At 32.8% G+C, this 61394-nt stretch overlaps 6 protein-coding genes across 7 annotated transcripts in view; 1 reads left to right on the top strand and 5 right to left on the bottom strand.

Moving 5' to 3' along the window:
- Positions 1–964: 964 nt before the first annotated feature.
- LOC134229092 (uncharacterized) lies at positions 965–3992 on the bottom strand. Of its 2 annotated transcripts, none has more exons than XM_062710800.1 (5): positions 3877–3992; positions 3364–3767; positions 2997–3185; positions 1338–1463; positions 965–1199 (listed from the first exon to the last, which is right to left on the bottom strand). In XM_062710800.1, the coding sequence occupies exons 2-5, from the start codon at positions 3494–3496 to the stop codon at positions 1054–1056; spliced, it is 594 nt and encodes a 197-aa protein (XP_062566784.1). In that variant the 5' UTR covers positions 3497–3767; positions 3877–3992; the 3' UTR covers positions 965–1053. The 2 variants fall into 2 exon arrangements, with proteins under 2 accessions (XP_062566784.1, XP_062566785.1); XM_062710801.1 differs by having other exon boundaries at positions 3033–3185.
- Positions 3993–17188: 13196 nt separating this feature from the next.
- On the bottom strand, positions 17189–20693 carry LOC134229091 (uncharacterized). Its single transcript, XM_062710798.1, has 7 exons — positions 20439–20693; positions 19922–20332; positions 18397–18585; positions 18075–18200; positions 17842–17955; positions 17548–17656; positions 17189–17452 (listed from the first exon to the last, which is right to left on the bottom strand). Exons 1-7 carry the CDS (start codon positions 20545–20547, stop codon positions 17257–17259), a joined length of 1254 nt encoding a protein of 417 aa, XP_062566782.1. The 5' UTR covers positions 20548–20693; the 3' UTR covers positions 17189–17256.
- Positions 20694–24447: 3754 nt separating this feature from the next.
- LOC134229090 (uncharacterized) lies at positions 24448–24992 on the bottom strand. Its single transcript, XM_062710797.1, has 2 exons — positions 24915–24992; positions 24448–24801 (listed from the first exon to the last, which is right to left on the bottom strand). Exons 1-2 carry the CDS (start codon positions 24967–24969, stop codon positions 24536–24538), a joined length of 321 nt encoding a protein of 106 aa, XP_062566781.1. The 5' UTR covers positions 24970–24992; the 3' UTR covers positions 24448–24535.
- A 6802-nt stretch (positions 24993–31794) lies between these two features.
- Positions 31795–42019, bottom strand: LOC134229109 (uncharacterized). The gene is made up of 8 exons (XM_062710828.1): positions 41997–42019; positions 37357–37704; positions 35570–35758; positions 33728–33907; positions 32700–32795; positions 32279–32380; positions 32173–32194; positions 31795–32089 (listed from the first exon to the last, which is right to left on the bottom strand). The coding sequence occupies exons 2-8, from the start codon at positions 37682–37684 to the stop codon at positions 31990–31992; spliced, it is 1017 nt and encodes a 338-aa protein (XP_062566812.1). The 5' UTR covers positions 37685–37704; positions 41997–42019; the 3' UTR covers positions 31795–31989.
- Positions 42020–47638: 5619 nt separating this feature from the next.
- Positions 47639–52808, top strand: LOC134229108 (uncharacterized). The gene is made up of 4 exons (XM_062710827.1): positions 47639–48440; positions 50663–51160; positions 51419–51601; positions 51735–52808. The coding sequence occupies exons 1-4, from the start codon at positions 47819–47821 to the stop codon at positions 52676–52678; spliced, it is 2247 nt and encodes a 748-aa protein (XP_062566811.1). The 5' UTR covers positions 47639–47818; the 3' UTR covers positions 52679–52808.
- A 6757-nt stretch (positions 52809–59565) lies between these two features.
- Positions 59566–61394, bottom strand: part of LOC134229107 (zinc finger protein 28 homolog) — a 3272-nt gene continuing 1443 nt past the window's right edge. Inside the window, exons 2-3 of the mRNA XM_062710826.1 lie at positions 60279–61255; positions 59566–60161 (exon numbers count right to left, since the gene is read on the bottom strand). Of these exons, the coding sequence (XP_062566810.1) occupies positions 59850–60161; positions 60279–61255 (1289 nt within the window). The 3' untranslated portion in view covers positions 59566–59849. The remainder of the gene's footprint in view (positions 60162–60278; positions 61256–61394) is intronic.

Below are 61394 nucleotides of genomic sequence, written 5' to 3'. Positions count from 1 at the left end.
TACAGTATATATATCTCAGTTGATTTGATAGGCAGGAGCATGCTCTACGTATGAACAATTTCTAGAACGAGGTAAATTATTGACAAAAAAGTTGATGAAACAAGAATACCAGCAGACTCATTTAAAGTCATCATTTCGTATGTTCCTTGGTTGATACAATGACCTTGTCAGCAAATACAATTTATCATTGAGTCAAATGCTGACTGATGTTTTTTTATACTAATTGTCACTCCATTATTTATACACTGAATTGACGACGGATTTTTCCGTTATTTCCCGATCATGACAAGGAGCACACGGCGGGTGTGACCGGTCAGCAGGAGATGCTCACTCCTCCTTGGCACCTGATCCCATGGCCCTCTGATGTTTTAGAGGTCTGTGTTTGCTCTGCTCCTATTTGTACTGTTTTATGAACTTTGATATTGAATACTGTTCGTTATCTCCATATCCTTCATACAAAAGCAGATACTGAAGATAATTTTCTTTCAGACATATTTGCTAGAGATACTGTCTATATACCGGTATAGTATACACAGTAATGTAGGCCAACGAATTTATTTCTAGATTTCTTTCTTCTTATTAAAAAACAAACAAACAATAGACTAGTTTTTAAAGGAAAATGCCTTTTAGCTTTACCATATGAAAACAATTGCTTGAAAAACGTGATCATTAACATTAGAAACGTTTATCATTTCTCATTATAAGAAGAGTCTAGGGAATTAATTCGATCTTGTCAAAACTCTGTAATATATTATCATGTAATATAAATAAATATCAAGCATCTGAATCTGTGAAGTAAATATTCAATATAAATAGATAAGTCATACGGAAATATATGTAGACGTAGGATAGTTTTCAGCCCAAAATACGAATATTCCGTAGAAGTGTCGTTATTTAAAACTGTTACAATTAGTACAATCTGTCTGTCCAGTCAATAAGGACAATTCTTATTCTATGAAAAAATTGATAAATAGAGCATTTTGTTTGAGTAAGATCTGATATTGATTGTTAATGTTTACTCACTAACGAGCAATTTACAAACAAGGAACATTTCTATGGTATTTCTGGTTCTATAAGAAACATACCATTTGATAGTACATTGTTCCCGCTGGTATCAATTGTGGTAAGGTTTTTGTCTGTATCAACAGTCATCAATGTGTAAAGTTTTGATTTCCTACTACAGTCCATTTCCAAATGTCCTAAAAAGCAATGGAACCATGCTTTTTCTAAAATGTAGTTTAGTAAGGTGCCTTTACGTCTTGCCATTGCTTACTAACTTACAATGAATTCTTAGACAGTAAAATTTACATACAATGAATATAAGATGTAATTAGTACCTTGTAGATGGATCCAAACTCTTCCTTCCAATCCCGTGTGTATTTTAATAATGTACCGAGTGGAATTGCTGTCAAAATCGTTATTTAAGGTGATGTTAATACCGTATACGCCCCTGTTCTCATAACCTGAAAGACAAATATTGATTACATGCAGTGAAAAATTAACACTGTAAATATTAATGATTTAATAATAAATGTCTGTTAGCTTCTTCGTGTCCGGCTCATAACTTTAATACTAATAGGCTTAGTGTTATCAAATTATATCAGCTGATACATCTTGGGTAGGTTTATATTGCGCACAAAAAGTAGGTCACTCTGACCATTAATTAAGAAGTTATAGCCAAATATGGAAAAATCCTGTCCGGCTCATAGCTAGAAAATTATTGGACTTAAAATCACCAAACTTAGCCAGTTTATGCATCTTAGGTAGAGGGTGTGTCGCGTCCTACTTCAAAGTCACCGTGACCTTTAATTAAAGTAAATTAAAAACAACTCTTTTTACTATTTAATCCTCCGTGGCACCTGATTCCACCTCTGATGTTTTGGAGGTCCGTGTTTGCTCTGCTCCTTTTTCGTATTATTTTATGGACTTTTGATCTGGAATACTGTTCCATATCTCCATATGTTTCATTACACATTCCAAAATGTAAGAATATTGCAGTATCCTTATTTAAAATATATTAAATCAAGAAAAAACTTATTTTTTCAGCATATACTTTACAGCAATCTTTAACAAATGTAATGTATGTTATAAGAGAAATCCATCTTTCCCATGGGTGTAATTATCAAGCACTGGTCAAGTAGAATTTTTATAACAGAAAATTGACTGTCAAATTAGAGAAAAATTAATGAGATTAGTGTGAGGGACTAACTGGTAGAGCATCCCTGATCAAGCAGGTGTTATCTATACTCCTTGGGAATTGGGCAAATGTGTCAGCCTGTTAGATTGAAAAATAGTTCTTGTTGGCTAGTCTAAGTTTAAAAATGAATTTGATGAAAAGTAATTAAAACTAATTTAAAACTGCATAATTAACTTATCTGATATTATATAATATTATTAAAACTAATTTTCGGGGATGGGGTGGAATCAGTATGTTCATTTGTCCACATGAATTGCAGAGTAAATCCTGTCTGACATTAAATATAAAAATATATCAGATTAGTTTATCATGGTTTAAAAATGTTTTAGGGTAGAAAGTGCAGATCCATTCATCTCTTGGGATTAATTAGTAGACAAGCATCCAGTTAAAGATTGATTAATGAGTTCAATGTAGGAATGCTAGCTGTCTCAATCATTTCTGTAGAGCATCTCTATCTGTGTCCATTGGGAGTTAGACAGAACTGCTGGTCATTTTATAGCATATGCCATTGATGCCAATCTTTTGGCGTGGATTAGGTTATTAAGACTAATTTGATATTGTTTAATTTGATGGGGATTTGACAAGGTCTACAACCAGTATAGAAATCTATGATGTAATATTTATCATACATGTAATTAATGCCTACACCACAGGAGACAGAAAAATCATGGAAATCTTAGAATTAAGGTTGACATGATTTTCTTGCACTTTAAACTGTTTATGATAATTAAATTAATCGACAGGCATATCATGCTGTGGCGGGGCATTTTATTTTCTTGAAGGGAAAACATCATCTTACTGTATAATTTTTCCTCATCTCTATATAGAGTCAGACTGGCTTCTGTCAGCTCTAGTAAGGATAAGAGATGTATTGTCCCCTTCACTTTACATGTAATGTATCCATAGAAACTGTCCGTAACCATATGCATGGCTCTGAATCTTTTTGTAGTGTTCCGATTACTTTCCAATAAATTGAATATAAGGTTCTCTAAGGAAAAAAGTATTTTGTAATATTATTTTAATTAATTTTATTGTAAATAATATTTTTTAAATATTTTATTTATTTTATATTGTTCTACTTTATAAAATATATTTTTTCTTCCCCCTTCCTCCGAAAAACTGACTGTTATTATAATTCTAAAATTTAAAAACAGTATAAATCTTACTTGGTATGCAAATATAAGTAAAACTAATGAATAAGGAATCCTTGGTCCAGTTGTGTTCTAGTTTGGTCTCATTTCGGCAACTTTCAGAATTGAATAGGTCAAATGTTTTGTAAAGTAACTCCTCAAAACACATGTATTTTTTAAGTTACAGCTGGTTCCAGCAATAAAAGGCGTCCCATCACTGTTAGAGCTGCCGAGTGGTAGGGACCTGGTACACACCCCCTTTTCCAAATTTGCAGCACATGATTTTTCTTGGTCACCAACAGAAACAGAACCTGATGTTATAGCCTGGTTCTTAACGTAGATAACTTCACCAGGGCCACACTTCATATCTGTCCTTTCTGCTACATGATGTACCACTCTCTGGCATTTAGTTTGTTTAACCCCAGTGGAAATAATCATATCTATAATTAAATCAGTGAGTAGAAATCAATGATATTTGAATTAACCTATTTATTATAAAAAAAAAATTAAAAAAAGATACAAGCTCTCATTAGTACATCAATAATTTACCTTGATAAAGAATTGCGATGAGCATAAAAGGAAAATATCTTCTTGTCACAGCCATCTTTCTGTTAGATGACAATGACAGGAGGAAATCCCTTTCAATTTCCAGCATTAGGACATCAAATTTCCTTATGAATACATTTCATGAAGTGATGGCTAAGTTCACTTAACATAAAATAACATGAAAAAGATATCACTCGTTTTTCCTCATTTTAGCTTTAAGTATCCTAGTTGTTCACAAGGTGACAAATTCAAAAAAAAAAAAAAGAAAAAAAAAATTGCCCCCCTTATTGGTTGTGATGCACTGGATGAAAAATACAGTTTCCGCATGGCTGAAACCCTACTGAAACTCTGCGGAAACTTAAGGTTAATAATAGTTTCTGCAAAGTTTCAGTGCGGAAACTTCAAGTTTCATCAAGTTTCCGCAGTGCGGAAACCAAAGGTGTCCACGAATCCAAATAGTTTCCGCAACTGAAACTTGCTGAAACTTGAGGTATACGCAAGGTTTCAGCATGCGTATACTGTTGAAATACAAATGGTGTACCATAGGTTTCCGCAACTGAAACTTGCTGAAACTTGAGGTATACGCAAGGTTTCAGTATGCGTATACGGTTAAAATACATATGGTTTACCAATGGTTTCCGCAACAGAAACTTGCTGAAACTTGAGGTATACGCAAGGTTTTAGTATGCATATACAGTTGAAATACATATGGTTTACCAATGGTTTCCGCAACAGAAACTTGCTGAAACTTGAGGTATAGGCAAGTATGCGTTTACAATATTGATATACATAGGGTATACTATAGGTTTCCGCAACGGAAACTGTAGTATTGACTACACAATTTAGCCCTGGTTTTCAACCAAAAGTCATTTTCCCCCTGAATTCTCATATTGGAAAAAACAACAACACACTAACACTAGTTATCAAAGAATATTTAATGTTATTACCAACATTTACATACATCGGGTTGAACATTTTTCTCTTGCATCATAAACATGTTTACAGCTAAGTCCGAGCCCTCAAGTCACGACAGGAGGACAGAGAAAATGTCTGCATTTAATGATGTCTCATATATCAGAGATATAATCTTGCAAGAGGAACTTAGAACTGCATTACTGCAATCAATCAACTAAACCTGAATTCGGTTTATGCAAGTCTAGTATTATCAAGGAAATGTAAAATTACTTGGTATAATAAATGCACAAGTTCACATCATAAGTAGCCAATAAGCACCAAGGAGGATTCCTTTGTTAAAAATTCAGTTTGTAGTCCATCATCAACAAACAGAAAAGTCCCTGAGTGGTTCTCATTTTTTGATGACCCACTTACACTTATCATGCTTATGCTAGTGGTGACTGCATGTTTTCGGAACTGTGCAACACATCACTGTAGTCTGCATGTATGTCCTGTTCCAGTTTCAGTTGACTTTAAAAATATCAATGCTTGAGTATAGAGAGACTTGTTTTCATCATTGGAGAAATGATATCATGTTCAAGTTGGATTGATCTGCTCATCAGTTACTTCAACCTATTGAAAATATATATAAATATAGTTTAACAAAATCCCAATCCAAATAAAACAACATGTTAGATCCTCTCGCATACTCGCTACACAACATCTAACAACATCCCATAGAAGGTCGCGTCAGATGTCAAATACGGAACAACTCTAGACTTATTCGTTCCAATATATGATATACAATAATTTTGCAGTTGACTATTTGATTGGTTAATAGAATTTGACCTCTGACGTGACACTCTACAGGATGTTGTTAGATTTAGGCAGTATCTAACATCTAATATTAATTTGATGGACATAGTCCCTAATGCTGTTCTAGTACAAGTTTTTGTTTGATTAATTTCACATTTTAAGCATTTTTTTTATCAGAATGATTTAAAATGAAATCTAAAAATTTATCAAGTGTAAAATATCATTAGTTTATTAAAGATGCCTCTTTTAAACACTTGATTAGGGGTAATGAAATAAACAAACTTGAATTTATTTAAATGTACCTGAATATATATGCATAGATTTGTTTCTGATTTTCAGAATAAATTAAGGAATTTTCTTTCATTCTACTTGTTCATCAAAATAGACCTAATAGGTATCATGTAACAACTTTCACTCAATTGAATTTGGTTTGTGTTTTAAACAAAAAGCCATGAAATTCCAAATTTTGGAAGATGCACCATTGTTTTTCATAATTATACACTTAACATGCTTACTTTGGTTACTCAATACCCAAAGGTAGACCAGAGTAATAAAGATAAAATGCAATTCCATTTTAAAACCACCAGTTGTGTACCCCACCCCACAGGAACCACTAACCCTGGGGCCACACATTTCAAAATTTTCTAAATGTTATCTTAAGTTTTTTTCATCATAAATGGTTGATTTATTCCAAAGAGCTATATGGACCAACCATAGTACTAGAACCCCTGACCTTGGGGCCATGAATTTCATAATTATGGTAGATGACTCAGTGCTCATTACAATCATGCCAACAGTTTGACAGCTTGATGTCCAGAAGTAAAAAAGATGGGGGGGGGGTATCATAATATTTACAAATTTTGTTCCCCTTCATTGTAGGTGCTTTGTACCAAAATTGGTTGAAATTGGTTGAGCAATTGCAAGGAAGAAGCTGAAAATGTTCAAATGTCAACACACGACAGACAAAAACAGATAGTAATAGGTCACCTGAGTTTACTAAGGTGACCTATAAATAGGCCTGTTTATAAATACTTATTTTAAATAAATCAGAGAATTTTAGTAGGTAGCTCGCAAAATGAGACTTTCTAAGAAAATGTTAACATCTGTTAATTTGATGGAAATGCTGAACATATCAAGATATTATATAAAGCTTAAAAAGTAGAGGAAAGCAGCTTACACCCCCCCCCCTCCCCCACAACACACACACTGACAACCACTGACTATGATAAATAGAGAGCTTTATATTATACAGTGAGATTAAGAAAACAATAGAAAATAAAAACATAAACTTGGTGCTTTATTCCTTAATTTCCTAAAATAGAGTTACATAAGTTCTAACAACTAAAACATGCTTTTTAACAGAAGTATTCTTCCTCCTCATTTAGTTTTCAGATGATTTGTTCCATGGATATCTGAAATTAAAATAGATCGAGTTAGTACAGTACATAACAGTAATAACTTTTTTGTTTTTAGCATGAGCTCAGAAAGGTCCCAAAAACCACTTGCATGCCCATTCCCCTGCACCTGACAGGCAGTGAAAATTCTAATGGACACATGACAAAGAAGAAAAAATGATTGGAAATTGTATTATTTTAAAATGGACACAGTCACACTCTGGTCTAATTCTAATTGGCAGTCCTATCAGGCTATCACAACCTCAATTTACAAGATTTTGAAATGCAATTATATCTGAGAGTGAGAAAAATTAAATAAGTTATAATTTTCCATAAAAGCAAGACTACATCTAAATTATGTTTGTTTAAGATATGTAGGCCTTCTCCGATTCAAAATTATAATTCATTTGATAATTTATTTTATTTAATATTCTATTTTACATCAAGGGAAGATCATTTGTATAATAACACAGAACTAGGACTCTTCAGTGGCCATTGTTGAAAACTGATTTAATTAGTGATAGAAATATGGCAAATGGTAAACAGCTATAAACAGAGATATTACAAAAATCTTATTTGTGTATCAGTCATTTTATCAAGTCAATAAAATTTAGAGATCATAAAAGTATTATGTCAAATTTTCATAATGGGTCACATTGCCATTGGTTAGAGCGACACGCCTAGAGTTGGGGAGTAAAAGCTGACTCCTACATCACGGGTCTGAATCCAATGTAGTACATAGAGACTGGTCCCTCGGATGAGACTGTGTTGGTGACGTGTCCACATTAATAAAAAGTTCTCTAACGGGTAACAAATAAATACAAGTATATGACTGTATAATGAATCAATACATGTAACTCAAGAATTTGAAAATGGCCAATTGCCCATTTCATCAAGCTCCAGTCTATCATAATACACACTTCAGGTAAATACTGTTCTGTTCATATCAAGAGAATAATTTTTTATGGTTGTGATTTCTGATGTACATGTATTTAGAAACTGCACCACATTTAATACACAAGGTACAATAAAAATATGGTATTTCTAATGAACAATAACACCATGCACACTACCGGTAAATCAAGTTTTAGGTTGCTAAAATAGTGTTGATTGTTTCATATAGATCAAAACATGCATATGTGTCAGCATGAAATTACAATTGATCTATTAATTTAAAATAAATATCATTTTAACATTTCACATTTAATTAATGATAATTATGCCTTGTAAGAAAAGATGTTTATGTATCTTCTAGGGCTGGGACGATACCGAACTTAGCCGATCCGATACATATCACGATACCTTAGGTGCGATACGATGCATATCACGATACATTTAAAACCAAATAAAACTAGATATTTTTTGTAGAACATTTAATTCGGAACATTACCGATTATAAAAATAAACTAATTCAACAGAAACCCGACTTACTGCCATTGTGTTTTCGTTGATTTAACATAATCCGGCGTGTCTGACGCCATTCTGACGCTTGTATTTTGAATTCTGTATCACCAAGACGTTTGTACTTTATTTTTGATTGTTTAAACGTCTTGATGATACAGACTAAAGGACTAAAAATTCCGAATTCTAAAGCCCGGACATTTTTGGAAGTTAAAAAAAGTGCGGTCAGGTATCGTGATACTAAATTATATGAATCGATCCGTATATCGTCAAAGTGAATACTGTGATGCATCGGTGCACCGGTGGATCGTCCCAGCCCTAGACTATCTTCGTGTATAACTATTTTGTTCACGTACGACAATGTTTCAAAATCATAATGTATGGTATGAAACTTAATAAAATACTTCAACCTGAATAATGTGAGGCATTCTGAAAATTATCAAGTCACTTTCATATCCCAAAATCTGCAAGTTCTCAGGAATTTTACTTTCATGACTATACAACATGTACAAATTGGCATTTCACAGTGATACAATACTACACAATGACATTCTCCCAACATGATGCCCTCTAATACAGTGGCATTCTCCCAACATGATGCCCTCTAACATGTCTAATATTTATGATTCTAGACTGCATGTATGTTAAAAATATATTCAACCCCTTCCTCGACTGTGCAACACAGTCTTCCATCAATAATAAAAACAATTCAGCAAAAAATAAATGTAGGATTCAAGAAACTACTCCTGCGAATAACAATGAACACATCCAGCAGTTATAATGAACAACAAAGCTCACCTTTTTTCTGAAAGAACATAAGCGTGGGGGCAAATCTTTCGATTTTCCGAAAAAGTAAACACCGGATACAAGTTCATAACGATATTATCCTCTAAAACCAACCTACATTTAAAATTCCGGAATACTACAACACGTATTTTTTTTTTTTTTAACATGATCGGAACGATGCAGAAAAACATTTTCTAAATCATACGAAAAACATGCAAGATAAATACAATGGTACAAAATGCATGCGGCCGTTTTAACAGCACTTAATTATACGTATTACAACCTAAGCTGAGAATGATTTACAAGGCGCTTTTTCAAAATAATTATAACTGTACAATGGTCGATTTGAATTTTTGGAACGCGCCGTTTTGACCCAACTTTATTCTTACGATTGCAGACAATTAAAACAAAAATAAAGGTGCTCTGAACTGTAAGAAATAACTACCTGTATCTAATCTGTCGTTTGAGGTGCCTTTCTTCTGTGTGGAGTCAAAAGATCTTCTCATCTCTGTTGTTTTTCTTGAGCAAGTTTTTGGTGTTTTCTTCGCCATTTTGTCCGTCTTTCTTCTACTAAAAATCTAACCAATGAGAGAGAAGCATTCTATCGCGATACGCCACCTAGTGATTGAATGTCAGTCTCTACGGAAATTTTGAATTTCTCTTTTGGCAATATTTTTTTTTACGTTTTAATTGCAGACGTCCTTGCATTTATGACAACAGAATGAACCTGTCAGTTTTAAATGCTTAAATAAAATTGATCATGGAATCGAATTTTGGTATAAAACCGTATTTTAAGTCCCTTATTATCATGATTATTATGATTATGGTAATTGTTGAAACGGACTGTCCATATTTTTACAAATAGATTGAAAATCATATACACATGTACTTAGATTATTGTGTAAAAAAAGTATACAAGTCAACAAAGTTATGCTGATGGCATATTATCCACAAACAAGAGCGATTTTAACCCCCCCCTTTCTAGTAAGCGATACGAATTAGCTGGTTAAAACTTTATCACAAGTCTGCAAATTTATGTTTATATGGTTTTTTTTTTAAATCTTAATCTACGGGATACATTATTATTTGTATCCTAAAATAGAATAGATAAATTAACAAAGTACGTGTAAGTTTATAATCATTGTTATATAGTGAATTATATAATGATTAATTTTGACCTTCGTAACTTAAATAAAACGAAGGAAAAAATTACAAACTATATTAGAATGTGTTGTATGAGTCTCTGTCTCTCTCTCTCTCTCTCTCTGGTATTGCTTTTTATACTTTTGTGAAACTCAAAAGCAAAATTGGGGTTATAAGAATTATTAATCAATTGTTAAAAATTTCAATCTCAGAAAATATCTACATGTACAATTTTAAAATAGTAAATAGCGCTGCTTCTCAGCATTAGATGATGAACAAAAAAATTATTGGTTATTACTCAATACAGAAGATACGGAAACTCTTAATTTTGCGGGCAAATTTATAAATGATATCATGTAATAGTAGTCATAGTCCTTTACACATGTCATGTATATTGTTGCTTACTAAATGTATTTATCTTTTTTTTTTATCTTTTCCTTATTATTGTAATAACCTCACACTTTTCTGTTTTGGACTCTAAATTAGAAATAAAGCGTTGTTTTATTGTGTACTTAGAAATAACCTAGAGAAAAAAGTTATGAAATAAAATTCATAGACTTTGTTTTCATTAGGTTGCGTGTCATCGATCTCTAAATATTTTCAATATTGAAGTTTACAATGGTGGCAAACAAGGAATACCATTAATTGTCGATTTTTTTGTGATTGCCGATTTTTTTGTGGAGAAATTGTAAAATACTATTGAATTTTCTTAAATAGTCATTGAACTAGAAAATATTCTCCTTACCTGTAGATTATTTTTATTATTTATTAGATTTATCTATAGATAAATATCTGAGAGGTTTTTCCTTTTTTTCTTTTAATCACCAACACATAATAAACTTAATAGCTTATATGAAACATTTTATATAAAATATTTTATAAAACAATCTTATTTGTTTGATTTAGGTGAAGTTATATATATATATATAGTTTGTGTGGGATTTTTTTTAATTTTTTAAAAGTTGAATGTTCAGACACCTTGGGGTCATTACTAGTGACTATACTGTGTATACCATGTACTGTATGTATATAATACGCCTGGTCACAGCCCATTGTTCCTCTAAGGTAGAAAAACCTCTCAATCCACATAGAATATACAAAAAATACACCAACACGGTAGCAGGTGTCTTCGCGACACGTGTCTCCCCACCTGTGGCACGTGAGGACAGGTGCCCGCGAGTGGGGTTCAAAGAAAAGGATTGAAAATTTGATCAACTTACATACTACTTTTATTTTTTTTAAAAAGTGTGTTCTGAATCACAAATATATAGCACATTATACATCTCAATACGAATATAATTGAACATATTACTAAAAAGTATAGGTACCGCGTTTTCAGTAATATTGCATTAATTAACATCACGAAAGCAAGATATTTGAAAAATAAATAAATAAATAAAATGCCTACACATAACTTGCAATCTAATTAAAATGAGATTTTCCATTCGTTCCCAGGGTATTGTTTCACAAAAACAGACTTTTTACATTAATAAGTCTTCCTCGTGCGAATAAGCATTTGGGTAACAAATGAGACGATTTAATTTTAATTAGATTGACATAATATGCTGCAGATCTTAAGAACCATGGCATCAAATGTTCAGGCTAGGACATGTTTTCTTGCAATATTTACCCGCGGCTTTCGAATAAGATTAACGCCTATTAAACGAATAACATGTATTCATGAGAACGGAGATAAAAATACATATATGTAGATATTAAATCAATGTAATTATAAAAAAACAACTAGTAACTATTGCACTATATATCTATGTTGAACACTGAATAGTAAAACGGCTTCCTAGTCAGTATGTGTTGTTAACAAATTGAATTATTGAAATGATAATTTTCCATTCAGGAATATAGATACATGTATAAGAAATTTAAATGCAAAACTTGCTATCTCAGATAATGTAAACATTCGCTCTCGTAATTATCTGTATTTCATACACCATGAAGACACAGTAATTTTCTTTTTTAAACAAATTAACATTAAATGTAATTGTAGACAAAGGAACCTCCATATATAACCCTTGATTTGTTCTCATACGGAAGTAATATTTTGTGAAAATAATGTATGTTATGAAAAGAATTAATTCCGGAGGGGGAGTCTCGAGTTGGGTAATGTAGAAAATCCTGGTGAGAGGAATCGATTTTGTTTAAAAATGATATTTTTTCAGCACAATATGAAATAAATTAATATGAAGCAAGGATCTTGTATAAAGTGCTTATCATTGATATCAATATCGGTATGTGTAAGTTTACACAGAGCACATATCAAAATCTGAATATGAAGTAGTAGATACCTGGTATTTAAAAATAAAACCATTTTTTAAAATGTATAAATAAATAAAAATATGATATGAGTTGATTTTTCTACCCTTTTGAAAAAAAAAATAATAAAAAAACAGTTTCAGTTCGGTTTCAGCATGCGAAAACCATACAGAATCAAAATCAATAGTAAAGATTATAATGAGTTGATTTTTCTACCCTTTTGAAAAAAAAATAGAAAAAGTTTCAGTTCGGTTTCAGCATGCGGAAACCATATGGAATCGAACTCAATCGGAAAAAAAATCATTTGAATTGATTTTTTTACCCATTTGAAAAAAAAGAAAAGAAAAAGTTTCAGTTCGGTTTCAGCATGCGGAAACCATATGGAATCGAAATCAATAGTTTCCGGAAACTGAAACCTACTGAAACTAAAAAGTATCGTTAAATTGACATTTCATTAAAATTTACATTGGTTTCCGTTTTGCGGAAACTATTTGGAAACAAATCTAATAGTTTCAGCATACTGAAACCCTACAGAAACTTGCTGAAACTAATATATAGTTTCCGCATTGCGGAAACCATACAGGAAACTTCAACGCCAAGTTTCAGCAAGGTTTCCATATAGTTTCAGTTTTGCGGAAACTGGACTTTTCACCCAGTGATGCAACCAAAAAAATTAATAATTTTGAATATTTTTTATTACATAACAATTTACCAAAAAGAAAATGAAAAAAAAGTCTTTTTAGCTAATAAAAGCTGAAGTGCAATCTAGAATGTTTTCTTAAAGAACTGCATCACATTTCAAGGTTAAGGTCATGAGACCAAATATCTATCATAATACAATCCAAAGGTCTTGTCACAAGTAATGCTTTTGTTAAAAAGATATGAATGCCCTGTCTTTTCTCCAGAAAATAAATATACTACCTGGATTAGAATTTGTAATGGAAAAAAAGTGCGAACGATAGTATTGTTCTCCCGCATACCTCCAAGTCGAAAGTTAACATATTTGAATGATTGTTCACATATATATGGATTTTCATAAAGCATAAATTCTTTAGGAAAACCACGAGAGATAACTGTAAAATGTTGGTAAAACTCCAGTTTTCACTATAGAAACAGACCTGCCTACCCTTCCGCTTTTGGCGTATTTCTTCCGCTTTTTACCACAAAATTACGCTATTACGCCACTTACATTAATTTTACGCTTTTGATATTTTGGTTTAAAATCCATAATGAACGTCTAAATTTAGAGTCAAAGTACGACCTGCTAAAATGAAATGAGAAGTTCCAATAAAAGTAATTGATAGAGGACTAGTTCAATATCGTACATTAACTACTAAATGATATTGCAATAAGTACAGCCATTTCTATGCTCAATTTTGTTTATTTTAACGTTACTTAGAACAAGATAACAGAAATGTGAGTGTTAAAAAGATACAATACATTGTTTTTATGTACGATTTGTGTAAACATGCAAACGCAAGCCTTCTATTAAGTGATTTGATAGTTGATGCAAACGGACCATATGCTTCATTAAGGGTGTACGGTTGGTTTGAGTTTATTATAGGATAGTGGTATTTTACAACACATTTTTGATAATAGATTATTTTAAAATTTGGCATTTTGATGGTAGCCCGCTAAACTTTAAATCGCTAAAATAGTCAGTACTCTTCTTAGTGTTCATCTGCAGAGAATTGAAACCCTGTGTCCGCTAAAATAAATTACGCCAAAATTATTGGCAAAACAAAGCAGGCAAAACGCTAAATTTTACACCCGCCAAGAAAACCCGCCATACGGAATAAGAGTAAAGCAACAAAATAGGAAAACATGATTGATTACGCTTTAACCTCTAAAATTCCACCAAAAATTTACTGAAATTACACCCTTGGAATGAAAAGGGTAGGCAGGTCTGTAGAAATCAACGGGAAACGAGATATATTTTAAAAACATCTCCTCTCCCCCAATGAAACACAAATTCCTTTTTACAGGTAATATGGACTATCATTTCACAAATTCACACCAAACCTTTTTGTGTTTCACGGGGGGTGGGAGGGGGGTTACATATGTTTATAGACAAAAAACAATAAAAATCTTAATTATTTCAGCAAAATTCAGCAAATTTCTAAGCGGTTTTTCAACTTAAACATTATATTTTACTACTATACATCTTTAATCTTATATGCGTAAAACATAAGAAAAGAAACATTTATTCATATCCAAGACTATTTCAAAATAATTATGGTGATGCTTTTAGGCCCGATTTTAGTGCAAAATATCGTCTACCCCATTCTTTCAAGGACTGAAATTTGGAATACTTTACTATTTAACACTGGTATTATTTTAATTAATTAATCACCATTGAACTGTTTTTTTTTTTTTTGTTAAACAAAGACTTTATTGCCAAACTGTCATTCCTATTTTAAAAATTATCTGGTTGTAAATTATAGACGAGAATCAAGAGTTGGCGCGCGTAGTTCTTTGTTCCACAAGGTTTGCTTTGCGCCATTTGATTTTCCTAGTACCCCAAATAACTTAACCGTTACTCAGTATTCTAGTAGATAAAGTTGGAATACTTTGAAAAAGAAACTTTTATCCCTTATAACTTTTTTTGTCCTGAATAATAATAAGGACGACGATTAGTGATGAAATATATAGAGATAACGTACAGTATTGAGCTCAAAATCTATTCGAGTGTGACCGTGCGGAATGACCCGATTTTTGAGTGACAATTATATTGAAGTTCCTTGATAGTGCTAATTAGAATATAATAGACATTGACCGCAAGACATTTGATGCCGTCTGTGCCTGATCGAACGTATTAATTCTTATTCTGTTATATCAATTATGTTCTTCTGTTTAGAGTAATTCATCATATTTATTGTCTATTTCATTGTTGCGATAAATTGGTTGTTTTATACATGATCGTGAGTTGCAAAGGGGACTCTGCACTGTCCACGCCGACATCCAGATCGTGTAGAAAACGCCAATTTTTGGATCGTTAATAAATTATTAAACGAAGCACCGAGTCGTGGCCTTCAACTCGACATTTAGATATATCGACGACGAATTGTGAGCTTGAAATAAAAGATACCACAGAATCTGACACATCTGCTTCATACTTGGATATTTTACTTGAAAAAGACGTTAATGGTAATTTAACAACCAAGCTCTATGATAAACGTGGTGACTTTAACTTTTCAATTGTCCACTTCCCTGTCTTATGCAGCAATATACGTTTATCACCTGTATACACGGTTTATATATCTCAGTTGATTCGATACGCCAGAGCATGAAATTTTTAAAACGAGGTCAGTTATTGTCAAACAAGTTGTCGAAACAAGAATATCTCGTTTAAAGTCATCATTTCGCAAGGTATGGTCGATAGAATGACCTTGTCATCAAATACAACCTATCATTAAGTGAGATGCTAACTGACGTTTTATATACCAATTACTTGGCCACTATTTTCACATTGAACTGTCTCAGGAATGTTTCTGTTTTTACCTAAGCATGACAAGAAGCATACGGCGAGAGTAATCAGTCGACAGGGGATGCTTACTCCTCCTTGGCACCTGACCCCACCTTGGTGTTTTTGAGATCCGTATTTGCTCTGCTGTCGATGTGTATTATTCAAATGGACTTTGAGTTTGAATACTGTTCGTTATCTTAATATTTAATGGCATTTTCTAAAGTTGAGATTTGCTGTATTTTATTACTAAGTATGTTATAAAATATACTCTTTTCGACAAAACATCCTGTATCAGCCCTAAATACCTCTGGCTAATATTGGTCTCTCAGACTGATACTGAAAAAAGTCTCTTCCATCGTCAAGGTCTTAACGGGACTTGATTATATGGAATGATTCTTTGAAATTCTTCTCCGCTCCTGGGAAAGAAGCAGACAACCTAGGTTTGGTTTGATGAGAAGAGGTACCTCTTCCAAATTTTGAAATTTATTGCCCTTTCAAAATCATGAAAACCATGACAAATTGGACTTGAAAAAGTATAAGTATTTCTGCTACATGTCGAAGTTTTTAAAATCATTATTCACCAGAAAAATTAATATATTTATATTCTAAGTCACTGTATACACAGACACCTATATACTATAGTATATATACCTCTGGTATACATTTGAATAAACAGTAATAAACAAAAGCAGAAAATGATGATAATCAAGTTTCCTATCAGCATTATTAGTTGTAGTAAAGAGTAATGTAGGCTAACAAATTTACATGTATTTTTAGATTTCTTACTTCTAATTTTAAAACAAACTAAAACAATAGATTAGTTTTAAAAGGAAAATGCCTTTTCATTTTATCATGCATATGAAAACAATTGTCACTTAAATAGATGAAACAGGTGATTAACATTGCAGACGCTTATCTCATTATATGAAGAGTCTAGCGATTTGATTTTTAACAAAACTCTGTAATATAAAAAATTATTAAGCATCCGAATCTGGGAAGTAAATATAAATATTCAGTATAAATAGATAAACAATACACATACGGAAATATATGTAGACATAACTCGGAAGGATAATTTTCAGCCTAATTAAAATACGAATATTCTGTAAAAAGTGTTGTTATTTGTCCCTCTTAACACATGTACATTTGATCCTGTTTCATTTTTTGTTCTTAATTGCATTTAAACCATTTTTGAATGCAATTTCATTGATATCAGTTAATATCTTGAGTTTGCGTGTCATTCTCCGAATGCAGTAAATTTTCTCTTGTAGAGGATATTTCGGAGTAAATATTTCCTTCGCCTGTAGCTCTGTCAGCTGCCATCTCAGAGACATGACCATGTTCCGTGAAGTTTATTGAGATTCTGTCGGTTTGAAGAGTTATCTCGTTAAGTTTCTCTTTGTCTTTTCTATAAAGAAACGATTCAAATATGAACATTCAATCAAATGAGAAATATGCATGTGTTTTTAGGTCATGTGATTATTTCTCCATGCATAATATTACCTTCTTTGTAATAGATATATTCCGATCATAATAGTTAGGGCTACCACAAGTCCAATAAAAAGCAGGAGAAACATCCGGTTGTCGGATTTGAGGTCTACGGATATTTTTCCTAGAAAGTAATTTTTGGATAAAAATGAAAGAGTTTTCCTTTTTAAGTTAAATAAATAGAAAGAAAGGAAAAAACTTATTTCTATTAAAAATTTGATAAATACATGTAGAATATTTTGTTTGAGCAAGATGCGACATTGAAACATTTTTAATGTCTACACACTAACGAACAATTTACAAACAAACCTTTTGATCGTACAGTTTTCCTGTTAATATTAAATGTAGTAAGATTTTTGTCCGTATCAACAGTCTTCAATGTGTTAAGTTCTGATTTCCTACTGCAGTCCATTTCCAAATGTCCTTAAAGCAATGGAACCATTTTGTAACAAGGAACCTACATGTCTTGACATTGATTTATTGGTAAAATGAATTCTTATGCAGTAAAATTTTCATACAATGGATATAAGATGTAATAGTACCTTGGAGATGTATCCAAACTCTTCCCTCCAGTTCTGTATGTATTTTAATAATGTATCGAGTGTTATTGGTATTAAAATCGTTGTTTAAGGTGATGTTAGTACCGTATACGCATCTGTTACCATTACCTGAAAGACAAATATACACTGATTTCATGTTGCGAAATATAAGCATTATAAAGATTAATCATTGAATACTAAATGTATTCTTTTTTTTGGAAAAATTATATGAACTTTTCTTTTGAAGATACAAAATTTAAGCAGAATAGGTATCGTATATATAAATTATAGAACTTGTTTTCTTGAAAGCAAACCATCATCTTACTGTATAATTTTTCCCCATCTCTATATAGAGTCAGATTGGCTTCTGTCAGCTCCAGTATGGATAAGAGATGTATTGTTCCCTTCATTTCACATGTAATGTTTCCATAGAAATCGTCCATGACCAAATGAATTTCTCTGGAGGTTTTTATAGTGTTCCGATTACTTTCCAATAAATTGAATAAAAGGTTCTCTAGGGAAAAAAGAACATGTACAAATGTATTTAAGGTCTTCCGTCTTCACGGAAGACCTTATATCTACTGTTTCTTATTATTATTCTTTTTATTATTTTTTTTCCCAAAATTTTGTGCACGCGATTTCTCGAAGACTACTGGATGGAATGACATGAAATTTTCAGAAAAGATTTGTCGTAACGTGAACTTGATCTATCTGAGCGATTTTTTGAAAATTCCAATATGGTGCCAAGTTACGGGACATTTCCTGATTTTAAAATGACATTTTGTCTGTGGTTAATCTCAAGAACGGTAAAAGATATCAATGTGAAACTTTCAGGGATTATAGATCGTGATAGATACTAACCAGGACGCGACCTTTCGTTCGTCGTCAATACTTCCTGTCGTTAGGATATGCAAATTGAAAAAAGCGTATTTTCTAACTTTTTTGTTTTTCAATATTTTTCATTTATTTTTGGAATGTTAATAGAAACCCTTTTACTGATGCTTACTATATAAGTTGTTTGAATATTGGGTAATCTGAACTCTAGATATTAATATTTGAAAATCTGAAGCGGACCCAATATGGCGGCTGTCTCTGTCAACTCCGCCATTTCGCGAAGGGGTTTATGGGGGCAAACGTTTGATTAAACCATTCTGACATAAGGATACATGAAATATGAAAAACTACTTGGACTTTCACGTTGTAGTACGTTGCAATTCAGTGTCAATCTTAAAACTTAATTTCCGTTTCACTGCTTTAGTGTAACTGGGCTGGGTACGATATGTAATGTGTACAATGTGTTAAATAAACTTTATTAACGTTGAAATAAAATAAAGGCGATAAGAACGGTTTATTTATTTACTTTCATTGAAACTATCACACCTATTTAATAGATCAGTCCAAAGAAAAGGCGCAAATATTTACTCGTGGCGTTTGGCGCGAAATTATCAATAGTGGTCCGCCTTTTATAATGATTAGACAGGTATACTGTTGCAAAAGTATACACAAGTATATTAAGAGCAGTGTTCCCAATAGCTTAATGGTTTGCGCATTGGGGATAAAAGAGAAAAAAAGCGCATTCACGTTGGCGACCTGGGTTCAATCCTCCTTGTGACCAAAATTTCAAAACACTTTTCAGTTCGATTTTACAAGGTTTTTTTCCTGAATCGGACGGAAGACCTGTCGTTGCTCGCAACGAGATCGTATCTAGTTTCTTATACTAATTTTAATTAATTTTATTGTAAATAATGATTTTTATTTTATTAAATTCAATAATGTTCTACTTGATAAAATAAACTTTATCTTTTCCCCCTAAAAACTGACTGTTATTATTTTAAAATTTGAAATCTTACTTGGTACGCAAAAATAAGTAAAACTAGTGAATAAAGAATCCTTGGTCCAGTTGTGTTCTAGTATGGTCTCATTGCGGCAACTTTCATTGAAAAGGTCAAATGTTTTGTATTTTAGTAAATTCTCATTCAAAACACATGTATTTTTTAAGTTACAGCTGGTTGCAGCAATAAAAGGCGTCCCATCACTGTTAGAGCTGTCGAGTGGTAGGGACCTGGTACACACCCCCTTTTCCAAATTTGCAGCACATGATTTTTCTTGGTCACCAACAGAAACAGAACCTGATGTTATAGCCTGGTTCTTAACGTAGATAACTTCATCAGAGCCACACTTCATATAATTTGTCCTTTCTGCTACGCGATGTACCACTCTCTGGCATTTAGTTTGTTTAACCTCAATGGCTTTAATCATATCTATAATTAAATAAGGGAAAAGAAAAATTAATTATAAATAAACCTGTTTTTTATGAAAATATTTTTTAAAAAGATACAAACTCTTATTAGCACATCTATAACTTACCTTGATAGAGAATTGTGATGAATATAAAAGGAAGATATCTTCTCGTCACAGCCATCTTTCTGTTAAATGACAACGACAAGAGGAAGTCCCTGTCAGTAATTTCCAGCATTAGGACATTATATTTCCTTATCAAGATTAAATGAAATATTTTCTTGGATTTTATGGGGTAAATTATTTGTATTCAAACTATGATGAAAGCGTGCTGGAATATGTAGGACTCCTCATACAGTGCGTAGGCTAATGTAGCTTTTATTTTCCTGGTTATGATTACACTTCCAAATGTGTACACGATTTTTTTAGGCTTTTTGGTAAAAATTGAACTCTTAAATTTACTAACTTTGTCAGTGGTCATTTGCAAAACTATGTTGTTAAAAAAATTTGATTGTACACACAAGTATTCTGAGCTTTACATTAGAATGTTTGAAGGTGCTTGAGTTTCTGATTGACAATATCTATGTTGTTTTTATCTCACCTGAGCCGTCTGTCCGTCTGTCCGTCCGTCAGTAAACTTTTCACATTTTCAACTTCTTCTCAATAACCACTAAGCCAATTTTAACCAAACTTGGTACAGAGCATCCTTGTGGAATGGGGAGTTTAAATTGTTAAAATAAAGGGCCAGGTCCCCTTCCAAGGGCAGATGATCAAGAAAAGACAAAAATAGGGTGGGATCATTAAAAAATCTTCTCAAGAACCACTTGGCCAGGAAAGCTGCAACTTATGTGGAAGCATCCTGGGGTAGTGTAAATTCTAAATTGTTGAAATCATGACCCCCTGGGGTAGGGCGGGGCCACGATAGGAAATCCAAGTTTTACATAGAAATATATAGAACAAATCTTTAAAAATCTTCTTCTCAAGAACCACCGGGCCTCAAAAGCTGAAACTTATATGGAATCATCCTGGGGTAGTGTAGATATTAAATTGTTAAAATCATGATCCCCGGGGGTAGGGCGGGGCCACAATAGGAAATCCAAGTATTACATAGAAATATATAGGAAGAATCTTGAAAAATCTTCTTCTCAAGAACCATTGGGCCAGTAAAGCTGAAACTTACGTGAAAGCATCTTGGGGTAGTGTAATATCTTAATTGTTAAAATCCTGACCCCCGGGGGTAGGCGGGGCCACAATAGGAAATCCAAGTTTTACATAGAAATACATAGGAATAATCTTTAAAAATCTAATCTTCTTCTTAAGAACCAGTGGGCGAGGATAGCTGAAACATATTTGAAATCATCCTGGGGTAGTGTAGAATCTTTAAATGTTAAAATCATGACCCCCGGGGTAGGGCGGGGCCACAATAGGGAATCCGATTTTTATATAGTAATATATAGGAAAAATCTTCTTCTCAAAAACCAGTGGGCCAGGAAAGCTGAAACTTAGGTGGAAGCCTGGGATAGTGTAGATTCTAAATTATTAAAATCAAGACGGGGGAGGGGGGTAACGGGCCACAATAGATATAAGAAGAGGCGAAATCTGGTAAAGAACTGCATCACAAAAGTTACTCAAGTGAGCGATGTGGCCCATGGGCCTCTGTTTTTTTTTTTTTTTTTTGGTTTTGTTTTTTTTGAGACCAGGTCTTCCAACAATCTATTGGAATTCCCATTGAAACCAATTGCACCCTGTTACATGTGTATTAGCAGATACATTTATGTATTCACATGAAACAGAATTTGTGCAATACTCAGTATCTTATGCGTTTCATTTTTCTCAAATTGAGATGTGCTGTATGTAATTAAACATACCTTTTTCGACAAACATTCTGTATCAGCCCCTAGGCCCTCTGTCTAATTTTAGTTTCTCGGACTGATACTGGACAAAAGTCTCTCCCAACGTCAAGGTTTACACATTTTGACATTTGTATCCTTTAAAAGGAAAACAAATTAATACCGTTTTAGAGAATTAGGATTTTCTTGAATTCAGCCTTAGATACCAATGCTTATTAGCATGATATGAAATAAGATGTGATTTGTGGTGTCTTGCAATGATAGCAAAAGCCTTTTACACTATGTATTATAGAATACATGACGGAAATATAAGACAAAAAATACCAAAGAAGTATAAAATTCATGACAATTTTTCTTAATGCCTGGATACATATCGTTTTTTCAACTAAAATATTTTTGTTGATCAATTTGCAAATACATTGCTGATATTCCTTTTTCTGCAAAATTATTTGAGGTTTGACAATTTTCCCCATATAATATGATTAACCTTAATCTTTAACTTTTAAAGAATTACTGCAGATAAATTTACATAACTTTGTGGATTCATATATATGTTTTGAGTCTTTTTGATTACTTAACTGCTAATTTTATAAACCTGAGGATCGGACTACCTTAAATCATTTATTCATCAGAAACATTAATATATTTAAATTCTATAAGCCAGAGTACTATTACACTATACAGTAGATCCCTGATATAATATATATGTATAAACAGTAATATACAAAAGCAGAAAATGATGATAATTTCCTTTCAGCATTATTTGCTTGATAAGTAGATATACAGAATTATGCACTTTTATGTCAATTTATGGCAATTTGAAGGAAAATGCAGAAAAATATTAAGTTAGACTGGGATTTAAACACAAACATGCAAACAAGCAGAAAGACAGAAGGACACTTCACTTTTGCATAAATCCCAGTAAAACAGAACAGGAATACATATATTTGCCTGCATGTAATTATATTCAGTAAACTATATTTTCCATGAATATATGAATAGAAGACGTACCTTCTCTGTAATAGATATATTCCGATCATCATAGTCAGGGCTACCACAAGTCCAATAACAAGCAAGAGAAACATTCGGATTTAAAGTCGACGGGTGTTTTTTTTAAATGAAAATTACCGAGGAAGTATTTCTTTAAAATCATATTGATATAAATTAACATCAATTTCTATATACACTAGGCCTACATGTATCTATAAAAGTTTTGAAAAATTAAAAAAAAATTCTGTTTAAGTAAGATCAAATATTGACACAATTTTAATGTCTACACTAACGAACAATTTTCAAACAAGAAACATTTCCAGGGTATAGGTGGTTCTATAAGAAACAAACCTTTTGATCGTACTGTGCTCCCCTTGATATCAACTGTAGTGAGTTTTTTATCTGCATAAACAGTCGTCAGTGTGGTAAGTTCTGATTTCTTATTACAAGTTTCTATTTCCAAATGTCCTAGGAAAGCAATAGAACCATGCTTTTATAAAATGTGTTGACATTGTTTTATTGGTACAAGGAATTTTTATGCAGTATAATTTTCATACAATGGATATAAGATGTAATTACATGTAGTACCTTTTAGATGTATCCAAACTCATCCCTCCCCATCTGTGTGTATTTTAATAATGTATTGAGTGTAACTGGTGTTAAAATCGTTGTTTAAGGTGATGTTAGTACCGTATATGCTCATGTTCTTATTACCTGAAAGACAAATATACACTGATTTCATGTAGCGAAATATAAGCATTGTAAAGATTGATTTTTAATAATTAATACATCCTTTTTAGGAAAAATGAATGAACGTTTTTTTTTAAGATACAAAATGTAAGCAAGATCGGTATCATATATGAATTATGGAAGTTGTTTACTTAAAATTGGAAGGAAACCATCATCTTACTGTATAATTTTTCCCCATCCCTATATAGAGTCAGATTGGCTTCTGTCAGCTCCAGTATGGATAAGAGATTTATTGTTCCCTTTATTTCACACGTATTTCACACGTACTGTTTCCACAGAAACTGTCCGTAACCAAATACATGTCTTTGAATCTTTTTGTAATGTTCCGATTACTTTCCAATAAATTGAATAAAAGATTCTCTGGGGAAAATGTATTTTCTAATATTAATTTTAATTAATTTCATTTTCCTTAATTTAATAGTGTTCTTCCTAAAAATATTTTTTTATCTCCCCTAAAAACTGATTTTTATATTTTAGAATTTAAGCAACATATTAAATCTTACTTAGTATGCAAATATAAGTAAAACTAATGAATCCTTGGTCCAGTTGTGTTCTAGTGAGGTCCCATTGCGGAACTTTCATTGAATAGGTCAAGTGTTTTGTAAAGTAAATTCTCATTCAAAACACATGTATTCTTTAAGTTACAACTGATTCCAGCAATAAAAGGCGTCCTATCACTCTTAGAGGTGTCGAGTGAAGAGACCGGGTACACGCCCTCTTTTTCAAATTTGCGGCACATGATTTTTCTCGGTCACCAACAGAAACTGAATCTGATGTTATAGCCTGGTTCTTAAGGTAGATAACATCAACAGAGCCACACTTTATATAATTTGTCCTTTCTGCTACGTGATGTACCACTCTCCGGCAATTAGTTTGTTTAACCTCAATGGCTTTAATCATATCTATAATTAAATAAGGGAATAGAAATTAATTATTTATGAATCTGTTTATTATTAAAAAAATATTTTGTAAAAGGATACAAACTCTTAGTAGCACATCTACATGTGTGACTTACCTTGATAGAGAATTGTGATGGATATAAAAGAAAGATATCTCCTCGTCACAGCCATCTTTTTGTTAGATGACAACGACAAGAGGAAGTCCCTGTCAGTAATTTCAAGCATTAGGGCACTTTATTTCCTTATCAAGATTAAATGAAATATTTTCTTGTATTTAATGGCGGTAAATTGCTTGTATTCAAACTACATGTGTATGATGAAAATGTGCTCGAGTCTATAAAGTGCGTAGACCAATGTAGCTTTTATTTTCCTGTTAATGATTACACCACCAAATATGTGCTTTTTTATTCCAGGCTTTTTGATATCATGTACAGCTGGGGGTTTTTTTCAATAAAAATGGAAGTCTTAAATTTACTCACCTTGTTAATGGTCATTTGCTGTTCAATAAATAATGTCATGGGTGCTCTTCAATGATTTTGTCTTAATGATTTCACTTAAATATTCTCTTTTAATTAAAACACACGTCCGTGATATTTTTATCCAATTTCTGATTGTTTAAAACATATTTTTGAATATGTACCCCCGTATACTGGAATATTGCAGATCCTATGATCTTCTGGACTTGTTTCTTCTTTCTGAAAGTTTTTTATAAGTTTGGAAAACGGAACAAGTGGTGAAAAGACCTGTTGAATTTTGATGGTATAACAAAACATAAACTTTGTGTTTATCCCCAAAACTTCTTTACTTTTCATGGCGTGTGGGTTTAGACACTGTCATGAAGAAATTTAATGTAGTGGATTCCTGATGCTCGTTCTTCGTTCTTCTCATAAACCTTTCGATTTATTTGCAAAAAGTTTGCTATTTAGACTCCTCCAGAAATTGAATTGCTTCCCCGAATAAGAATTTGAACAACAAGACCACTAATATTTTTTTTTTAAAATGGCATATAAAACTATATTTGAGCTCTTGCATTTTCTTGCTCTTCTCAGGCCTTTGCTGTTTTTGTCAAGTGCGTCTTATTGTAAATTTGTTTTGAGGATTTAAAGCAATGGATTCAAGTTTCATAATCTGTATGAATTTCATACAAACGTGTATATTTGCAATTTTTATTTTTTTAAAAAAAAATATTTGATCAGAGATTCATACACGCTGTCGATTTCTCTCATTTTTGAAAACATAGGGTGAACATTGAGTACCAAGATTTTTTCCTGTCAAATATTTCATCAAAACAGTTTGTGTAAACTATTCCCAAAACGATGCCTATCAAAAACATCATCAGTGATAATTTGTTGATATTTGGCAAACAGTACATTGTAAGTCCTTGTCGCCAAGGACGGTACCCTTTTTTGATGCCCAGAATATCATTTTTGTTCAGTGAAATCCACCCACTCATGTTTATAAAACAGACATTCGTTGCTGTAAATATCACAAATTTCAGTGAATATTTCTTTGGGATTCTTAACAAGGTTTACAACAGCTTTAACGAAGCGTTTAATTTCACTCTAGTTTGCTGATTCTATACCATTCATTTTTAATGCAGTGTCTCAAATAGCCCTTGTTTACCAGCTTTTCACAATGAAACCATGTGATGAAAAGTGGTCACAAAAAATGTTATTAATTCATTAAAGATTCAACCATGAGAGAAAGTCGAGCTTAATGTCACAGGATTTCTATTTTGTATGTCATAGAGCTCATTGCATTTTTATTGTACAGCCCTAGTTTGATATTGAATAATCTCTTCCTTAGAAAGGGAGCTTTGGCTTTACGCTAGATTACCACTTGAAGACTTAAATCCAAGCTCCTCTAAAATACTGTGCCTTCAAAAAGGACAATGTGTCCTGTTTTGTCAGCTTAGGCCAGTAAATACTGATCGTGTAGTCTATAATATTTGTTACTTCTGAATTATTAAAAACAGAAGGATAGATGATTTTCATATAGCCCCTCAATCGCTTATTGCTAGATTTGACATTCAACAATACAAACTTGTAAACAGGGCAAAAACTCTCCCCGACATTTTAGAGATGGAATCAGTTGTAAAGGAAGAGTAAGCATGCCCGTCATACGCAACAGGTATTCATCTGTTGCACAAAAATATTCCTTTGTTAAATTGAGTATAAACACTGAGACATAGCAATTTGTACGAAACACGTCAGCCAAAATATTATCCTCATAATAGGTTGTGCTTGCAAACAAGGTCAATATAACGACAACAGCATTCACGAAATGTTTACTTTATTAACAAGGTTGATGAAATCCTTGTAACATTAACTTTTTTAATAAGTAATCTGCCTTAGTCCTAAAACTGATCGTACTCACATGTTTTGCGTATCGAAAAAGTTGGGAGATGTACACACTAAATATAGGTGATAGCGCAATACATGTATAATTAAATAGATAAGGAAATTGGCAATGGAAAACATCTTATAATAATTTATTTAGTTTATCGTAAGTTATTAGATGGTATTGTTTATTAGGCCTATAGTCAGTAAAATAATCAAATATGAATAACATATAGCAGTCGCAGTTGTGACTTTAATTTTAAATTGACTGCAGGAATAGTCAAAATGTGGATGGTATTAAGGACTATTAACTATTGTTAATTGATAAAACGTCAATACAATTGAAGTTAAAGGCCATAGAAAGTATTTTCCTGGTCTCACGTAGAAGTTTTTGAAAATATTCTGGTTTATAGGAATATAAAAACGGATCAGCAAAGAAAGGAAAAATACGGAAGCCCATTTAGGACCTATCAAAAAATATTTTTGAATTCGTTATAACGATTTTTAGAATTAGTTATAACGAATTTAATTTGTTATAACAGATTTATTGAATTCATTATAACGAATTTAATTTGTTATCACAGATTCATTGAATTCGTTATAACGAATTTAATTTGTTATAACAGATTTATTGAATTCATTATAACGAATTTAATTTGTTATCACAGATTCATTGAATTCGTTATAACGAATTTAATTCGTTAAAACAGATTTATTGAATTCGTTATAACGAATTAAATCTGTCATTACAGATTTGTTGAATTCGTTATAACGAATTAAATCGGTTATTACAGATTTGTTGAATTCGTTATAACCAATTCAAGAATTTGTTTTAACGAATTTTTGAATTGGTTATAACGGATTGAACAAATCTGTAATAACAAATTTAATTCGTTATAACGAATTCAATAAATCTGTAATAACAAATTAAATTCGTTATAACAAATTAGTGAATCTGTTATAACAAATTAAATTCGTTATAACAAATTTAATGAATCTGTTTTAACAAATTAAATTCGTTATAACGAATTCAATGAATCTGTTATAACAAATTAGATTCGTTATAACGAATTCAATGAATCTGTTATAACAAATTAAATTCGTTATAACGAATTCAATAAATCTGTTATAACAAATTAAATTCGTTATAACAAATTCTAAAAATTGTTATAACGAATTCAAAAATATATTTTTTGATAGGTCCTAAATGGGCTTCCGTAGAAAAAAGTGATTTTCTTTAAAAAAAAAAACAACACAAACAATCAGTTTATAAAAAAAAATATCCGACTCTCAATTTTATTGAAAAAGCAGATAGTAATTATATCAAAAAGCATCGTTTAAATTGGTTGTGAATGGCTGTATAAAAAGACAAAGGTACATTTTCACAATATAGATGGTCATTAAAAAAGAAGATATTTTGAATTTCAATTCCTTCTCTCAAATCACATCACGATATCTTCGAATGATACACGGATCTACTCTCATAGTGATTTGTGTTGTTCTTATTCCTTGTATTGAATAATATGTGTTTTCTCAAACACATTATATGTATGTTCTCTTATAATCTTCTCTTCATGAAAATATTTTTATCAAAGATTTACAACATTTGTTAGATAAATATACATAGAGTCTTTTAATGCTCAGAGCTTTACCTTGAATAAAAGAGTTACTCAACAAAAGTTCATTTTTTAAATAAAAATATCATTAGTACAATACTTAGTATATATTAATAATAAATAATATCAAATTTCCAACTATATACTCGAAAACGTCAAATCAAGACTTCTTCTATCTAAAAGAAACTAAGAATTTTTTTTTCATTTTTGTATATACAAAATATATCAGAAAATAAAAATCATTGAACGTCCAAAATATCATAATTGCTAAGAATCAGCACTGTTTGATATATACACGTAAATAACTTTCCTGCATAAGACTGATTTTTCAGTCTGCATCCTTTTGGATAATATAATTCATTGAAACTTGTATAACACTTGCACAAGGTACAACCACACAGTCCTTTCGTGGCTTACGTCAACACTTTCAGTACAGTGTCTCTTCATACAAAGCATCTGACGGAATCCTTCTTCCATTTTCTAGATTGGTGTATTGACGCTGGCAAGAAGAGGGTTTTGCTTCTGATCTGTAACTTATTTTATGACTTTTGAATAACCTTTTTGTGCTTGAAATATAAATGAATTAACTTTAAAGAAAAAAATCATTTACCTCTGGAAACTTTGTATTTTTCCTGAAAAATTATATAAAGTACTGTTATTTATGGACTTGAAAACGGACATTTTTATGAAAAAAATTTACTTTGATCATATCTTACTTTTAAGAGATTTCCAAGCAAAGCAGAGGAGGACACCTACAGCAAAAGTAGCCACCACAGAAACCAGCACACTGCAGTCTATAATATTTGTTACTTCTGAATTATTAAAAACAGAAGGATAGATGATTTTCATATAGCCCCTCAATCGCTTATTGCTAGATTTGACTTTCAACAATACAAACTTGTAAACAGGGCAAAAACTCTCCCCGACATTTTAGAGATGGAATCAGTTGTAAAGGAAGAGTAAGCATGCCCGTCATACGCAACAGGTATTCATCTGTTGCACAAAAATATTCCTTTGTTAAATTGAGTATAAACACTGAGACATAGCAATTTGTACGAAACACGTCAGCCAAAATATTATCCTCATAATAGGTTGTGCTTGCAAACAAGGTCAATATAACGACAACAGCATTCACGAAATGTTTACTTTATTAACAAGGTTGATGAAATCCTTGTAACATTAACTTTTTTAATAAGTAATCTGCCTTAGTCCTAAAACTGATCGTACTCACATGTTTTGCGTATCGAAAAAGTTGGGAGATGTACACACTAAATATAGGTGATAGCGCAATACATGTATAATTAAATAGATAAGGAAATTGGCAATGGAAAACATCTTATAATAATTTATTTAGTTTATCGTAAGTTATTAGATGGTATTGTTTATTAGGCCTATAGTCAGTAAAATAATCAAATATGAATAACATATAGCAGTCGCAGTTGTGACTTTAATTTTAAATTGACTGCAGGAATAGTCAAAATGTGGATGGTATTAAGGACTATTAACTATTGTTAATTGATAAAACGTCAATACAATTGAAGTTAAAGGCCATAGAAAGTATTTTCCTGGTCTCACGTAGAAGTTTTTGAAAATATTCTGGTTTATAGGAATATAAAAACGGATCAGCAAAGAAAGGAAAAATACGGAAGCCCATTTAGGACCTATCAAAAAATATTTTTGAATTCGTTATAACGATTTTTAGAATTAGTTATAACGAATTTAATTTGTTATAACAGATTTATTGAATTCATTATAACGAATTTAATTTGTTATCACAGATTCATTGAATTCGTTATAACGAATTTAATTTGTTATAACAGATTTATTGAATTCATTATAACGAATTTAATTTGTTATCACAGATTCATTGAATTCGTTATAACGAATTTAATTCGTTAAAACAGATTTATTGAATTCGTTATAACGAATTAAATCTGTCATTACAGATTTGTTGAATTCGTTATAACGAATTAAATCTGTTATTACAGATTTGTTGAATTCGTTATAACCAATTCAAGAATTTGTTTTAACGAATTTTTGAATTGGTTATAACGGATTGAACAAATCTGTAATAACAAATTTAATTCGTTATAACGAATTCAATAAATCTGTAATAACAAATTAAATTCGTTATAACAAATTAGTGAATCTGTTATAACAAATTAAATTCGTTATAACAAATTTAATGAATCTGTTTTAACAAATTAAATTCGTTATAACGAATTCAATGAATCTGTTATAACAAATTAGATTCGTTATAACGAATTCAATGAATCTGTTATAACAAATTAAATTCGTTATAACGAATTCAATAAATCTGTTATAACAAATTAAATTCGTTATAACAAATTCTAAAAATTGTTATAACGAATTCAAAAATATTTTTTGATAGGTCCTAAATGGGCTTCCGTAGAAAAAAGTGATTTTCTTTAAAAAAAAAAAACAACACAAACAATCAGTTTATAAAAAAAAATATCCGACTCTCAATTTTATTGAAAAAGCAGATAGTAATTATATCAAAAAGCATCGTTTAAATTGGTTGTGAATGGCTGTATAAAAAGACAAAGGTACATTTTCACAATATAGATGGTCATTAAAAAAGAAGATATTTTGAATTTCAATTCCTTCTCTCAAATCACATCACGATATCTTCGAATGATACACGGATCTACTCTCATAGTGATTTGTGTTGTTCTTATTCCTTGTATTGAATAATATGTGTTTTCTCAAACACATTATATGTATGTTCTCTTATAATCTTCTCTTCATGAAAATATTTTTATCAAAGATTTACAACATTTGTTAGATAAATATACATAGAGTCTTTTAATGCTCAGAGCTTTACCTTGAATAAAAGAGTTACTCAACAAAAGTTCATTTTTTAAATAAAAATATCATTAGTACAATACTTAGTATATATTAATAATAAATAATATCAAATTTCCAACTATATACTCGAAAACGTCAAATCAAGACTTCTTCTATCTAAAAGAAACTAAGAATTTTTTTTTAATTTTTGTATATACAAAATATATCAGAAAATAAAAATCATTGAACGTCCAAAATATCATAATTGCTAAGAATCAGCACTGTTTGATATATACACGTAAATAACTTTCCTGCATAAGACTGATTTTTCAGTCTGCATCCTTTTGGATAATATAATTCATTGAAACTTGTATAACACTTGCACAAGGTACAACCACACAGTCCTTTCGTGGCTTACGTCAACACTTTCAGTACAGTGTCTCTTCATACAAAGCATCTGACGGAATCCTTCTTCCATTTTCTAGATTGGTGTATTGACGCTGGCAAGAAGAGGGTTTTGCTTCTGATCTGTAACTTATTTTATGACTTTTGAATAACCTTTTTGTGCTTGAAATATAAATGAATTAACTTTAAAGAAAAAAATCATTTACCTCTGGAAACTTTGTATTTTTCCTGAAAAATTATATAAAGTACTGTTATTTATGGACTTGAAAACGGACATTTTTATGAAAAAAATTTACTTTGATCATATCTTACTTTTAAGAGATTTCCAAGCAAAGCAGAGGAGGACACCTACAGCAAAAGTAGCCACCACAGAAACCAGCACACTGGGGCCAATAAAATACAACAAAATAGTATCTGGAAATAAAAACTTAAAGGAGATAAATAATAGGTCATCAAATCATATCAAATGAAATAATTTTTGACGTTCGGGTCTATATATTTTCTTAATGATATAATGAAAATTTGGAACTATTGTCCGAAGAGTCTCATTTTTTGTCTCAAAAACCATCGTCCGTTTCTGGAATTGTGAAAGGGTTTTTAAAAGAAATGACGAGCTGGAATAAGAAAAATAAAAAAGAGGGTCAACAGAAGAAAGAATGCAACAACTTTGTGTTTTATAGCAACATAAAAGATTAAACTAAAAACCAGAACTTATTGACAAGTATACAAGTACCTGTTTTATCGTCACCTTTCAATGTATCCTCTTTAAATTTTAATTTCTTTGAAATATAAATCCGAGTGATGTCTTTGCAATCATAATTTACAGCGCCTGAAAATGAAAATAGGGGCTTTGCATGAAGATGAGCTTAGAATTTTATTTTCTTTAACAGTACTGCCTAAAGATGCCATCTTAGAAAATAGGTTTATGTTTTTATGTTGTTTTAAAATTAACTTGTTTTTTAGAGCTCATTATGTATCATTATAAATTATTGAAAGGCATGCAAATGAGAAAAAATGAAAAGTGAATAAATGCCATTTAAGACAGTAAATGTCAAACATTTTATCATTAAGCTTAATTATTTAGTATAATTCTAATAACATACATGATTAGAAGTAAATTGGAGTTATAAATAGTGAACAGTTCTCATATTATGAGTTTTTTTTTTGGTAATTTTGGATTAAAGATATGGGTATAATTTAGAAAAAAAATTGACAGAAGAAATTTTGACTGGAATACTAATTTTGTTCTTAATTTCATTATCTACTTCATTATTTAAAGCGTTCCATTACTTTGTATACAAATGTATTTGCTGAGAACTAATGTCATAATCATAATGCAAAATATTAATAGAGATGTTATTAAAAGGTCATTAAAAGTAGATAATTGAAACCACAGTCATAGCTCTACATTTTACAATAAGGTGTTTTTTCACTGCCGCCTGTGTGTGAGGGTGTGTGTGTGAGAGGGTGAGGGTGTGTGTGGGTGTGTTTTTGTCCATTTGTGCAATTCTCTACCTTTTAATTGTATTGATTTGCCTAAATCGCATATTTCTTTCAGTAAGAGGAAATATACATGTTTACATCTATGATGCTTTTAGTTTCTACTATAGAACAGCTTGCACATATAATAGTAAAGTGAGGGGAAAATATCACCTTCCAGTCAACCTGTCCTGTTTTGCTGATGAGCAAGGCCTATGAATTTCATCGACAGACAGAGATAATGGATGTCTAATACACATAAGCGAAAAAGTAAACTTATACCTCTTGCTTCAAACCAAAAGAAGGAATTGAATTTAGACATTGGCGTTGTTTCTATCTCAAGAGCCTTTGAATTGTACTCCGAGTCGTTAAAATATGCAATGAATTTTCCATTGCTGAAAATCCCATCATAAATGTAATCCCTCCTATACGGGCGGTATGGTAATCTGGGACTTTGATACACTGAAAAAGAAAAGATGAAAACAATTACTGTGGCCTCCAATTCGACATTCAAATTATGTAGAAAACGCATTATCGATTGGGACATTTCAATTTTTTTTTTCTCTGTTTAGCGTCCACCCTACTGTAATAATCCTACCGACCTATTCGCAAAAAAAAAACCACAAGTGAAAAAACCCAACAAAGTCACAACAATGACATTATACAAAGAATTGATGTCATTAATATTTTTCATATAGAAAGACCTATTCATTAGCAAACTCAGGGTATTAATTCAAGGTATGAAATGCTTAAAATATATCTTTTTTGACATAAAGTAGATCGGCCATAAGAAAAAATGACAGAAATTTAAATATTTCGACCAGAATTTTAATTTTTAGTCCTTCATATTTTCTTTTGTTTTCGTGATATTGGCTGACAAAAACTTTACTGAAACCCACTTTGTTTGTAAGAGTTTTTATGAAGTTTCAGATTCCAAAATAGATTTGGTAATTCAAATTCATTTTGTTTGTTTAGGATATTAAATATATTCAACAATGACATATGATTTTGAAGAATTTCTTCCTTAGAAAGGGAACCATGAGTATAAGTGGATTACAACTTGTAGAATTCAAGTCCTTCTAAAATCAGAAAATACAGTTTATACAATGAGACTTACAAACGAAGATAATTATGTTACCTGCTTTGTCAGCAGGGACCAGTACGTACTGATCATGTAATTTATCTAATTCTTTTTTAACATTGAATACAGAAGGAAAGATACTTTTATATTACCCCTCAATCTTTTAATACGCGATTTTAACATAGATCTGATATATTTAATCCATTTTGATAAAGAGTCAACGTCTTCCTTTTCATATATCTGGCCCATCGCGTGGCGTAATTATCTTCAGAGTCCATAATACATTTACATGTATTTATGAAATTCCGACGCAAGTTGAAGGATCGGGGTTCCCTATATTTAGGAACTTTTAAAATTAATGATCTAAAATCCTCATTATTCACGTCACTTGTAACAACGTGTCCAGCAGGACTATAGTTATAGGGTGGAGAAGAACATGATCATGAAGGAAAATTATGTTTCAGATATTCGATATTCAGGCCCAGTGAATTTTTTTTTGTAATTCAAAAGTTTGGAAGCAATAAATTTAATACTTTGAATTTACACCGTTATCATGTCTAAGTCTTATATAAACCACAATGTTAAAATTGAAATTTAGATTACAAAATAGATAAATTTGACACTATAAAAACTACAGTTAACTATAGTTATAACCTTTAAACTTTAATCTTTTTAAGTGTTCACTAAAAACTTTGATTTACCATAACATGCATAATGATAACTTTGACGCTGTAAAAACTTTGTTCAGTTTGATACTATATAGTGATAACTTTGAAAACATAAAATATTGATTTTAAAACTTTGATTTACTCTAGTTATTTATATTATCTTCCTGCAGAGGCCATGAAACCATAGTTTAAAAAATCATACAAAAACGGTCTTTCTGTTAAGAGAGGAAGGACAAATCATATACAATTAAGATGAAGATACCTTGCATAACTTGTGTACGAATTTAATGTATAAAAATTGTTTTCTTTTGTTTTTTTTTTTAATTCATATTATTCTTTGCTGTCTTTGCTGAAGTTTCAAGTGCATTTTGTTACCTTTTATAAGAGAGCCGTTGATATGTCTGATCCTTGTAATCATATTTTCGTAGATTTTGATTGTAATCGATGTAATATCTCCAAACAGGAAACATCGACACAAAGAATTACTCCGAGTCCGGTAAAACTGAATAGAAGTCGATGTTGTAATGGATGCTTTATCAGAACACATATCCAGGAGATTTTCATCTGCAAAGAATAGCTACCGCTATGGTATACATGTAAGTTTAGTTTGAAATGCAAACACGCACCTTACATACCCTTACAGAAACCCACACACCCTCACATACATGCAGAAAGAGAGAAAGAGAGAGATTTTCTCAAAGTAGCTCAAGGTTTTGAGTCACTTTTCACAAATTTTATCCTAGGCCATAACTTGAGCAGTTGGTACCAGGCTTTTTATCTATGCCATAAGCTGCCATACGGGAGCATCGGTTTTTCACAAACACAGTCATCTTGTTTTCGAGACAAAACGCACATTTATGTTGTTGAAGGTGATCATGGCAGGGAAATTGTAATTAAGGACATATTTTTTATCATTTCATTTTTAACAACTTCATGAAAGTAAAAATATTGTAAATACTTATTTAAAGATTATTTTGCCTTCGTGTTGAAATATATAAGTGTAACCTAAATACCCATGTACCCTTTAGAAATAAAAAAATTAGGGATGTCAAATCGGTCAATTTTTAATACTCGGTTACTCGGACGTTTTTCCGATCGAGTACCCGGGTACTCGGTAAAAGTGTAAATAAATTTGAACAAGTATAAATTCATGACTGTAAAACATTGTAAACCCTTGTAGAAATAAAACTACATGCTCTTATAGAAGGTTTACCCGTAAATGTATTTCTGTTGTAACAATGATGAGCACTTCATGCCCGACGAAATTTAATATAAATTTTTTTAAGTTCAATTTATTTATCAGATAAACACAAGAAATAAAATCATCATAAGTGGTTCACAGTGTTATTGTTAAAAAAACAATACTCTCCGTAATTGTAATGTAACTGTTTGTTGGGTTTGACGTCCAGGTATCAGTCGTCAGATCTTCGTACAGTATCAATTTGAACTTGATCAAGTTCTCCTAACAGAGCGGATTTGCGATTTTCGTTCACTTGTTCGATCCGAGATTTGATAGTATTACGGGACGGCATTTTGTAGTTTGGTGCAACGATGGACATCAGTTTTTTAAAGCCTTTGCCTTTAACATGTTTAACCATTTGTATTGGCATGTAATCAAACACAACCATATCAACAATCGCACGTTTAATATCATCTGTCTCTTTTCCCGAGAATTTACGCTTCTCAGAGAATTGACAAAATTAACTAATTTATTTAAACATAATAGACCTTAAACGATGATCAGTGAAAACAAATAATTAAAGCAAACCAAAAATAAGGGTAGAAGACAGCTGAAGGTGAGAAAAACCAGGTAACAGGTGCATGGTCACGATAATTACTGTATAAACACTGCCACAGGCGATAACGGTCATTCAGAGGCTTAGGAAACCCTAATAGTAATTACTGTATGTACAAGTGCAATGAGCATTTTACGTTTTAAACATATTGTTTAATGCATTTATATATAAGCTAAGAAATATTCAAAAATATACATCCGAGTAACCGAGTACCGATTTTAGTATTCGATACTCGGACGTTCGATCGAGTACCCGGTTAACCGGGTACTCGTTGACATCCCTAAAAAAAATATATAAAATCAGTACAAGATGTAAAGCTGAAAGGGTTGAAAATGTGTACTCATCATACTTCAGTTTAAATTATACCTGTTGAACATCCATAATTGAGACAAAGCTTCCAATTCTGGCTTGTGCACTTATTGAAATAGTATTCAGCTTGTTTGTAGAACGATGTCTGTGAGAGATGACATACGTTTTGAAACTTATTACACTTTTTCAATGTGTCATTTCCATCCTCCCAAAGTCTTTCTGTAAGCTCCCAACGGCCCATATATCTCCGTGGACAGATGCGTCCTTTCCGCTCAGATCCATCCTCTGTTCTCACCGTGTATTCCGTAACAGTAACTAGAGAATTCACTGGGCACGTCAGTACTGCATTTGTTTGCGTCGAAATTTCCGACTTCTTGACGCACATTTCATAGCGATACCCAGAAACTTTAAAAATAAGCATAACAGATTAATTTTAGTTAGGACAAAGAATTAAATGAATATTTGTATTCTCATTACGAAATAAAAATTTACAGATTTTATTTCATGTTCATAAATGTACAATCTGATTTAAATCTTTGTTACGCTCTGAAATTCAGATGGTCGCTGTACAAAGAAAATGTACGAACAATTATATCTGTAGTTTACACAGATGGTAGAATTGTTCGATTTTCAAAAATTAAAACTGCTTGAAATACTCTTCTTAGTAAATATGTCAAAATTATATTTAAAGCTTTACCTGCTCTAAGAATCCAAAAGCAAAAACATAAAGCGTACATTTTTTCCTTTTCTAACACATTAATATGAACATAATTTCCTCCCAACGTTTGATATAATTTTTAATATTATCACGTGACTTAAACATTTAAATGAAATATTTTCTATTTTATACGTATTAATTCCGAAAATGCTGTTAAAACGATATAGGAAGCCTAATCTAGAATTTTTGAAATATTTTACTTCTTTGTAAAAACAAATAGAGGTACTATGAACTCAAGTAATGATACCCCCGCCTCCCATATGATTATAGTGGCAAAGTCCATGTTATGCCCTGGGAAACCCGAAATACCGTAAGTGTTAGATCAAGAGTAAAATAGGAGGTGCACAACGGCATGATATGATAAAGAACCTAATATAACAAAGAACCTGTGAAAGTATCATCCAATCTTATTCAGTGGTATAGGAGGAGTTGCGAATAAAGAGATGGCTACCGTTCAATATTATAGAATATTATAGAGTGGCAATGTCCATGTTTTGCCATGGGAAACCCGAAAAATGTGTCCGATCAAGAAGTAAAATAGGAGATGCACCATAGCACTATGTACCAAGGAATATGTGAACGTCTCAGTATGGCAGTGTCAATGTTTTGCTATCCGAAATATGTTTCCAATCAAAAAGTAAAAAAAGAAAGTGCACAATAACAAAGAATCTGTGAACATCTCTTTAAATTTCATTTAGTGGTATAAGAGGAGTTGCGGATAAGAGATGGGTACCCCAACGCGTAACAGGCGGACGGACGGACGGACCGACCGACCGACACCCCGATCACTATATACCTTCCCAACTTTTCAATCGGAGGTTATAATAATCTGGATAATCAAGGGAGTCGGTATAACGAACATACAAAAATATGATACTCTTTGGCGGGACAGGGTGAAGGACATTTCAACAAAATTGCAAAAGGTGCAAGTGAGCGGAGAATTACCTATGAAAAAACAACAAGGAATTTTCTTGGGTAGATTCCATTTAATTTTTAAACAATCACCGTACGCGTATTGTAAGTATACGAGGGTTTATCAAAAAATTCGTGGACTGGTGCCGTTAAATTAATACTTTGTAGTCTGTGCTTACAAATTTTATAAGGAACATAAAACGTTTTAAGAAATGTTGCAAGTTTTAGCTTGGTACGTAGATAATTTGCAATATTATTGTAAAAAATAAACTAGAGGTACTGTGAGCAATGAGCTCACTAAATGATACCCCCGCCTCCTATATGACTATAATGGCAGTGTCCATGTTTTGCTATGGGAAACCCAAAATATGTGTCGAATTAAAAAGTAAAAAAAGAAGGTGCACAATAGTAATATGTAATAAAGATTCTTTGAAAGTTACATCAAATTTCAATAAGTGGTGTGAGAGGAGTTGCGGATAAGAAATGGGTACCCCAAAGCATAATAGGCGGACAGACAGACGGACGGATGGACGTACAGACATACCGGTTACTATATACCCTCCCGCTTTTCAAGCAGGGGTATAAAAAGACATTATATGATCATCCGGCGCTGTCGCTGTTTATGCCTAGGTCACATTTCCCGGCCGGTGGCCGTAGACCGGTGGTAATCGCTGGTAATCCGTGGTGTGAGCGATGCCCCAACATCGGTCCACATCGGTCCAGTAGTCCTTAAAGTATCAGTCACATTATCAAGCGATGGGGTATACGATGGGCAACCAATGCGTTTTTTGATAAAAATGGCGTGGTTGCCGGACGGACTTACAAAGGCCCAGCGATGCATTACTTGTCATAAAACGATGTTCCAGGGTAATCGACCGATGTATATTACATCGCTCATACATTGGTGAACATCGTTTGTACGTCGGTCGACTATGGGCCAATGTTTGGTCGAACATTGACCAATGATCGGCCAATGTCTGTTGCCCACCACTCAACTGTCCGATGATCTTACATTCAACGGACACTTAACGATGCTCGGCCATACATCGGCCATTCCTTGAAAGATGTGTAAATGATTGGTTGCCGATGAGGTGCGATGTGGGACATCGGTGGAGACATCGCTGATTTTTAACTACGAATTATCTTCTACCGATGGCCCCGCCGATTCGCAAAATGGCCTCAGTCACTGTCCGATTACTAGTGGTGTCCGGCCGGCAACCACGCCATTTTCATCAAAAAACGCGTCGGTTTCTCATCGTATACCCCATCGCTGGATAATGTGACTGATACTTTAGTTTCCCTCTACCTCAATACTTATCTAGTGGAGATTCTCTAGAGTAAGGTAAGTACGTAAACCCGTCTTGGTATATGGCTTTGCAATGTAATGAACACTGCATGCTTTCAATGCATATAATGCAGTAAATGGAAGTGTACTGTTACTCGTTTCCCAGCTCGGGACTCGTCCTAGAAATACACGAACACTTCTGCAATATCTGGCAAGAGCATACGGGAACGCAAATTTGACCGCTTCTTGGTGAAAATTTGTGCCTTATACATCACTCAGCTTCATTTGACTTATGTGAGAGACTTCTAGATATGATTTTGCTCCAAACACTCTAATGGTACCGAGAATTTTACCTCAAATAAAGGGGACAGACTTCAATTTAAGTGTGTGGCACTCGGAGGTGAAGATTTTAGTGGAGTCCGGGGGAAGGAATAATTTTTAGTCATTGTATTTCAATCGTAATTCTTAATATCTGCTCTGTTTTAATGATCAATAAAATTCTGATTAATGTCAAATTTTATGTTTGTTTAAATTTGATTTTTTTGTGCGTCTTTCCACAGATTCCACACGGAAACGGTAACCGCGCGTAACTTTCAACTTCTACAAGAAAAATAGATTTGAAAAAACGAGTAACAGTAAGCTGGGATATCACTGTGTTCCGCCGTAAATGAATTTAGGATTACTTTCATCTCAATCACTGTAGGAAAGCTAATCAGGTCAATGTACATTGCAAATTCCGCTTCGAATTCCGCACCCCCGTATGTCACCATTCTGCGCCCCCATATATGGGGTTATGCACGGTGTTAAAGAAGTTGAAGAGTAGTTCTAAGGTTTAAGAGAGAAGAATGCGAATATCCTCTATACCCTGCTGATTTAATATTTTAATACGGATGGTGGTTTACACATTATAGGGGCAATATACTATAGTCTGGTTAGCGGGAGGGAAACAAATTTTATCATATATTTTAATGATACATATATCAGTGTTATCTATGAACTTAAAGTTCTCATTTCGCTAGTCCTATGCAATCTTTAAGTAGTATGTTGACAAACATTTTTCATACGAATTTTTCCGTTTTCCCCGATCATGACAAGGAACAGAAGGCGGATTTGACCGGTCGGCAGGGGATATACGCCTACATGGCACCTGATCCCACCTCTGATGTTTTAGAGGTCCATGTTTGCTTCGATATTGATTTCGTAAGTTCTATGGTCGATACAATGACTTTGACAGCAAATACAATTTATTATTGAGTGAAATGCTGACTGAGGTTTTCATACTAATTGTTAGTTCATTATTTATACACTGAATTGACGACGAATTTTCCCGTTATTTCCCGATCATGACATGGAGCACACGGAGGATGTGACCGATCGGCAGGGGATTCACACTCCTCCATGGCATCTGATCCTACCTCTGATGTTTTAGAGGTCCGTGTTTGCTCTGCTCCTATTTTTTAATGTTTTATGGACTTTGATAATGAATACTGTTCGTTATCTCCATATCCTTCACTTGATTTGAATTGTTCAAATGAACTGTTTGTTATTTACAATTTTATTGAAGAAAAAAAGGCTTATTTATCTATATAAAGAATCCAGTATAATATTTATTCAAAGAATAAAAAAAAACACCCATCCTCCATATTCATTGTAAGGCCTTTGTTTTTATGCTGAGTTTTGTTGACATAGGATACTTACTCCTCCTCGACACCTGATCCCAATTCTTTTTACGCCCGTTCACAAAAAGTTTATGAGATCGATCGTTGTTCATTATATACTCACTTTTTAATCTCGTGACTGGACTCGCAAGTCAGAATATCATTTTGTATGGAGAATGCCTATATAAAGGAAATTTGAAAATGTTTTTTTTTTAATTGTTTGCTTCAACTTTGTATTGTAATATCTTCTTTAAAATGTACCAATTGCGCCCCGTTATTAGCAGACTTGTTTTTGTATTCATATGAAGCAGAATTTATGCAAAATCTTAAAAAGCGTTAAAAGAAGAATGAAAACACTTGCTGTGACCTTCAACTCGTCATTTAGATATATCGACGACGTACTGTCAATTAACAACGGTTATTTCCATTCTTATGTCAATTCGATATCCCGGTGAACTTGAGATAAAAGATACCTCAGAGTCTGACACATCTGTTTCATATTTTTATAATTTACTTGAAAAGGACAATAGTAATCTAAAAACCAAGCTCTATGTGATAAACGTGATGACTTGAACTTTATAATCGTCAACTTCCCTTACTTATGCAGCAATATTCATTTGTCAACTGGATATGGAGTTTATTCGATACACAAGAGCATGCTCTACGTAAGAACAATTTCTAAAACGGGGGAAATTATTGACAAACGAGTTGATGAAACAAGACTTTCAGCAGTCTCGTTTAAAGTCATCATTTGGTAAGTTCTATGGTCGATACAATATTAAAGAGAATTTAACGGTTGTTTTTTCACTTATCGTTTTAACATAAATAAAATTTAAAATTAACATTATTATACAGCTTATTTGGGATCCTATGGTTTCTATTTCAGGCAAGTTGTCAAGTAATGCTAATTATATACTTGACGAACTTAAACCAAACTGGAAATTTCAGGAACAAAGTCTCGTTTGTAGAAGAACTTTAAGTGTAAACAGGCGGGCATTTTATATCAACATTTTGATTAATAATGTTCGATAGTTTGTGATCTAGCAGGTGTATTGAGTTCTACCTCTCTCAATGAATAGTGCTAACTATTTAATTGCATGTACATATTTTTGGTCATTCTCCTGAATTTTTGTTTAAAAAATTTAAATTTTTCTTTTTTAACATTACGAACATTGTTACCTCGTTATTGGTCTTTTTAAAAGTATCTTCCTTGTTTTCAAATAAATTACCATTTTTTAGAGTCTGGTGTTTTTAACTTATAACTTCCTGTTACAATGAACCTATTTTAAACACTTGTGAATTATTTTTATGTGTAATAATGATTTAGAATTAATGATTGGAGGGTTCTTTGGGAAAAAAATCTCAATATTTTTTTTAATATCAAGGACCCATTTCCCACGCATTAAACGTACACTCTTCGTTATACGAGGGCCGTTCAAAAATTACGCGGACTTGTTGCACAGAAAAAAATATACTGAAAGGATTAAGAAACGCATATTAAACTTTTGAGTTTAATTAAAACAATTATTTCAAAAATGTTTTCCACCATAGTTATCATACATTCTAATCCATCTTTAATCAACAAGTTACCAAAATTTTGTGTGATTTTGAGTGATAATTCTTGAGATATTGATATCAATATGTCGACACACCCCAAAAATAAAACTAAAAATTCTCGTAATCTCCCTTTTGCATCAGTAACAAACTTGATTTTTCTGTGCATTGAGTTCACCAGAGCATTTTTCTTTTTCATAACATTATTATTCAACCCTTCCGTCGGTAGTCTTAATGGCTGAGATTAGCTGTATTATTCCAAAGCAAACAAATCCCCCTGCCCAATCGAATACGAATTTTCGAATTAGGATAGAATGTACGGAACCCAGCAGGTTTGGTACACGTGGATTTTTGAAAAGAAAGGCTCGACAAACACTAGCTGAATTTTTCCAGTGTAAAAATGCTAAAAAAAAAAATCACGCAAACGACGCTTACGTGCGCGTTTGAGAGTAAAATCGACGTAAAGTGGCCAAGTTCGTGGCCCAAGTTAGAGCAGAGAGTTTCTGTCAATTTTAGGATGAAAAAATTAGCATGATTGTCTGCTGTATAAATATCAGTTTCAGTGATAATGCCTTGACAATAACCGAGGTGGCATGATGAAAATCCCTATCTTGTTGTGACGTTGTTACGCGCCAACGTCGCCGTCATGGTTGGTTGGAAACATTTTAAGTTAACTCTCTGACAACCAAAAAAAAACCTTTTATTTGGTTGAAAAGTTGAAAACAATCTGTACAGCAGCATGTTTTTGCCTTTTTACTAACTTATGCAATTTTGAATTCAATTACTAAACCCACAGTAGTTTCCGTCAGCCATACCACGATTGCAAGAAATTTATACTGACTGCAAATATGCAAAAACGATGACTATAACTCTAATGCATCGTATGACACTACAAAATTTTATCACAAAATTATCATCATCAACATGCACGTGTTTTTGACTTTTTATCATTCCCCTATGTGACGCCATACATTTCATGGTTGAGTAGTTTTGACTAGCGATTTTAGTGCTAAGTAACCAAAATTCACATCTGACCAATTTTCATTTTTTTCGGCCACATAGTCAAAAAAATTTCCCATATTATGTTCTGATGCGTTTCTTTTTCCTTTCAGTATATTTGACGACGTAATCGGGCAAAATGTCACACATAATATAAAAGAATCTTTACTTATATGGTCTTCAAAATTTCATATCAAACTGTTGTAAATTGGTATCAATTTTGAGTGATTTATCAGAACATATCATTGAGTCACGGAACAGCAAAATCTTCGACGTCACAGGCATTATAAAAAATGTGTGATTGAGCTTTCATTTTCTCAACATTTTCCCAAGAGCACCTGTACAGTTTGAGTTTCCTTATCTAATCAGCATCCAAACACCATTTCTTGTCGGGCTTAAAATCTATTAAACAGGTAAAGAATATTCTTTTTTGTTTTAAAACCAAAAACTGCAGGTATTTATGAAATATAGTGTGATATTGGTGACTCTCAATCACGTTCTTTACAGTGTGTATAAAGTTTTCGTCGATAATCTTCTTCCCGTCCTCCCGTGAGCCTTTCTACAGAGGTCTAACGGTCTAAAATTTCATTTTGCTATATTTGGACGAATGTCACGAATACCCTTGTTTACTACATGTTTTATTATGTATATTTTGGATCTATGTTGGCGATATCTCGAGCATTAGACATAATTTAACAAAAGTGTGGTGCGCGGTCAATTCAGGAGACGTCTTTTTCACAGTCGTTTTCACGGGAATCGCATCGGAAAAAATCACTATAATTCTGTTAGTACTTCTATACGGTGGCTGGTATAGGACATGGTGTGAAAATTTTTTTAATTAATTCGTGGCCACGAAATAAAATTCGTGGGAACGAAATAAAAATTCGTGGCCACGAAATAAAATTCGTGGGAACGAAATAAAAATTCGTGGGAACAAAATAAAATTCGTGGGAACGAAATAAAAATTCGTGGCCACGAAATAAAATTCGTGGGAACGAAATAAAAATTCGTGGCCACGAAATAAAATTAGTGGGAACGAAATAAAAATTCGTGGCCACGAAATAAAAATTCGTGGGAACGAAATAAAAGATAAAGATTCTAGTGCATGTATTGACAGATCGGGTTCGTGACGCCAATGTGTGCAATTTTCAATAATTAATGATGATTCAGGCATATTATTCAATACCCATAACGATTTTAAACAAAAATCCATTTTGCTCAGTCCAATTGAATGATAAAAATAAGTCCGTTCATCTTGAATGAAGCTAAAAAGGACATTATATAACACAATTTTATTTCGTGGCCACGAATTTTATTTCGTTCCCACGAATTTTATTTCGTGGCCACGAATTTTATTTCGTTCCCACAAATTTTTATTTCGTGGCCACGAATTTTATTTCGTTCCCACGAATTTTTATTTCGTTCCCACGAATTTTTATTTCGTGGCCACGAATTTTTATTTCGTTCCCACGAATTTTTATTTCGTTCCCACGAATTTGATTTCGTGGCCACGAATTTTTATTTCGTTCCCACAAATTTTTAATTCGTGGCCACGAATTAATAAAAAAAATTCTCATACCATGTCCTATACCAGCCACCGTACTTCTAATATCATGCAAGAAATCTAAATACATAATAATAGAACAATTTAAAGATACGTTTGAGAAAATTGTCGAAAAATATCGCTAATTATAGAAAATTAATGAGTTAAATTTTGGATTCAGCATGCTTTTGCTTCAATTTTTTGTCGTGCTCCGTACCTCTCCATCAGCGATATCAACATACCGATAATTTTCGTAGAATTTTTTTGAAATACAGAAATTTTGCCCAAAATTTATTCGAATCTATAAGATACGTATTTCTGTGAAATTTCATAACTATATGACGTCTGTAAGAGTAAATAATAGCACAATCCGCGTAATTTTTGAACGGCCCTCGTAACTTAAGTGAAGGTACTGCTAATAGTTTCAAACAAGGAAATCTTTATTATTAATAGTTTGCTTAATTTTTATTCAAAACAATTTTTATAATAAAATATTCATTTTCAAATATCTTGGATAATTTTTTTTTAAATTTAAATAAAATTAAATTTTAGTGGATAAATTTGCTATCAATTCCGTGTTACCTTATCAAGAAAAGAAACAGTTCATAAGGAAAACAGTTAGAGGCATAACATCGTCTCGTTAATTCTATTTTGAAACTGCAAAAGTCATTCCAGTCTGTAATTTGCGGTCAAGAGAGTGTAAAATACTGGTACAAGATATTTGATAAAAGTTTTTTTTTGGAATAAGAAAATTTCAGTAGAATCAAGAAATGTACAGGGTTTGGAAGCAAACGGTTACATGTAAGAACAATTTAATTTATATGAGCCCAGTAAAGAAACGTAGACCAGAGATGGGAGCAATAATACTTAGCTAAAATTCTTTTTTAAAACGTCTGGCAATCTTGAAACTAAAATTTGTTTGTCCTCTCCCGACTCAGTAAAACTGTTGAGGTCAGTAGGTACGTGAACGATAAAACCCTAAAAAAAATAAGGAAACAAATATTTGTTTCCAGGAGGTTAAAGAAGTTTTGAGTCGAGTCATTTTTAGGCAGTCAGTCGGGAAATGGCAAACAATATTTTAAAGATGACCTTAACTAAGGTGTCTTTGAGGCCATATCATATATGTACGCATATTGACTTTTTTCTCTGTATAGTATATTTAATTTAAATATCTTGTTACCTGTGTGAGATGGAACAAAGTTGATATTTCAATGCTATATACATGTATATATAGAATGAATACTTAGATGACTCTGAAGTAGTCCTTTGCTAATCCTTTATTAATCTACTTCAGGTTTTCGAAGACATACATGTATTCCAATGAAGAATACATACATTAAAGTGATGAGAAAGTGGTAAATGATAAAATATGATTCAATGTTCACTCTAACAAAGAAAAATGTACTTTTACCTGTCTTTCGTGTTTTCTTCTCTTTAGGTAGAAACTGTATTATTGTTATTAACTAAGCAGATTTGTTTTCTCGACAAAGGTTCGACAAAGCACTTAAAGATTTTCAAGTATCATTGTTTATCAAACAATATTACTAGCATCTGAAGTATCCCAAATGTAAATGCCTCACACAATAAGTTTTGCTACCCAATTAAATGATACATATATCTAGATCTCGACATCTTCTGTCTAAAGTGTTTTATATGCTTTTATTCAGAAAGGCGTTGGTCGTTTGTGCAATTCAGAGATATTTCATCACAACGAACTCTTAAAGTCCTTTCCGCAAAAAAATATACCGGGGATTTTTTCTAGAAAGATTTTGCTTGTCACTGGTTGGTTAATTTTGTTTTGAATTGGTTTTATCAGATTAAATGACCATGTCACATTTAAGAATAGCTACATGGGGAAATCCATAGCATGGATGTTGCTTTTAATAAGTATTTACCCGTACTTTAAAAGGACGAGCACATGTGCGTATATTTGTTTGCTCGCCATGTCGTCTACAATGGAGAAACAACGCTTAAGGAGAAAAAGGATGGTGGATAATAAAATACGACTGTTAAATTTTTACCTTTCCTCTGGAAGGGACTTTTTTCAGGAAGTTTTGGAGGTTTATACGTCTCCTGAGCGTTTATACAGAGCGGTCATTCAGTCCGAGTATTTCTCCAGTCTTCCTCAAGAAGAACAAGAATCGTTAATCTCACTTGACACAGAAAACACATTTTGTAACCTGGAGTTGGATCAGCTGTTTGAATTGTTAAAAAGATTCACAGCAATAAGACAACCTGATTGTTCTTGGTGTGGAAATTGTCTCTCTGGACAGTTTGAACAGGAGCACGTGGGAGAAAATATAGAGACTTTGATGTCAGTGTGGAATGTGGTCAACAGATCGTTTACAGTGTCGGATGAGCTGTATAATAGATGTGTGGGGACACTCACGGACATCGGGGATAACCTTGTAAACCTTTTTGCTTTTGGAAAAGGTTTTCAGGAATCAATCAATCGGGATTTGGGTGGAAAAGGTAGATTTCATTTTTGATCTTTAATTGCTTAATTTTTGTGGGATGATTGTTTGATGGATAACACAGGAAGTAAAAAGAGGAAGAAATTCTAATGAATAAAATAAACAATTAAAAAAAGAAAAACTTCCTTATTGCTTGAAAAATTCCACTATATTTTTAGAATAAGTCCTTTATGTTCATGAAACTTTTTTATATTGCATGGTTCAATGATTCTTTTTTATGCCACCGTAATCGAAGATTTGGGGATACACAGTTTTTGCTTTACCTGCATGTCCATCTGTCTATCTGTCCACGAAAACTTTAAATTTGCTCATTACTTTTGAATGGATGGGGCTCTGCATATGACTTTTATATTTCACAGGTGTATTCCTTGTGCCAAGACCATTCTTTAGGTACCACCAAATTTGAACTCTTGACCTTGGACTTCGACCCACTTTTACAAAAGAAGATGGGGGGATAAGGCGGGCAGAATGCCTATAGCGGGACAGATAAGAAGTGAAAATTCAATCTCAATTATATCCAAATTTTATTTCATATTTCACCTAATATTAAAGTATACTTAATGTAAAATCTCTATAATTTACAAAAATCTCACAAAGACAGAAAATATTCGCCAACGAAAAAGCATACACAGACTAAAAAGAACAAAAACGATCATTTTTTCATATACTTTGACAAACTTTTTCAATATGAGTGGGTCTTCGCTCCATTTTTATACCCCCCGCTTGAAAAGCGGGAGGGTATATAGTAATCGTTAATTCCGTCCGTCCGTCCTTCCGTCCGTCTGTTACGCTTTGGGGTACCCATCTCTTATCCGCAACTCCTCTCATACCACTGAATGAAATTTGATGAAACTTTCATAGATTCTTTATTACATATTGCCATTGTGCACCTCCTATTTTACTCTCTGATCCTACACATATTTTGGGTTTCACGGCCACAGCAAAACATGGACTTTGCCATTATAACTATATGGAGGCGGGGGTATCATTTAGTGAGCTCATCGCTCACAGTACCTCTAGTTTTTATACCCCCCGCTTGAAAAGTGGGAGGGTATATAGTAATCGTTAATTCCGTCCGTCCGTCCGTCTGTTACGCTTTGGGGTACCCATCTCTTATCCGCAACTCCTCTAATACCACTGAATGAAATTTGATGAAACTTTCACAGAATCTTTATTACATATTGCCATTGTGCACCTCCTATTTTACTTTTTGATCTGACACATATTTTGAATTTCCCGGCCACAGGAAAACATGGACTTTTTCACCAGTTATAACCATATGGGAGGCGGGGGGTATCATTTAGTGAGCTCATCGCTCACAGTACCTCTAGTTTTTAAAGATAATCCTAAAAGTTTGCGATAAGATAAATATTTTTTGGTTTACAAAAAAAATGGAGCGAAGACCCACTTACTCTTAAAAGTACACTTTTATGACAACACATTCGTATCTTTCCGAGAAATACTTCAAGTCCATTAAGTTAAGGGTCATATCACAAACATGAATGAAATGCCCCTAATCATCATGAGCCATATCGCATAGTGGTTAGCGCGTTAGCCCCAAAGCAGAATAATACATCGGTATTTTATTGCTGGGGTTCGAATCCCACGTATACCATCTAATATTTTTTATATATGAAATTTTTTAAAGAGATTTATTTTCTCTCAGAAAAGGTTTTCTTCTCAATAATTTCATAAATTTCAATAATGAGGGGTAAATTTAAATACTCAATTTACATATCAAATGTGATTTCTTAATATCTGATGCCATAGGCATTCTTTCCGCCTTATCCACCCATCTTCTTCACATTACTTTGACCTTGGACATGACCTTTGAATGGTTAAGACTATAGGGCTCTTGTAATTCACATATCTAATCCTTGTGACAAGACTTTTTCTTAAAAACTAACAGCTGTGACCCTTCGGCCTTGGCCTTGAGTTTGACATACCTTAATAAACTTTAACATTGCCAAAACATTTGAACAAGTGGTGGTAGGGCTTGTGAGAAGGCCTTACTTTGGGTAACAACACATTTGATTTGCATTTGAGAAAATTTAACCTTCGCTATGATGCCATACGGGGGCATCTGTGTTTTACAAACTCATCTTGTTTTAATTTCTTTTAGTGATAAAATATTTTACATATCTGTAACTCAAATTTTAAAAGAGAAACAGAAAACAAACACATTACAAAGATATCTATCTTTATTTAATTCTATTTCAGGTACGCGTCCCTCCAACCTTCGTATTGTAAACCATGGACAAGGTGTTATCGTGCAAGTCGGGAACAATAACAGTTGTGTCTTGAATGTTGAAGTTTTCGATCACACACAAGCAGACGGCCAAACCAGCTGTGAATCCAAGGATCTTGTTAAGATGATTCTCCACATGGAAACCTCCCCTGGAATCTACGTCGCCCACATAGAAGAGCAGGTCCTCCGGTCGCTGTCCGGGGAAAAGCTGCAGACTGTCAACGCTGTTCTAAAGGACAAGTTTGGTGTAGAGATCGTGGTTCAAAGAAAAGGCTGCATAGTTCTAGTGCTGCGCAGAATTAAAAACTTCTCTACCAGACGTCTGTTAGATACCTGCTTTTTGGAACAATTCTTGGTAGCTTTATTCGGTTTCGCTGGAATTTCCAGTGAAGATATATCTGCGATATCTTTCCGCATCGATATTGCTATGGGAGATTCTGATGACGTAGAAAGATTTCAAAAGACACGTGGTACGTACGATATTCTGATAACCATGAGACAGAGAAAACGAGAAATTGGATTATTATATTTACCATTTTTGTATAGAACAAATATTTTCAAGTATGAATTTAACAAATTCAAAAGAATGAAGAATTTTAATGACAATAATATGATCCGCCAAAAGCTGTATGTATTGTAATTTACTGTTAAATCTTTTTTGTTTACATTTGGTATGATTTGAATTTTTAATATAATCTTTTGAATCTCTTTTCAAAATATAATCACAGACATTGAGTTGTTCCTTTCTCCGGCCAACACGGTGCAATCTTTATCTGTTGAGAGAAAGAAAGACTTGGTGTCTGCCATTGTATCGGGTGCAGCTGGACAGGATATCGGGGGAGTGAGCGGAGAACTTCGAATCCATGCAGAATTCACAACAGATTCCAAAGCGGATGAGAAACACCAAACTCGTAAATATTTAACATTTAAACGACACAGCCTATATCCCTGATGTTAATTATTTCATGAAATATTTGAAGTATTGGTTTGTATACTTGAACGTTTTGGTTACCTTTTTTACTAATTAAAACATTTTTTCTGAAGGTGGGATGATGTTTGACAAGCCTCTTCCTCTAAGAGAACCTCTGAAAGAAAATAGTTTCCTAAAACAGGATTGGATGGAGAGTATGAAAAGTAAAAAGGACTCAGGGAATTCCACCGAAAAATCAGCATCAAGAGTGAAAGATTATAAGCAAGCAGATCCCAATGAGACTTTTAATGGTGGATGTCAAGACTTAAGTTATTTGCCAGAGAAATCAAGGGCAGTGGTGTATTATTTGCTTTCACTCCTTCTCGTTGTCATTATGATGTTGTGCATCCTTTGTTTTGTATGTCTCCTAGGAAAGTCTGCTCTCACATCAGATGTTCATCCTTCTAAAAGTCTATCCAATCTCTCCCAATCGCCCGTACAGAAGATGGTTATAAGGAATTACACAAAAGGACAAATTGACAATTTACTGCAAAACACAAACAAAACGGATCTGGAATATATAGACTTGAGTTTCAACCAATTACAATCAGTGAACTGGACGTCATTAAGTCGGTTTTCCAAGCTTAAGCATCTCGATCTCTCGAGCAACAGACTACAACATCCAAGAGGAATAAAAGACCTTCAGTCATTGCAAACTCTTGAAATGGCTTTTAATTTTATAGAAGAGATGAGCGTGATACATAACCAGTCTAAGTCCAACCTCAGGGTTTTAAACCTACAACATAACAGAATTTCTTCTCTGAAATCCACAGATTTCTCTAACTTTCCGTATTTGGAATATTTAGAATTGTCAGAGAACCCAATTAAGACATTTTCTCTGAATGCATCCATGTTATCTTCCTATATTGAACAAGTGCTGTTCAATAGATGCAGAGTAAAGTTTAATTTGGTGACGGTTTTAATCGATTGCAATGTGTTACCTGAAGACAAGATTTTAAGGGTACATGAAAGGAGAGTTGGGCTTTTGAAGCGCGATAACTCCAAAATATTTCATTGAATTCTTTTCAGAATTGCTTTATAGTTCTTGATGTGCTAAAGTATTAGACATTTAAAATCTATTATTTTCATGACGTTCATTTAAAATTTCAGTTATTAAAAGATATTTAAATGCATGTACATACACTTTTAATTACTTGTATTATGTATGTATCAATGGTAATACATGTAGCACAATTCTTAATTAAACTATTGAAACATCATTTTCCTTTATAATAAATCAGGTGAAGATGTATGCTTTAATAGCTTGTTTTACATGCATTTACATATGTTTGAAAGTATTTTCATAATTTGCCTTATGTTGTCATAGTAATTATGAAATAAATAAGTCACCGGAAGTGACGTGCTGTTCAGTTTACCCGAACTTCACTGTGTCATTTTTTTTTTATTCAAAATTATTGATATAAGTATCATAAAGCAATAATTCATCTTATACACGACCCCCACGATATTTGTAATATTTTCTCTGGGATACAAGGTGTCTGGAGAAACCTGCCTTCTCCGACAAAACATCTTAGTCATCGTTATCAGGGAAAACAGTGTTAGTCATTCTCTTGATAAGGTTTTCAATTGGCAGCGCTATCTTATCAAATTAGCCCATTTGTAAAGTACATGTGAAAATATAACACATCACCCAGGCTTTGATAAATTCAACAGCGATAGTTTATGTTTTATCGTTATTTTATTTTCCTGAAAATGTTTTACAGTCAATTTACAATTCCAACGTTTTTATTTTGATTTTATAAGCAAAGAATTATTTTGTTACACACATAAATTGATGCATTGAAAAGAAAATAACATCGACTGAATGTTGAATTGGAATTGTGAATATTTTTGTTAAAAAAATAATCTTATTGTGAAACACTGATGCCAACGTATGACATTAAGAAAAGATAGACAACATTCCAAAGTCAAGGCCATAGAGTTAAAAGGATTGTATCCAAAAAAAGTATTGTAACAAGGAGCACACGGATGCATAATGAAAGCACTAGTAGCAACAATTCAAACGCTGGGCCTAAGTTAATGAAAAATGTCATAATCCAAAATAAGAAATTTGGGCACCGGTAAAAGGGTTTTGTTTCAAGATATAAGTTTGACAAAAGTAGGCCAAACTCCAATAATTGTTGATACCCAAAGAAGGGTTTGTTAGAAAGGAATCAATTTGGTGCAATATGATAGTCCGAGCAACTATCGTTTTATAGTTAAGGCCAAGATTAGAGTTTTTTGCGTAGAAACTATAAACAGACAAACAAATAAGTGGATAAAACTAATTATATAATTCCGAATCTTCGATTATGGAGACATAAAAAACGAGAGGAATGAAATAACAGAATCGCTTTCATCTGTATGTGGGGTATATATTTTTCAATTGATTCGATGCGCATGCCCTACCTGTGAACATTTTATAAAACGAGGTAAGTTATTGACAAAACAAGTTGTTGAAATAAGAATATCAGCAGTCACGTTTAAAATCGTCATTTCGTCAGTTCTATGGTCGATACAATGGCCTTAACAGCAAATACAATCTATTATTAATTTAAATGATGACTGACGTTTTTCATACTAATTGTTCGGCCATTATTACACACTCCTGTCCGCCGACCTGCAGGCGGTACCAGATTGCCTCAACCTATTTACACACTGAATTTTCGACCTATTTTCCCGTTATTTCCCGATCATGACAAAGGACACACGGCAGAATGCTCACTCCTCCATTGAACCTGATCCCACCGGGTCCTTGTTCTGCTAAAAAATTTCTTTTGTTTAATTAATGGACTTTTTATTTTGAATACTGTTCGTTATCTCCACATACTTCATTTCATTTGCAAGTTACAATTTCTTGCAAACATAACCAGAACACACCAATTTGAATTGTGAAATAATAATCAAACTTTTAAGTTCACATTAAGATTTCTATAATAAATATAGAAGATATTTCATTTATAACCACGTGATTTTTACCTTTCATCTCTGCTCTCTCCAGCGGTGCGGCATTGACACTGCAGGATTTCAACTAGTATATTTTATTACACTAGCACGCCTCCTTATAATTATCTGATAAATATACTATTACTGCGTCGCAAAAACAGTCATCGCATATGTAACCATATTTAAAAAAAAACGAATCATTGTTTATAATAATTTTAGATGAAAAAAAAGTTGAAAATCAAAAATTTCAAAAAATTGTTTAAGTAAATTTATCTAAGTTTAGTCCTTATACTATGAAATGTCGTACATTTGCTTATACATGACATGATGTATTTACATTTGTAGTACTTGTATTATCTTGTCGAAATTAGCAAAGAGGTTAGTTTACTTTTTCTGCAAAATAATTATTTTCAAAATAAACACTTCACTTTAAAGCCCAGACAGAAAAAATATACAGAAAGAGATAACTTTCAATGTCACTGCATTTAGTTAAATGAATGAGAAATCAGAAAATTAATTCAGAACTGCAAAAACCACAGAAACCCACTTGAGAGCTCGCATTAGCTTGGCATTGAGGGAGAGGGTTATCACTTGCGCGATCCTGCACGTGCAGAAATAACGGAAATGAAAACTTGTCATCTGTACTCAATATTTCTTACATGATATATTTTATCAACTCGCGTTTTAAATTATGAATATCAGGTCAAATATCACCAGGAAGTCGAGGATTGGATCTTCGAGAAATTTAGGAAAGGTCAAATGTACCCTGCCAACGTTAAGTCGATTTTGTGTAACACTGTGTAGTAATAAAAACATAGAAAACAATGTCTTCTGTTTGAACGAGACAAGATGTTAGTCAGTCTTCTGCTATGTCGAGTTATGTCATTTGTCTAGAATTTCTACAAAACAGCGGAATCCTAACACACATCTCAGTAGAGGAATGGACTTTCCTGTAGGACAAGATCAAGTGATTGCATGGCTTTTGTTATAAGTAAATCAGACTTGTTACGAACATAACGACATCTGGACTGTCAAAGAGAGCCTCATTAATGCTCTATGTCTTTGTCATATTTATATTATCTAACGCAACATCAAAAGACCTCTCTCCTCCCGGAAAATTACACAGGGCGTGTGCTGTAAATACAGACTCCTAATGTTTCGGGTATGCAAGAGTCTGCAGTCTGGAACCGAGGCCTGCAAAGTGATATAGGTGACCTAGTGTAAAAGCATACTCTTGTTGTGGAAAGTCGACACCCAATTCTGACACCCATAATTATGTCAATTCTTCATTGTTAATTAAGACCAGAGGCCTACATAAGTATCGCCTTCCGAGATTGAGTAGATTTTTATGCTTACAAGACGAGCTGATGTTGACTCGTGCAGCAATGGCACGCGAGAAAACATGCGAGTAAATTACCCTTGTCTTAATTTTATACAATCTTCGTACAGAATGTTTGCAAAAATCCATTATGCAAGTAAAATCGCGGTGAACACGTGTTTCTCATAAAGAGCGTGCGTAAAAAGTGTCTCCCAGCTTTAGCTGTCTGTGGATAGTTTTTGAAGCCATTGAAGATCACTTTTGTGCATGTCTGCTCGTACTCGATCCCGATCTTTAACAGGCGTCATCAGTATATAATACGACCTCTCGTTCCCACGCTATTGTAAACAAACATTATGCAGAACTTTTTGCACAGTGGTTCAAGAAAAACGTGGAAGATGCATTCCGTCAATAGAGATTTCCTCATTTATGTTTTTTGTGTAAAATATAAACAGCGGAAGTTATTCCGTGATTTGACAGCTGTTTTTTTTACACTGTTCTTCGAGAATATGGTCTTGGAAAAGTGCCTACTACACATATTATTTCTACGCAACCGTGGGAATAATGGAAAGGAAGTGCTATTTCATTCATAAAATAAAAATAATAATTTATATGTCAGATTTATCCAAGTTTCATTTTTTAAATCAGTTTCATTAGACAAGCATATATTGCTGTCAAAATTTTAAGGGTTGCCTATGAGCAGAGTATACTTTGGTTAATTATTCTAAATCGTCATAGAATGAAATTATAAAAGGGAACATGTGTTATTAGTATAGTTTGACGTTCAGCGAGCAGCACGACCATTTAAAGATTCCTGGTAATTATAATTATGCAATGCTCAGCATTTCCACTGCCTCTGTTTTATGTTTGTTACTGAACGGGACAGACGACCTTGAAATGTAATTCTGATACAAGACTCGTTCTTGTACAAAATAGGAAAACGCTTCTTCTTCCCCGCACAGGTCACAAGCTTGTGTGTTTAACACGAACACATGGAATATTTTTCAATCATAAATTGTCAGAAAGATCCCTCTTCTGAAGACGTTTGCTGTTATAAATGACACAAGCGACTCGCTACCATTGGCGTGTTCCAAACATTGGGGCCGCTTAGTGTCACAATTAATCATTTGTTTATCTAGATTTTCGGCCACAATTACCGTAGCTAGCATCACTTCACACATCGACATGCTGCAGATCTTCTGCCGTCCCACATGTACGATAGCATCTCACATAAACAAAGGAAACCGTCCAAAAGTGCCAGATTTTATTCTTGGGAAATTTTGAGAAACGTATATTTTCCTTCTGATAGAGACATTGCTTCGAAAAAATTATTTATGTTTGTTAATAATCATAATAATTAGAAAAAAATGAGCATGTAAAAGACGAAAAGCTAACATCAAATCAAAAATATATGTACAGTGTATCTTTCAGAACTTTTTCACGATGTAAGAAATAATATTATGGAGAAGTAAAGACTACAGGATTTGCTTTTCATACAAAATGTCGATGCCTTCAAAAAGAGTTGTCAAATTGGCAGAGGCCAAGCGCACCAAACAAAAGGGTAAAAATACGTTTCAATAAATATACATGTATAAAAATAGAAAAAACAACAAACTCCAAACTGCATACACGACGGTCTCTCCAGCAACCGATCTGTCTGCATGGATAGATTTTATTGGTCGGTTACTACCGTATCTACTGTACAAGTATATACCGAACAGTAGATAAGGAAATATTTGAAGAATTGATTTAATGAAAATACTCATCAACAAAAAAAAAACAATTGTATCGAATACTCTGAATGTAAAATATATAAATGTTTAGCACCTTAAAAATAACTTACTTGAGTAATGTATAGTGTACAGGACTTTAAAAATATGGCAAACATGGAAAATTAAAAAAAAAGTAATAAATAAAATTATTTCAAAATAAATATGCAACACACAACACTCCAGACAGAATAAATAAAAATAAATAATCACACATCATTTAACTCACTTATAAAGCACTTTGGGTTGACAAAAAAATGCACGCTCTCAAAAAAATTCGTATTATATACAATGAAAATGTCAAAATCATTTTTTTTTTTTACATCTTTTGAAGCACTTGGATGTTAAATATGGACTCACAAAAACAGTCATTTGCATGTAGAAGGTTATAAATAGGCGAATTGATTTATTCAAACAATTACAAACATTTCAAAATATGAACCAGTAATTTACTGGAAACTTTAAAGAAGTTATTGCATTGTAAGAAGACATATTCTTATGATTAGCACTAGTTAGAAATCACAAGCTCACAAATAAATTAGCCTTTATCAAATCTTTTAAAGACCTATTTATCTGCTATATATTTATTTAATATATATTTATTCATATATTTAATTTTTTTTATTTTATCGAATACGCTTAAGTTGTTCATCAAGCATTTTTTATGCCAATCTCGAGTACAAGTATAGATTATAGACTTCAAATCCTTACTGTTGGATTTGACAGTAATATTGCAAAGAAAAGGATAACAATTTTAAGGGGGCCGACTATAGTTTTATTGTATGAAAACTACAATAGCGAAACTCTTCATTTTTATACCATATGTAACTATATATTTAAAGTTTAATATATATTTATTCATATATTTAATTTTTTTTTTATTTAAAGCAAATTATACAAATAATAGACATTTTGTTTAAACTATAATGTTGTATACTTTATTATACAATATATGCATTTTTTATTAACAGAGGGGGCATCTCAAAATACAGAAAAATTAGCAAATTTTACTACTTTTATAGAGTACTACAAAATATAACGTAAACAATGGATTAACAAAAAAAAAACATAAAAAAATCCTTACTGTTTTAAATTTCAAGGATTATGACTTTTTCTTTATTATTTTTATATTGCAAAGAAAAGGATAAAATTAATTGCAAAATCGGTTAAAAAATTATTTTATCAATTGTTCTTTTTATATCTAAAATTTCTTAATTTTGTTTAATTTTAACATTCAAAAAAGTTGCATTAAAACGTAATTATAATGCGCGAAATATTGAATGAAAATTCTGTAATATTTTAGGTCATTTGGATGTTGTTACATCACAATAGGTATATTCCACAATTAAGAAGCTGTTTCCCATCATGCTTAAAAGGGGAGTCTCAGATTAGCTCGAGAACAAAGACAGCCCTTCTAACAGACACAGAAAGATAGCTTTATCGTCAATTTCGGACGGACAACAACTAAAAACGAAAGTGTCATGAGGAACGACTTAATGAAAACCACATGAGGCGACATAATGACGTTTTCGGGTGAATATCAATGACGACCAAGTAAAGACCAATGGAAATTTGAATGCTTTGTTCTATTTGGTTCTTATTTACTTGTATATTCTATCGGTACCATTTATAAATAAACCGTCAATCTTAAGATCATTTTTATTAGCATTCATAATTTGTATTTCATAAATACCACTTTTGTAACTTCATACCAAGGATTTTCCATTTCGTAGATTGAAGTAGTACGTTGTTACTTTAAATAGTTCTATGACTAGTTCCAAGATTTTTTTCCCATTAAAAATATTATTCAATCCAATCAAAACCAAAACCAAAAACTACACTTAATTGATTACTTATCAAAATTCCGTTCTGTTTATATTTAGATGAAATAAATGAATGTGCGAACTGACAACGGAAATCTGGCAATAATACTTTATGCCGTGGAATGCTGCTTGTCTTTAAAAATATCCATTTTGATAGATTATGTAAAAGCAAAAATACAATGCATACAATTGTACGACACGTATTTTGGAATGGTCCAGTCTAGATTTGAAATGCATTAAAAATGAAAATTGTGTAGTGACAAACGTGTTGAGATACAAAGAAGACAATGAACTTGGTCGTGATGATTGGAAAATTTACCATGCCATGGTTGACTATGCCAAGCTTTCTGGGATGCTTGGTGATGAGTCTTGATTTGAGTTTTGTCTGTTCCGGTGTTTGTGCGCGCGCACATCCGATGACCTCTCTTCTTTAGAGCGACTTCGTTGACCGCGCATACAAGAGGATTCTTCATGCTTGTACAGGTAGCTCTTCAAAGCAAACGCCTTGCCACACCTTCCACAAACGTATGGTTTTTCTGTTGAATGAGTCTGCACATGCGCCCTGAGGTTTGACTTGTCGGCAAAACATTTTCCACACTTGGGACAATCAAAGGGCTTTTCGCCAGTATGTGTTCTTATATGACCCTAAAATACCATAAAATTTCCATTAATTTACCAAACATTCGATCAATTTATGTTAAAGAGAACTTTGCTCCTTATCTAATTTGTCCTAAATACAAACAGTTATATGCCATATAATACCTGTAGTAGCCAGGGCCTGCTAAATCTTTTTCCACAGTATGGACACTCGCACCCCTGACTGTGAGTTCGGACATGCATGCTGAAGGCTGGCATTGATACGTACACCTTTTCGCAGTGTGGACATTTTCGAGCTTTCTTGTCGCTTGCCGATCTGTGTGTTTGTCTGTGACGGGCCAGGTTACTCGAAGTGCTGTAATGCTTGCCACACTCCTCGCAAGGGTAATTGTTATATTCGTCATGCTCTGTTGTAGATGTTGGTCTTGGTGATATTGGTTCGATAATGGGCGAGTAAGTCGGTTTGTCGAAATTAAGTACTCTTTTAGCATTTATTGGAGCATCCATTTGTTCTCTATGCTCCAAAAGACCATTAGTGTTTCTTATTAGCTCATACAAAAGCGAAAAATGATCGGAGCACTCCGCATGACAGCGATTTATGGGCGAAAATTCGGGTCGTAACTCTGCACTGAAGTCGGAGTACCGGTTATACGGCGACATTTCCACTTCCGTCCTGGGGTCTGATACCAGTGATTGGGTCTGTGTTGCCCGCTTCATTTCCGGTACTGCTTCAGTTGAGTAGTCTCTACATCCACCAGTGTCATCCGGAAACTGAAAGTACGAATAAGATGAGCGCGGTCCCGTGACGAAAGGTGGGGTAGGAGCGTTCGAAATTTTACGAGAGACAGTGTTGCTCTCGTAGAGTCTCGAGAGATCAGCATCAGATGATCGTATTGGTGAAGTTCTTCTTTTTGTTGACAAATCTTTCGGGGAGTCATTATCGGTGTCTATTTCGTTTAAATTGTCTCTGTTTGGGAGTAATTTATTGTCGTGTTCGATGTAAAATATCTGACGATAGTCCACAAATTCTAAATTGTGCTGCAGATTTGATTTGGCGGGATTGTTTTCCCACTTTTGCTGCGTTTCTCCAGCTTCGAAAGGACTTTCATCTTTCCTAATTTCTGCATTTTTGTTACTAGTATCTGAAATTTTAATAAATGCATTTGAAAATAAATCAATTGATCAAACGGCATCGATATATCTAAAGAGCTTAGAAAAATCTTGACAGTCTAAACAGTTTCCTTGAGATTTTTTTTACTCATATGGAGACGCCTGAAAATT

The sequence above is a fragment of the Saccostrea cucullata genome, unplaced genomic scaffold (genome assembly GCF_032062105.1).
Source record: "Saccostrea cucullata isolate Sc308-1 unplaced genomic scaffold, CSIRO_AGI_Scuc_v1 ctg405, whole genome shotgun sequence".
NCBI classification, from domain to species: Eukaryota; Metazoa; Mollusca; class Bivalvia; order Ostreida; family Ostreidae; genus Saccostrea; species Saccostrea cuccullata.
The sequence above is the reverse complement of the archived record's forward strand: the minus strand, read 5'-3'. Positions and strand labels throughout refer to the sequence as shown.

Bases quoted from the DNA above. Each gene is read 5' to 3' on its own strand.
- LOC134229092 (XM_062710800.1), bottom strand. From the start codon at position 3,496: ATGTGTTTTGAGGAGTTACTTTACAAAACATTTGACCTATTCAATTCT. The intron at 1,464-2,996 runs GTAAGATGATGT...TTTGTCTTTCAG, and splicing joins AGATGAGGAAAAATTATACA to GTTATGAGAACAGGGGCGTA. The intron at 1,200-1,337 runs GTACTAATTACA...ATTGCTTTTTAG, and splicing joins AGTTTGGATCCATCTACAAG to GACATTTGGAAATGGACTGT.
- LOC134229091 (XM_062710798.1), bottom strand. From the start codon at position 20,547: ATGCTGGAAATTACTGACAGGGACTTCCTCTTGTCGTTGTCATTTAAC. The intron at 17,657-17,841 runs GTTTGTTTGTAA...ATTACTTTCTAG, and splicing joins GAAAACTGTACGATCAAAAG to GAAAAATATCCGTAGACCTC. The intron at 17,453-17,547 runs GTAATATTATGC...GTTTCTTTATAG, and splicing joins ATATATCTATTACAAAGAAG to AAAAGACAAAGAGAAACTTA.
- LOC134229090 (XM_062710797.1), bottom strand. From the start codon at position 24,969: ATGGCTGTGACGAGGAGATATCTTTCTTTTATATCCATCACAATTCTC. The intron at 24,802-24,914 runs GTAAGTCACACA...ATTTAATTATAG, and splicing joins CATCACAATTCTCTATCAAG to ATATGATTAAAGCCATTGAG.
- LOC134229109 (XM_062710828.1), bottom strand. From the start codon at position 37,684: ATGTGCGTCAAGAAGTCGGAAATTTCGACGCAAACAAATGCAGTACTG. The intron at 35,759-37,356 runs GTATAATTTAAA...TATTCTTTGCAG, and splicing joins CAATTATGGATGTTCAACAG to ATGAAAATCTCCTGGATATG. The intron at 32,195-32,278 runs GTAAGATATGAT...ATAATTTTTCAG, and splicing joins TGCTTGGAAATCTCTTAAAA to GAAAAATACAAAGTTTCCAG.
- LOC134229108 (XM_062710827.1), top strand. From the start codon at position 47,819: ATGGGGAAATCCATAGCATGGATGTTGCTTTTAATAAGTATTTACCCG. The intron at 48,441-50,662 runs GTAGATTTCATT...ATTCTATTTCAG, and splicing joins TCGGGATTTGGGTGGAAAAG to GTACGCGTCCCTCCAACCTT. The intron at 51,602-51,734 runs GTAAATATTTAA...TTTTTTCTGAAG, and splicing joins GGATGAGAAACACCAAACTC to GTGGGATGATGTTTGACAAG.